This window comes from Aristolochia californica, unplaced genomic scaffold (assembly GCF_029961685.1).
Source record: "Aristolochia californica isolate CCGP_79_NKW_82.1479 unplaced genomic scaffold, dmAriCali1.0.hap1 SCAF_11, whole genome shotgun sequence".
Lineage (NCBI taxonomy): Eukaryota > Viridiplantae > Streptophyta > Magnoliopsida > Piperales > Aristolochiaceae > Aristolochia > Aristolochia californica.
Genome location: NW_027181782.1, coordinates 9,178,671 through 9,250,759, shown reverse-complemented (window position 1 = coordinate 9,250,759; position 72,089 = coordinate 9,178,671). Strand labels below are relative to the sequence as shown.

The 72,089-nt window shown below is 37.4% G+C and overlaps 2 protein-coding genes and 3 pseudogenes across 4 annotated transcripts; 3 read left to right on the top strand and 2 right to left on the bottom strand.

Annotated features, from left to right (window-relative positions):
- The first annotated feature begins 28,665 nt into the window (after positions 1–28,665).
- Positions 28,666–30,863, top strand: LOC137944446 (cullin-3A-like; annotated as a pseudogene).
- Positions 30,864–31,605: 742 nt separating this feature from the next.
- On the top strand, positions 31,606–33,025 carry LOC137943581 (V-type proton ATPase subunit D-like; annotated as a pseudogene).
- A 5,890-nt stretch (positions 33,026–38,915) lies between these two features.
- Positions 38,916–42,187, top strand: LOC137943580 (silicon efflux transporter LSI2-like; annotated as a pseudogene).
- A 5,621-nt stretch (positions 42,188–47,808) lies between these two features.
- On the bottom strand, positions 47,809–53,847 carry LOC137944447 (uncharacterized). Of its 3 annotated transcripts, none has more exons than XM_068790132.1 (4): positions 52,557–53,847; positions 48,713–48,796; positions 48,467–48,533; positions 47,809–47,995 (listed from the first exon to the last, which is right to left on the bottom strand). In XM_068790132.1, the coding sequence occupies exons 1-4, from the start codon at positions 52,839–52,841 to the stop codon at positions 47,988–47,990; spliced, it is 444 nt and encodes a 147-aa protein (XP_068646233.1). In that variant the 5' UTR covers positions 52,842–53,847; the 3' UTR covers positions 47,809–47,987. The 3 variants fall into 3 exon arrangements, 2 of the variants coding, with proteins under 2 accessions (XP_068646233.1, XP_068646234.1); XR_011110818.1 differs by lacking the exons at positions 47,809–47,995; positions 52,557–53,847 and adding exons at positions 49,293–49,377; positions 49,481–49,561 and having other exon boundaries at positions 48,466–48,533; XM_068790133.1 differs by lacking the exon at positions 48,467–48,533.
- Positions 53,848–61,758: 7,911 nt separating this feature from the next.
- LOC137943579 (uncharacterized) lies at positions 61,759–65,368 on the bottom strand. The gene is made up of 8 exons (XM_068789059.1): positions 64,663–65,368; positions 64,268–64,542; positions 63,866–64,159; positions 62,891–63,368; positions 62,637–62,749; positions 62,390–62,528; positions 62,013–62,288; positions 61,759–61,910 (listed from the first exon to the last, which is right to left on the bottom strand). Exons 1-8 carry the CDS (start codon positions 65,366–65,368, stop codon positions 61,759–61,761), a joined length of 2,433 nt encoding a protein of 810 aa, XP_068645160.1.
- Between the last annotated feature and the right edge of the window lie 6,721 nt (positions 65,369–72,089).

Sequence of the window (72,089 nt, the reverse complement as noted above, 5' to 3'; positions counted from 1 at the left end):
ATATTTTAAATTTAAATTTAAAATAAGTAATATTATTATTCATACAAAAATTCCAAAAAACTATAAAAATAATTCAAAGTTACAAAAAAATTTTTTAAAATAATTATAAAAATAAATTCAACTTAATATAATTATTAAAATAATTAAAACTAAAACAATGACAAAGCAAATAATTTAGATTAAAATAATTTAAAAATATATATTAAATTAAAATAATTTAAATTCAGTTAATGTAATTATGGCTAACATGGTTTGCATCATATGGTACAAAAAAAATGTGCCTTGAAGATAATCTAACTGAAATATCGATGACCATTTGTAGATTTGTAGAAAGCTACCAACAACATTTAGCTCTAGGTTTTTAGAGAAAGTTGTCAATCGCATTTAGCTCTTGTAACTTATAAAGCAGATGATATTATTCTTTTATGGAGAGTTCCAAATGAGCTTCATTATTCTCTTATCCTTCTTTAGAAAGCATAGGAAAGAAAATGATAGAACAAGTTCAAATTTTCTCTTATCCATCCATTACACAAAAACAAAAGAGATAAACCATTAATGGGATCCCTAGATAATTGAAAAAACTTATCAACATCTAAAGGGCCACCTCTCCAACTTCACCAACCTGGACACACATTGTGCAAAATACTTCATGCTATTTTGCTTCTAGAGAAACAATTCCAAGATAAATAGCCAAGATAAGGAAATGGTACTCCTAATATAAATTATCAAAATAGATAGAAATGAAATAATATCCATTATATAAATCATCAAAATAGATATAAATGAAATAATACCCATTATGCATCGAGATACACGATAATCATATCCATAATAGCAATTCATGCAAATGTGTCTAAAGAAAATGAGTCGAATAGAACAAACTTACAGACTCAATAATAACAAAAAATTTCAATTTACGACCTCATCCAAATCATTAATACTCTTGAACCTCATCCAAATCATTAACAATTATTGAAAGAGATGAACTATCTTCTAGTGTAATACAACAATCTATCATCATGCCACAATTAACATAGTCAAGTTGTATAAAATAAAGAATAAACGGAAATCACCCAAATAATAAACATTTTATGTTGCATTTCATTTCTTATCCAATTTTGTGCATATACGTAAAACTTCTACAGTGTTTGGGAGCATAGAACACTCTTAGTCATCCAAAAACCTAACTTCCAGTGCTAAATGCAACTTCTAAGCAACCATAGATACCATGTACTATTTTTACCAAAATAGGATATTTTGATGCATTTTCTTTCCACCAAGTTAAAATGTCAAAACTTTCTTCACTAGAACTTGTTAAGTCATCTCTTCCAAGTATCAAAATTTGATCTCATATTTTCAGTGATTGATGTTTCTTTGAGAAAATTATGATACCTTTATTCAACATCCCAACTTACTAAAAATATAAGATTGTATTAAAGTAAATTTAGCTTGTATCCATATTTTCTTCAAATTATGCTCTAGTCAAGTAATTACTTGAAGAAAAGTTGTATTCATCATAAATATCTCTATATCCCTTGTGAATCTCTTAAAATTTGTTTTTTACTTCTTCACCATAAATCATCTTGAAGAAAAATTTCACTACTTTGAACACTAACTTAGGGTTCAAAACAAGAGCAATGGCTAATATTGTGATAACTATATACTATATTATTTCTTAAACTTTTTCATCATCACAGTAGCCATTGATACAATGAATGACTCTGAACAATCACAAAAAATTTTCAAAATTAAATAAATTTTACAAATCTCAATAAAATAGAAGTTGGTTGTTGGGCTTTTTGTGCTCGAGAAAGTTAATGTTACCTCATAAAAATTTGTAGACATTAACATACAAGATATACATTTTTTTATTCTTCAAATGAAGGTAAAGGGTCTTCTCTCTTATAAGCTTCATCTTGTTCATGTAATATAATAAATGCATCTTTGAATTCCAATGTTGTGCTCAATATCAAATTTGTTGACTTCCATATAGTTAGAACATCTAAAACAATGATCTTGGTGGAGCCCAAACTAGGTTTGCCACTTCTACAAACTTTTGTTCCCCTATTGTTAAAGACATATCTAACAAATCTTCAATCTTTCTTTATCACTTAAGTTATTTCTTTAACCCATCCTGGACGATCAAATTAAGTATATGTGTACAACTCTGCACAAGAAATATAACACCATTCAGAAGAAGTCTATGGTCAAATTTCTCCTTAGGCTCCCTAACTACAACATATTAGTATTGTTGTTATCTAAAATCAAATATGTTAACTTTTTCATATTTTTCTCAAATAATTTGCTCATGATCACTCTTGCAATCGACATCCTAGCATGTGAAGCTTCAATCATGCAAAAGTTTAAAATCCATCTATGTAATTCTAATCTACATCAATAAAATGAGCAATCAAACAAAAATAACCCTTGGTCAAGTTTGAAGTCCACATATCAATAGTAAGACTGATGAGAGATGAGATATTGTCAAATAAATTGTATAACTTCTCTTTTTTTTTTTACTAAAAATAAGCATATAATCTGATTTTTCAGTTATTGGTGTTTCTTTGAGAAAATTATGATAGCTTTATAACATCCCAACTGAAAGAAGAAGCTTGCATTAAAGTATATCTAGTCTCTATAGTATCCATATTTTCCTTAAATTACTAATTACTTGAAGAAAAGTTGGATTATGAATGGGGTTGCAAATACCAACTTAAGAGATGGGGGAGTGGGAAGGCTGTCACAAATTAGCGGGGGGCTCTAAAGAAGGGCCCTAAACTCCAACTTAGTGGAATCACACACCAAAGGGAGCAGAAGTGACATGTGAATGTCCCCTTTAGGATCATGAATGACTGAGATCCACTGCCCCCTCGAGCAGTCTGGGATTGCCTCTTGAACTATGATTGAAATTTGAGGGGGTTAGTGTACTTTGTAAGTGCTGGAAAAAGTGAAAGTGAATCACTTGCTTGTATTAGTGTGAGAAATGTAAAGTGCAGTGTAAAATACTAGTTTGTGTTAGCAGTGTAAAGTACTTGTTTGTGTTAGTGTGTACAATGTAAAGTGCAGAGAGAGATTATTTATTAATATAATATTTTTATAGATCTGACTTTTAGAAAATTAAGTTAATATAATTTAATTAAATAAATATATTAAATATAATAATTAAACAAATGCTAAATTTTATAATATTAAAATTGTATTCAAATTGTAATTTTGTAATATCTAAAAATGAAATAGTTATATGAAAAGGATATTTTATTATATAAAGTTAGTCTATTTATAATATCAAATAATATTAATTTATTAACTAAATATATAAAAAGTAAAATAATTACACAAATACTAACTCAATCTATTATTTAATATAAAAAACCTAAAATTGTACATACAAAATACAACCAAAAATATTTAATTTTGTTAAAACATAATAATCAATAATTTGTCCACATCTGAATTGCTAATACATCTCGAAAATACGTTGCTCTTGCATATTGTATTGCAGACTCCCTTTGAGTACTTCTTTGTGTGTCCACATCATCTTCAAAATCATCACCACAATCACCATCTTCATCTTCATTTTGCATTGTTATCTTCACAATGTTTTCCACCAAAATCAGTACTTGAATCACATTCTTCTTTTTCAAATAAATCCATGTAATCCTCAATCACAATTTTTACCTAAACATCAAAATCAAATGGAGGATCATCTTTTAATATCTTGAAACAAGTTTTTTAAAGTCTCAAATGTACGCTCGATAGTATTCCGTAAAGATGAGTGTCTTCGGTTAAATAATTCTCTTTCATTTATAAGAGAATTATTTCCAAATTGTTGCAAATGATAACGAATGGAGCCTTTGTCGAGTTAAACCGTTTGACAGGGTGACAAACTTCGTTGCTAGTAATTAAAAAGAAACAAAGAAATACATAGGTTGAGGTTGCTCATGTTAGTGAGTCCTGACCTCATCTCTCCCTTCTAATACACACTAATGCAGAAATGAGCCAAATCTATGCTTCATGCTAACAAGAAACCTTTACTATTGTCTCACTTAAAACACGAAACAGCAAACAACATTAATTCTGAATAACCCATGTCCCAAAATGATCCAAAGTAGCAAAAACAGTATTCAAGAAACCTACAACTGTCGCTCCTCAATACACGTTTAGTCTACTTGATCTTCTTCTTCGGCCTCAGCTAAAAAACACAGCATTAAAGCAAGTATTAGAAGGTCTAAAGTGCCTTGGACTTGCAGAAGCTATTTCAATAGAAAACATAGAAGCTTTAATAACAAGATCAAGATGACTGACCGGGTTGCTGTGTCCACACTTCTTCTTCCTGCAGTTCACAGCACGGGGGTGCAGACGAGCATAACACCTGAAATGCCAAAAAGAATGATCGATGAAATTAAAAACTCATCAAACCATTTCGAAGGGTAAATCATGGGTTGAGAAGGGACTTCTATCCAAAACTGTTGTATACGTGAAGAATATAAGCAATTAAAAAGACAGAAATATCTTCTCAGTATTTCCTCGAGGATCTGAATGTGAGAGAAGCACCAGTAGAGATAGGGGGAAGAAAAAAATGAAGATTATTTTAGTACAGATGTCATCCCAAAGCTGTCTAGCAAAGGAGCAATCAAGAAAGCGATAGCTCACAAATTCAGGGTGGTTCAAATAAAACTTTATAATTTTGATCTTCAACTATTCTCCCACTTTTGCGAAGCTGCTCACTGGTTAGTACTAACTTTTAGAGCTCAGCCACACAAGTGAGAGTACTGGGATGCCACAGTGAACAAGCCCGAGGCATCACTCTTCCCAGAGATGGTGTCAGTCCCCCCCAGCCGCAGTTGTATGTGGCATATGGTAGAGGGAAGAAGTTTGTGAGCTTCAGAGGTCTTGATATCAGTTGAGGCTCTCCTCAGATATATCATGATCGTCATTACATCGTTATCTAATATTAAAAGTACTCATTTATATATATTTTTTAAGGCTTCTTGTACTGGTAAAAAAGATCAAGAAGTATTATCTTCTTCTCATCGCTCGGTTTTTATTGGCTATTTTTAACCCATATAAAAGTGTCGGCACGTTGCTGTACTTTTTAGAATTTCACTCAATTTGTTTATTGTATTTCAGTTCAAGTAAATTTCATACATGCACTGTGAAGGGAAATGCAATCTTAAGGTCCACTCAAACAGGAGATGCATCTACAAGTTGGAATGCATGTGCTGGTGGTAAAATTGCATGTTCTTCAGTTGACAGTAGTGAAAAGTATGCCTTATTTGGAGGGTAAGGTTCTTTCTTATTTGTTGCATGGAAAGGGGGAGGGCTAATTTCCCTCTTCTTCTCTCCCTGCAACATAGGGCAAGGGGAAGGTCCCATCTTCTACTTCTGCTAGCCTAGGTGCACAGAGAGAAGCCTCTCCCACCCCCCTTTCTATTCATGTGCAATACAGGACAAGAACAAGGGGAGTGGGCTCTCTTCGGTTCTCACTGCCCAGAGAAAAAAAAAAAAAAACTTTTTTTATAATTTTTATAATTTTGTTTTGGGTGTATGGGTGGGGCTAGAGAAATGTGAGAGGGGTAGTGTTATGGTCCTGGGTTAAGTACCTATGTCTTCTGCTCCTAACAGGCCGGTCTTTTGGGTAGTATTGGCTAGGTGCTTAACATTTGGTATCAGAACGGGCTCCCACGTCCCGAGTTCGAGTCCCGGGGCGCACAAAGGCTGGATTAAAATTACTGGTAGGTTTGGAAGGGGCGACCTAGCGGAGGGGGCGACCTGGAGAACTGCGAAGGGGCACTAGGAGTAGGCCGCCGCTAGAGTAGGCCACCGGGTTGGACCAGTGTCGTTATGCCGCCGTGGTCGTCGGCTCGCGAAGGTGGGGTGTGATGTTATGGTCCCGGGTTAAGTACCTATGTCTTCCGCTCCTAACAGGCCGGTCTTTTGGGTAGTATTGGCTAGGTGCTTAACAGGTAGGATGGTAGCCTGCTCTTCCCTCGCTTGAGGACCATTAGTGATGGTATCATGGCAGGTTAGATGGACTACCTGTCTCTGTATGTCCTGTATAAAACAGTAAGGGAGGGAACTAATTAACCTGGTGGTATAGCAGCAGGCTGAAGATGGGTTTTTGTTGATCTTTTCCACAAGGTTCTAAACTACCATCTTATCTTCTAGAGTTTTATGGAAAGCTGAAGTTGGGTTTCTGTTGTTGTTGGGGTTCTGTTGACTGTATTTGGAATTCGGCCATGTTTTAAACAACAGCAAACTGGTGACCTTAACAGTAAAAAAGGTAATAGTTTGACCCATTTGTAAATTTATTAGAACTGTTGGATACAGGTTTTCCTAAAGCAACATCTCACAAGTGTTGTGATCGATGGAAATTTCACCCATGAAGGTTAGTATATATTCAACGTCTACTTGCTCTGTTTAATTTCTCTTTGCAAATGAATAGAAAATTGTACATTCATTCACTTGTAAGCCAGATGCAGAAGTTGAGGATCAAGTTATTGGCGGCCTAGAGGTTGAAGACGAAGAAGGGCCGATGAAAAAGAAGCATTCCAGTGAACATGCGACTGGCAGGATGAAAAAATCCAATCAAAGCAAGAAAATGGTCAAAGATCAATCTGAAGACACGTTATAAAACCTCCCATTTTCAAGTATTTTTTTTCAGTGGGAGGATCATGGAAGACTTTCCTGAGATTTAGAGGCTTTTGCATGTTTGGTAAAGATGGCTACCCCTGTAGTAAGTCATAGCTTTCTCAAAATTCATGTTCAGGCTTCATTTATGGCAGCACTGACGTCAGGGGTGCAGGGATACGAGAGAGGGAGTGCGGGAGAGAGGAAGAAAAAACGAGAAATGATGACACGCGAGGGGGGGGGGGGGGGGTGTGCAAGGAGAGAGAGGGAAAAAAGCCAGCGTCGTGCGTCTTTCGACTCAAAGAAGATCAAACAAGGCCTTCTTCGAGATGAAGGAAATTAAACCGTGGAGATGAAGGACCCCTTCATCCCTTTCATCGAGATGAAGCTTCATGTATGCTCCACTAACGACTTCAAGTATTGAAGGGCGTTATGCGGTTGAAGATCATTTCGTCATTCAAGTTGACTAACCCCCCATAGATGTCTTTCAAATAATTTATGTAATTTTTGTTGGAAGACAGGGCCCAAGCCCACAAGACCAAAGAGGGCCCAAATATCAAAGTGTATTTAAAGATGGGTCCAAACCCATTAGACCAAGGAAGATCCATGGATCCAAGAGGAAAAAAAGATGGGCTCAAGGCCTATACATCAATGAGAAGGCCCATAGGGCCCATATACATTGATAGCAAGACGGTAAATAAAAGGTAATCTCATATAGACAGCAGTGATGTAATTAAGTTAAAGTTCTAGGGTTAAAACCCTAAACCCCAAACCCTAAATTCAGGGGTATTATTATAATATAAAATTTTATATATCTATAAATAGTGCTTAAGGGGAGGGTAACGAAGAATCAATTCCATAACTCTTTTTCATCCCATTTTTTTTCCTAAGTTTTTTTCCTTTTTTTCTCCACGAACTAAATTCATGGATTCATGAAAATTAACAATTTTTATATAAAACATTCCAAATAATTGTCTCTTGTCATATCTATAATGTTAATTAGTCGGTAGCATTTTTCATTTTTCTTCATATGTTTCTAAGTTACCATGATTTTACGTCCATTTCATAATGTATTCCAAGATACGTTTCCGTATCCTTAAATTCCGATATTTCGCGTTTCCACGACATTATGAACCTTGGGCATAAAGCCGTTAATAAAAAGCTGTGTAGTAACCCCATAGTGCTTTTGGAGAAGGAGATGGATGCTGCAAAATCGATTCATCACAGTGTTTCTGAGATCCAAAACGATGCTCTACGGTTCGGATTACAAGGCGTAAAAAGCTATATTCTCGCCTCTCACCCTCTTCAGTCTTTCCGTGAATCGATAGTTTTTCGACGATTAATTTTGTTTCAAGATCTTTTCCCCTCATTGTCTTCAGAGGTCCTTATACATATGTTCTTTAATATTTTTAGTACGATTTTTATTTTTTATTTTTCTAGTATTGATTTTCTCAACACTTAAACCCTAGTCTCTGTTTCTTTTATTCGTCACTATATTATTATTTTTAAATTTTTCAGCAAAGGAAGAGCGATGCAGTAATGCAGCGGAGGTTTCTTGAAGCCACTTATGGATCAGCTATGCCTTTAAGAACCGATCTGGACACTCAAATACTTTCAAGGTTTGTCTATGAATTGGAACTGATGCTTTTGAAACATTATTTGTTACATTACCTGAGTTGTTCAACTAAATAGGTTTCATTTGTCTAGAAGATGAACGGGTAATCGTGTTGAAATGAATTTAGACGGCTAGAAGCGTGAAAACAGTTGTACCTTTTAGCTGGCAGACTCTATAATGGTTATCTAGGGATGAGTACAGATCGTGTATTGGAGAGTGCTTGTGATGCATGTCCTACAACAGTTTGTCTTGACCTCTAACTAGTGGATCTATCTTAAAATAAACAGCTTCTATTGTTTGCCTGCTAAGGATGCTGATGACCCATCTCATAAATATGGCTGACCACATCTTACTGCATATTTATGTCAGATGATGTTGGTAATTGCTCCCAGGAATGTAACTGGGGGTCAGGTGATGGACCAGCATCTTACCCGTTTATAGTTGTCTTTCTTACTAACTGGTATTTATATGTGATTGTCCTGATGGGAGTGAAATTAAGTAAAATAAATTACTTTACTTAGAAATCTGTTATTCCATTTCGGTTTAAAAAAAAAAAAAGCAGTTATTTTGTTTTATCCTGTGAAGGTATTAATCACTTGCGGATGCTTGTAATATTCTGTGGTCTACCTCCTTCACATGATCAATAAGAGGGAGGACAGTTAGTTCATGTATACCTTTGATTTAGGAGTTCGTAGCAGCATTAGCTGATATCTTCCAAAGTTATCTAGTGGAAGGGGGATTAGTTTTTGGCCTTGATCCACTTTTCTGATGTTTCTATTTTTCAGGATATATGTTTTGGTGCGTTCATCTCTCTCTCTCTCTCTCTCCTAATTGTACCTAATTGTAATTCAAGTGCTCTACATGCTGAAGCAGCTGAGTAGCCGCATAGGTTGACATATACGACTTGGGGACCTTTGAAAACCGCATGGTCGCAATGCGATTTAGCCCACTTGGTGTTAAGTCGACAGGAATAGGGTCAAACCCCGAATAGTATTAGGTAGCAGCAACAGTCATGTTGGGCCTATCAGAGACTATTAGTAACTGTTGTGTCAAAATCTCGCATGAGATTAAATTGAGTATATCGGCTGGAAACCCAAGGGCTATTGGTTCGAAAGAGCTTTCAAGAGGCTTGACCAACTGGTTTAACAATGCTACAAACTCAGTTTCCCATTCAAATGGGAACAATCCATGTTAAGAATGTTTTATAGCAACATAATATCGTTATCGAATTGGTTAATGGTTATATCGGCTGGAATACCCGAGGCTGCAGGGCTATTGGTCCGAAGAGACACACTCGCCGAAAGAGTCGTTGCCACTGGTTTAACAACGCCACGTAACCAACTGCCCATTCTAAAACGATATTATTAGACGAACTTAAAGCCAACTTATTGTTAATCTGGCAAGAATAGGGTCAAAACTTGAATAGTGTTAAGTAGAAGTAGAAGCCATGTTGGGCCTATCAGAGACTATTAGTAACTGTTGTGTCAAAATCTCGCATGAGATTAAATTGAGTATGTCGGCTGGATACCCGATGGCTATTGGTTCGAAAGAGCTTTCAAGAGGCTCGATCAACTAGTTTAAAAATGCTACAAACTCAATTTCCCATTCAAATGGGAACAGTCCATGTTAAAAATGTTTTATAGCAACATAATATTGTTATCGAATTGGTTAATGGTTATATCGGGTAGAATACCCGAGGTTGCAGGGCTATTGGTCCGAAGAGACTCACTCGACGAAAGAGTTGTTGCCACTGGTTTAACAACGCCACGTAACCCACTGTAAAACGATATTATTACACGAACTTAAAGCCAACTTATTGTTAATCTGGCAAGAATCGGTCAAAACTTGAATAGTGCTAAGAAGAAGCAAAAGCCATGATGGGCCTATCAGAGACTATTAGTAACTGTTGTGTCAAAATCTCGCAAGAGATGAATATATCGGCTGGAAAACCAAGGTGGTAGGGCTACTGGTTCGAAGGAGCTTTCAAGAGGATCCACCCACTGGTTTAACAGTGCTACAAACTCAATTTTCCATTCAAACGGGAACAGTTCATGTTAAGAATGTTTAATAGGAACATAATATTGTTATTGAATTGGTTAATGGTTATATAGGCTGGAATACCCGAGGTTGCAGGGCTACTGGTCAGAAGCGACTCACTTGCCGAAAGAGTCGTTGCCACTGGTTTAACAACGCCACGTAACCAACTACGGATTCTACAACGATATTATTAGACGGACTCAAAGCCAACTTAGTGTTAAGTCGGCAAGAATAGGATCAAAACCCGAATAGTGTTTAGTAGAAGTAGAAGCCATGTCTGGGCTATAAGTGACTATTAGTAACTGTTGTGTCAAAATCTCGCAAGAGATGAATATATCGGCTGGAAACCCGAGGTGGCAGGGCTACTGGTTCGAAGGAGCTTTCAAGAGGATCGACCCATTGGTTTAATAGTGCTACAAACTCAATTTTCCATTCAAACGGGAACAGTTCATGTTAAGAATGTTTTATAGGAACATAATATCGTTATCGAATTGGTTAATGGTTATCTAGGCTGGAATACCCGAGGCTGCAGGGCCACTGGTCAGAAGCGACTCACTTGCCGAAAGAGTCGTTGCCACTGGTTTAACAACGCCATGTAACCAACTGGCCATTCTAAAACGATATTATTAGACGGACTTAAAGCCAACTTAGTGTTAAGCCGATAAGAATAGGGTCAAAACCTGAATAGTGTTAAGTAGAAGCATAACCCATGTTGGGCCTATCAGAGACTATTTGTAACTGTTGTGTCAAAATCTCGCATGAGATTAAATTGAGTATGTCGGCTGGATACCCGAGGGCTATTGGTTCGAAAGAGCTTTCAAGAGGCTCGATCAACTGGTTTAACAATGCTACAAACCCAATTTCCCATTCAAATGGGAACAATCCATGTTAATAATGTTTTATAGCAACATAATATTGTTATCGAATTGGTTAATGGTTATATCGGCTGGAATACCCGAGGCTGCAGGGCTATTGGTCCGAAGAGACTCACTCGCCGAAAGAGTCGTTCCACTGGTTTAACAACGCCACGTAACCAACTACGGATTCTACAACAATATTATTAGACGGAATCAAAGCCAACTTAGTGTTAAGTCAGCAAGAATAGGATCAAAACCCGAATAGTGTTTAGTAGAAGCAGAAGCCATGTCTGGCCTATCAGAGACTATTAGTAACTGTTGTGTCAAAATCTCGCTAGAGATGAATATATCGGCTGAAAAACCGAGGTGGCAGGGCTACTGGTTCGAAGGAGCTTTCAGGATGATCGACCGACTGGTTTAACAGTGCTACAAACTCAATTTTCCATTCAAACGGGAACAGTTCATGTTAAGAATGTTTAATAGGAACATAATATCGTTATCGAATTGGTTAATGGTTATATAGGCTGGAGTACACGAGGCTGTAGGGCTACTGGTCGGAAGCTACTCACTTGCCGAAAGAGCCGTTGCCACTGGTTTAACAACGCCATGTAACCAACTGGCCATTCTAAAACGATATTATGAGACGGACTTAAAGCCAACTTAGTGTTAAGCCGATAAGAATAGGGTCAAAACCTGAATAGCGTTAAGTAGAAGCATAACCCATGTTGGGCCTATCAGAGACTATTTGTAACTGTTGTGTCAAAATCTCGCATGAGATTAAATTGAGTATGTCAGCTGGATACCCGAGGGCTATTGGTTCGAAAAAACTTTCAAGAGGCTCGATCAACTGGTTTAACAATGCTACAAACTCAATTTCCCATTCAAATGGGAACAGTCCATGTTAATAATGTTTTATAGCAACATAATATTGTTATCGAATTGGTTAATGGTTATATCGGCTGGAATACCCGAGGCCGTAGGGCTATTGGTCCGAAGAGACTCAGTCGCTGAAAGAGTCGTTGCCACAGGTTTAACAACGCCACGTAACCAACCACGGATTCTACAACGATATTATTAGAGGACTCAAAGCCAACTTAGTGTTAAGTCAGCAAGAATAGGATCAAAACCTGAATAGTGTTTAGTAGAAGCAGAAGCCAGTTCTGGCCTTTCAGAAACTATTAGTAACTGTTGTGTCAAAATCTCGCAAGAGATGAATATATCGGCTGGAAAACCGAGGTGGCGGGGCTACTGGTTCGAAGGTGCTTTCAAGAGGATCACCCACTGGTTTAACAGTGCTACAAACTCAATTTTCCATTCAAACGGGAACAGTTCATGTTAAGAATGTTTAATAGGAACATAATATCGTTATCGAATTGGTTAAAGGTTATATAGGCTGGCATACCCGAGGCTGCAAGGCTACTGGTCAGAAGCGACTCACTTGCCGAAAGAGTCGTTGCCACTAGTTTAACAACGCCACGTAACCAACTAGCCATTCTAAAACGATATTATTAGACGGACTTAAAGCGAACTTAGTGTTAAGCCGATAAGAATAGGGTCAAAACCTGAATAGTGTTAAGTAGAAGTGTAACCCATGTTGGGCCTATCAGAGACTATTTGTAACTGTTGTTTCAAAATTTCGCATGAGATTAAATTGAGTATGTCGGCAGGATACCCGAGGGCTATTGGTTCGAAAGAGCTTTCAAGAGGCTCGATCAACTGGTTTAACAATGCTACAAACTCAATTTCCCATTCAAATGGGAACAGTCCATGTTAATAATGTTTTATAGCAACATAATATTGTTATCGAATTGGTTAATGGTTATATCGGCTGGAATTCCCGAGGCTGCAGGGCTATTGGTCCGAAGAGGCTTATTCGCCGAAAGAGTCGTTGCCGCTGGTTTAACAACGCCACGTAACCAACTACGGATTCTACAACGATATTATTAGACGGACTCAAAGCCAACATTGTGTTAAGTCGGCAAGAATAGGATCAAAACCCGAATAGTGTTTAGTAGAAGCAGAAGCCATGTCTGGCCTATTAGAGACTATTAGTAACTGTTGTGTCAAAATCTCGCAAGAGATGAATATATCGGCTGGAAACCCGAGTTGGCAGGGCTACTGGTTCGAAGGAGCTTTCAAGAGGATCGACCCACTGGTTTAACAGTGCTACAAACTCAATTTTCCATTCAAACGGGAACGGTTCATGTTAAGAATGTTTAATAGGAACATAATATCGTTATCGAATTGGTTAATGGTTATATAGGCTGGAATACCCGAGGCTGCAGGGGTTCTGGTCTGAAGCGACTCACTTGACGAAAGAGTCGTTGCCACTGGTTTAACAACGCCACGTAACCAACTGGCCATTCTAAAACGATATTATTAGACGGACCTAAAGCCAACTTAGTGTTAGGCCGATAAGAATAGGGTCAAAACCTGAATAGTGTTAAGTAGAAGCATAACCCATGTTGGGCCTATCAGAGACTATTTGTAACTGTTGTGTCAAAATCTCGCATGAGATTAAATTGAGTATGTCGGTTGGATACCCGAGGGCTATTGGTTCAAAAGAGCTTTCAAGAGGCTCGATCAACTGGTTTAACAATGCTACAAACACAATTTCCCATTCAAATGGGAACAATCCATGTTAATAATGTTTTATAGCAACATAATATTGTTATCGAATTGGTTAATGGTTATATCGGCTGGAATACCCGAGGCTGCAGGGCTATTGGTCCGAAGAGACTCAGTCACCGAATGAGTCGTTGCCACTGGTTTAACAACGCCACGTAACCAACTACGGATTCTACAACGATATTATTAGACGGACTCAAAGCCAACTAAGTGTTAAGTCGGCAAAAATAGGATCAAAACCCGAATAGTGTTAGTAGAAGCAGAAGCCATGTCTGACCTATCAGAGACTATTAGTAACTGTTGTGTCAAAATCTCACAAGAGATGAATATATCGGCTAGAAACCCGAGGTGGTAGAGCTACTGGTTCGAAGGAGCTTTCAAGAGGATCGTCCCACTGGTTTAATTGTGCTACAAACTCAATTTTCCATTCAAACGGGAACTGTTCATGTTAAGAATGTTTAATAAGAACATAATATCGTTATCGAATTGGTTAATGGTTATATATGCTGGAATACTCGAGGCTGCAGGGCTATTGGTCGGAAGCGACTCACTTGTCGAAAGAGTCGTTGCCACTGGTTTAACAACGCCACGTAACCAACTACAGATTCTACAACGATATTATTAGATGGATTCAAAGCCAACTTAGTGTTAAGTCGCCAAGAATAGGATCAAAACCCGAATAGTGTTTAGTAGAAGCAGAAGCCATGTCTAGCCTATCAGAGACTATTAGTAACTGTTGTGTCAAAATCTTGCAAGAGATTAAATTGAGTGTATCGGCCGGAAAACCGCGGTGGCAGGGCTATTGGTTCGAAGGAGCTTTCAAGAGGATCGACCCACTGGTTTAACAGTGCAACAAATTCAATTTTCCATTCAAATGAGAACAGTTCATGTTAAGAATGTTTAATAGGAACATAATATCGTTATCGAATTGGTTAATGGTTATACCGGCTGGAATACCCGAGGCTGCAGGGCTATTGGTCCGAAGAGACTCACTCGCCGAAAGAGTCGTTGCCACTGGTTTAACAACGCCACGTAACCAACTACGGATTCTGCAACGATATTATTAGACGGACTCAAAGCCAACTTAGTGTTAAGTCGGCAAGAATAGGATCAAAACCCGAATAGTGTTTAGTAGAAGCAGAAGCCATGTCTGGCCTATCAGAGACTATTAGTAACTGTTGTGTCAAAATCTCGCAAGAGATGAATATATCGGCTGGAAAACCGAGCTGGCAGGGCTACTGGTTCGAAGGAGCTTTCAAGAGGATCCACCCACTGGTTTAACAGTGCTACAAACTTAATTTTCCATTCAAACGGGAATAGTTCATGTTAAGAATGTTTAATAGGAACATAATATCGTTATCGAATTGGTTAATGGTTATATAGGCTGGAACACCCGAGGCTGCAGGGCTACTGGTCAGAAGCGACTCACTTGCCGAAAGAGTCGTTGGCACTGATTTAACAACGCCACGTAACCAACTGGCCATTCTAAAACGATATTATTAGACGGACTGAAAGCCAACTTAGTGTTAAGCCGATAAGAATAGGGTCAAAACCTGAATAGTGTTAAGTAGAAGCATAACCCATGTTGGGCCTATGAGAGACTATTTGTAACTGTTGTGTCAAAATCTCGCATGAGATTAAATTGAGTATGTCGGCTGGATACCTGAGGGCTATTGGTTCGAAAGTGCTTTCAAGAGGCTCGATCAACTAACAATGCTACAAACACAATTTCTCATTCAAATGGGAACAATCCATGTTAATAATGTTTTATAGCAACATAATATTGTTATCGAATTGGTTAATGGTTATATCGGTTGGAATACCCGTGGCTGCAGGGCTATTGGTCCGAAGAGACTCACTCGCCGAAAGAGTCGTTGCCACTGGTTTAACAACGCCACGTAACCAACTACGGATTCTATAACGATATTATTAGACGGACTCAAAGCTAACTTAGTGTTAAGTCGGAAAGAATAGGATCAAAACCCGAATAGTGTTTAGTAGAAGCAGAAGCCATGTCTGGCCTATCAGAGACTATTAGTAACTGTTGTGTCAAAATCTCGCAAGAGATGAATACATCGGCTGGAAAACTGAGGTGGCAGGGCTACTGGTCCGAAGGAGCTTACAACAGGATCGACCCACTGGTTTAACAGTGGTACAAACTCAATTTCAAATTCAAACGGGAACAGTTCATGTTAAGAATGTTAAATAGGAACATAATATCGTTATCGAATTGGTTAATGGTTATATAGGCTGGAATACCCGAGGCTGCAGGGCTACTGGTCGGAACCGACTCACTTGTCGAAAGAGTCGTTGCCACTGGTTTAACAACGCCACGTAACCAACTGGCCATTCTAAAACGATATTATGAGACAGACTTAAAGCCAACTTAGTGTTAAGCCGATAAGAATAGGGTCAAAACCTGAATAGTGTTAAGTAGAAGCATAACCCATGTTGGGCTTATCAGAGACTATTTGTAACTGTTGTGTCAAAATCTCGCATGAGATTAAATTGAGTATGTCGGCTGGATACCCGAGGGCTATTGGTTCGAAAGAGTTTTCAAGAGGCTCGATCAACTTGTTTAACAATGCTACAAACTCAATTTCCCATTCAAATGGGAAGAGTCCATGTTAATAATGTTTTATAGCAACATAATATTGTTATCGAATTGGTTAATGGTTATATCGATTGGAATACTTGAGGCTGCAGGGCTATTGGTTCGAAGAGACTTAGTCGCCAAAAGAGTCGTTGCCACTGGTTTAGCAACCTCACGTAACCAACTACGAATTCTACAACGATATTATTAGACGGACTCAAAGCCAACTTAGTGTTAAGTCGGCAAGAATAGGATCAAAACCCGAATAGTGTTTAGTAGAAGCAGAAGCCATGTCTGGCCTATCAGGGACTATTAGTAACTGTTGTGTCAAAATCTTGCAAGAGATGAATATAACGGCTGGAAAACCGATGTGGCAGGGCTACTGGTTCGAAGGAGCTTTCAAGAGGATCCACCCACTGGTTTAACAGTGCTACAAACTCAATTTTCCATTCAAACGAGAACAGTTCATGCTAAGAATGTTTAATAGGAACATAATATCGTTATCGAATTGGTTAATGGTTATATAGGCTGGAATACCTGAGGCTGCAGGGCTACTGGTTAGAAGCGACACACTTGCCGAAAGAGTCGTTGCCACTGGTTTAACAACGCCACGTAACCTACTGGCCATTCTAAAGCGATATTATTAGACGGACTTAAAGCCAACTTAGTGTTAAGCTGATAAGAATAGGGTCAAAACCTGAATAGTGTTAAGTAGAAGCATAACCCATGTTGGGCCTATCAGAGACTATTTGTAACTGTTGTGTCAAAATCTCGCATGAGATTAAATTGAGTATGTCGGGTGGATACCGGAGGGCTATTGGTTCGAAAGAGCTTTCAAGAGGCTCGATCAACTTGTTTAACAATGCTACAAACACAATTTCCTATTCAAATGGGAACAGTCCTTGTTATTAATGTTTTATAGTAACATAATATTGTTATCAAATTGGTTAATGGTTATATCGGCTGGAATACCCGAGGCTGCAGGGCTATTGGTCCGAAGAGACTCACTTGCCGAAAGAGTCGTTGCCACTGGTTTAACAACGCCACGTAACCAACTGGCCATTCTAAAATGATATTATTACACGGACTTAAAGCCTACTTAGTGTTAACCCGATAAGAATACGGTCAAAACCTGAATAGTGCTATGTAGAAGCATAACCCATGTTGGGCCTATCAGAGACTATTTGTAACTGTTGTGTCAAAATCTCGCATGAGATTAAATTGAGTATCTCGGCTGGATACCTGAGGGCTATTGGTTCGAAAGAGCTTTCAAGAGGCTCGATCAACTGGTTTAACAATGCTACAAACTCAATTTCCCATTCAAATGGGAACAATCCTTGTTATTAATGTTTTATAGTAACATAATATTGTTATCAAATTGGTTAATGGTTATATCGGCTGGAATACCCGAGGCTGCAGGGCTATTGGTCCGAAGAGACTCACTTGCCGAAAGAGTCGTTGCCACTGGTTTAACAACGCCACGTAACCAACTACGGATTCTACAACGATATTATTAGACGGTCTCAAAGCCAACTTAGTGTTAAGTCGGCAAGAATAGGATCAAAACCCGAATAGTGTTTAGTAGAAGCAGAAGCCATGTCTGGCCTATCAGAGACTATTAGTAACTGTTGTGTCAAAATCTCGCAAGAGATTAAATTGAGTATATCGGCTGGAAATCCGAGGGCGTAGGGCTATTGGTTCGAAGGAGCTTTCAAGAGGATCGACCCACTGGTTTAACAGTGCTACAAACTCAATTTTCCATTCAAACGGGAACAGTTCATGGTAAGAATTTTTAATAGGAACATAATATCGTTATCGAATTGGTTAATGGTTATATAGGTTGGAATACCCGAGGCTGCAGGGCTACTGGTAAGAAGCAACTCACTTGCCAAAAGAGTCGTTGTCACTGGTTTAACAACGCCACGTAACCAATTGGCCATTCTAAAACGATATTATTAGACGGACTTAAAGCCAACTTAGTGTTTAGCCGATAAGAATAGGGTCAAAACCTGAATAGTGTTAAGTAGAAGCATAACCCATGTTGGGCCTATCAGAGACTATTTGTAACTGTTGTGTCAAAATCTCGCATGAGATTAAATTGAGTATGTTGGCTGGATACCGGAGGGCTATTCGTTCGAAAGAGCTTTCAAGAGGCTCGATCAACTGGTTTAACAATGCTAAAAACTCAATTTCCCATTCAAATGGGAATAGTCCATGTTAATAATGTTTTATAGCAACATAATATTGTTATCGAATTGGTTAAAGGTTATATCGGCTGGAATACCAAAGGCTGTAGGGCTATTGGTCCGAAGAGACTCACTCGCTGAAAGAGTCGTTGCCACTGTTTTAACAACGCCACGTAACCAACTACGGATTCTATAACGATATTATTAGACGGACTCAAAGCCAACTTAGTGTTAAGTCGGAAAGAATAGGATCAAAACCCGAATAGTGTTTAGTAGAAGCAGAAGCCATGTCTGGCCTATCAGAGACTATTAGTAACTGTTGTGTCAAAATCTCGCAAGAGATGAATACATCGGCTGGAAAACTGAGGTGGCAGGGCTACTGGTCCGAACGAGCTTACAAGAGGATCGACCCACTGGTTTAACAGTGCTACAAACTCAATTTCAAATTCAAACGGGAACAGTTCATGTTAAGAATGTTAAATAGGAACATAATATCGTTATCGAATTGGTTAATGGTTATATAGGCTGGAATACCCGAGGCTGCAGGGCTACTGGTTGGAACCGACTCACTTGCCGAAAGAGTCGTTGCCACTGGTTTAACAACGCCACGTAACCAACTGGCCATTCTAAAACGATATTATGAGACGGACTTAAAGCCAACTTAGTGTTAAGCCGATAAGAATAGGGTCAAAACCTGAATAGTGTTAAGTAGAAGCATAACCCATGCCTATCAAAGACTATTTGTTACTGTTGTGTCAAAATCTCGCATGAGATTGAATTGAGTATTTCGACTGGATACCCGAGGGCTATTGGTTCGAAAGAGCTTTTAAAGAGGCTCGATCAACTTGGTTTAAAAATGCTACAAACTCAATTTTCCATTCAAACGGAAACAGTTCATGTTAAGAATGTTTAATAGGAACATAATATCGTTATCGAATTGGTTAATGGTTATATAGGTTGGAATACCCGAGGCTGCAGGGCTACTGGTCAGAAGCGACTCACTTGCCAAAAGAGTCGTTGCCACTGGTTTAACAATGCCACGTAACCAACTGGCCATTCTAAAACGATATTATTAGACGGACTTAAAGCCAACTTAGTGTTAAGCCGATAAGAATAGGGTCAAAACCTGAATAGTGTTAAGTAGAAGCATAACCCATGTTGGGCCTACGAGTGACTATTTGTAACTGTTGTGTCAAAATCTCGCATGAGATTAAATTGAGTATGTCGGCTGGATACCCGATGGCTATTATTTCGAAAGAGCTTTCAAGAGGCTCGATCAACTGGTTTAACAATGCTACAATCTCAATTTCCCATTCAAATGGGAACAGTCCATGTTAATAATGTTTTATAGGAACATAATATTGTTATCGAATTGGTTAATGGTTATATCGACTGGAATACCCGAGGATGCAGGGCTATTGGTCCGAAGAGACTCACTCGCCGAAAGAGTCGTTGCCACTGGTTTAACAACACCACGTAACCAACCACGGATTCTACAACGATATTATTAGATGGACTCAAAGCCCACTTAGTGTTAAGTCGGCAAGAATAGGATCAAAACCCGAATAGTGTTTAGTAGAAGCAGTAGCCATGTCTGGCCTATAAGAGACTATTAGTAACTGTTGTGTCAAAATCTCGCAAGAGAATAATATATCGGCTGGAAAACTGAGGTGGCAGGGCTACTGGTTCGAAGGAGCTTTCAAGAGGATCCACCCACTGGTTTAACAGTGCTACAAACTCAATTTTCCATTCAAACGGGAACAGTTCATGTTAAGAATGTTTAATAGGATCATAATATCGTTATCGAATTGGTTAATGGTTATATAGGCTGGAATACCCGACGCTGCAGGGCTACTGGTCGGAACCGACTCACTTGTCGAAAGAGTCGTTGCCATTGGTTTAACAACGCCACGTAACCAACTCGCCATTCTAAAATGATATTATTAGACGGACATAAAGCCAACTTAGTGTTAAGCCGATAAGAATAGGGTCAAAACCTGAATAGTGTTAAGTAGAAGCATAACCCATGTTGGGCCTATCAGAGACTATTTGTAACTGTTGTGTCAAAATCTCGCATGAGATTAAATTGAGTATGTCGGCTGGATACCGGAGGGCTATTCGTTCGAAAGACCTTTCAAGAGGCTCGATCAACTGGTTTAACAATGCTAAAAACTCAATTTCCCATTCAAATGGGAACAATCCATGTTAATAATGTTTTATAGCAACATAATATTGTTATCGAATTGGTTAATGCTTATATCGGCTGGAATACCCGAGGCTGTAGGGCTATTGGTCCGAAGAGACTCACTCGCCGAAAGAGTCGTTGCCATTGGTTTAACAACGCCACGTAACCAACTACGGATTCTACAACGATATTATTAGACGGACTCAAAGCCAACTTAGTGTTAAGTCGGCAAGAATAGGATCAAAACCCGAATAGTGTTTAGTAGAAGCAGAAGCCATGTCTGGCCTATCAGAGACTATTAGTAACTGTTGTGTCAAAATCTCGCAAGAGATGAATATATCGGCTAGAAAACCGGGGTGGCAAGGCTACTGGTCCGAAGGAGCTTTCAAGAGGATTGACCCACTGGTTTAACAGTGCTACAAACTCAATTTTCCATTCAAACAGGAACAGTTCATGTTAAGAATGTTAAATAGGAACATAATATCGTTATCGAATTGGTTAATGGTTATATAGGCTGGAATACCCGAGGCTGCTTCTGGTCGGAACCGATTCACTTGCCGAAAGAATCGTTGCCACTGGTTTAACAGCGCCACGTAACCAACTGGCCATTCTAAAACGATATTATTAGACGGACTTAAAGCCAACTCAGTGTTAAGCCGATAAGAATAGGGTCAAAACCTGAATAGTGTTAAGTAGAAGCATAACCCATGCCTATCAGAGACTATTTGTTAGTGTTGTGTCAAAATCTCGCATGAGATTAAATTGAGTATTTCGACTGGGCTATTGGTTCGAAAGAGCTTTCAAGAGGCTCGATCAACTGGTTTAACAATGCTACAAACTCAATTTCCCATTCAAATGGGAACAGTCCATGTTAATAATATTTTATAGCAACATAATATTGTTATCGAATTGGTTAATGGTTATATTGGCTGGAATACCTGAGGCTCCGGGGCTTTTGGTCCGAAGAGACTCACTCGCCGAAAGAGTCGTTGCCACTGGTTTAACTACGCCACGTAACCAACTGACCATTCTAAAACGATATTATGAGACGGACTTAAAGCCAACTTAGTGTTAAGCCGATAAGAATATGGTGAAATCCTGAATAGTGTTAAGTAGAAGCATAACCCATGTTGGGCCTATCAGAGACTATTTGTAACTGTTGTGCCAAAATCTCGCATGAGATTAAATTGAGTATGTCGGCTGGATACCCGAGGGCTATTGGTTCGAAAGAGCTTTCAAGAGGCTCGATCAACTGGTTTAACAATGCTACAAACACAATTTCCTATTCAAATAGGAACAATCCATGTTAATAATGTTTTATAGCAACATAATATTGTTATCGAATCTATTAATGGTTATATCGGCTGGAATACCCAAGGCTGCAGGGCTATTGGTCCGAACAGACTCAGACGTCGAAAGAGTCATTGCCACTGGTTTAACAACGCCACTCAACCAACTACCGATTCTACAACGATATTATTAGACGGACTCAAAGCCAACTTAATGTTAAGTCGGCAAGAATAGGATCAAAACCCGAATAGTGTTTAGTAGAAGCAGAAGCCATGTCTGGCCTATCAGAGACTATTAGTAACTTTTGTGTCAAAATCTCGCAACAGATGAATATATCAGCAGGAAAACCGATGTGGCAGGGCCATTGGTTCGAAGGAGCTTTCAAGAGGTTCGACCCACTGGTTTAACAGTGCTACAAACTCAATTTTCCATTCAAACGGAAACAGTTCATGTTAACAATGTTTAATAGGAACATAATATCGTTATCGAATTGGTTAATGGTTATATAGGCTGGAATACCCGAGGCTGCAGGGCTACTGGTTAGAAGCGACTCACTTGTCGAAACAGTCGTTGCCACTGGTTTAACAACGCCACGTAACCAACTGGCCATTCTAAAACGATATTATTAGACGGACTTAAAGCCAACTTAGTGTTAAGCCGATAAGAATAGGGTCAAAACCTGAATAGTGTTAAGTAGAAGCATAACCCATGGTTGGCCTATCAGAGACTATTTGTAACTATTGTGTCAAAATCTCGCATGAGATTAAATTGAGTATGTCGACTGGATACCCGAGGGCTATTGGTTCGAAGGAGCTTGCCAGAGGCTCGATCAACTGGTTCAACAATGCTACAAACTCAATTTCCCATTCAATGGGAACAGTCCATGTTAATAATGTTTTATAGGAACATAATATTGTTATCGAATTGGTTAATGGTTATATCGGCTAGAATACCCGAGGCTGCAGGGTTATTGTCCGAAGAGACTCACTCGCCGAAAGAGTCGTTGCCACTGGTTTAACAACGCCACGTAACCAACTACGGATCCTACAACGATATTATTAGACGGACTCAAAGCCAACTTAGTGTTAAGTCGGCAAGAATAGGATCAAAACCTGAATAGTGTTTAGTAGAAGCAGAAGCCCTGTCTGGCCTATCAGAGACTATTAGTTACTGTTGTGTCAAAATCTCGCAAGAGATGAATATATCGGCTGGAAAACCGAGGTGGCAGGGCTACTGGTACGAAGGAGCTTTCAAGAGGATCGGCCCACTGGTTTAACAGTGCTACAAACTCAATTTTCCATTCAAACGGGAACCGTTCATGTTAAGAATGTTAAATAGGAACATAATATCGTTATTGAATTGGTTAATGGTTATATAGGCTGGAATACTCGAGGCAGCAAGGCTACTGGTCGGAAGCGACTCACTTGCCGAAAAAGTCGTTGCCACTGGTTTAACAACGCCACGTAACCAACTGGCCATTCTGAAACGATATTATGAGACGGACTTAAAGCCAACTTAGTGTTAAGCCGATAAGAATAGGGTCAAAACCTGAATAGTGTTAAGTAGAAGCATAACCCATGTTGGGCCTATCAGGGACTATTTGTAACTGTTGTGTCAAAATCTCGCATGAGATTAAATTGAGTATGTCGGCTGGATACCCGAGGGCTATTGGTTCGAAAGAGCTTTCAAGAGGCTCGATCAACTGGTTTAACAATGCTACAAACTCAATTTCCCATTCAAATGGGAACAGTCCATGTTAATAATGTTTTATAGCAACATAATATTGTTATCGAATTGGTTAATGGTTATATCGGCTGGAATACCCGAGGCTGCAGGGCTATTGGTCCGAAGAGACTCACTCTCCGAAAGAGTCGTTGCCACTGGTTTAACAACGCCACGTAACCAACTACGGATTCTACAACGATATTATTAGACGGACTCAAAGCCAACTTAGTGTTAAGTCGGCAAGAATAGGATCAAAACCCGAATAGTGTTTAGTAGAAGCAGAAGCCATGTCTGGCCTATCAGAGACTATTAGTAACTGTTGTGTCAAAATCTCGCAAGAGATGAATATATCGGCTGGAAAACAGAGGTGGCAGGGTTACTGGTTCGAAGGAGCTTTCAAGAGGATCCACCCACTGGTTTAACAGTGCTACAAACTCAATTTTCCATTCAAACGGGAACAGTTCATGTTAAGAATGTTTAATAGGAACATAATATCGTTATCGAATTGGTTAATGGTTATATAGGCTGGAATACCCGAGGCTGCAAGGCTACCAGTCAGAATCGACTCACTTGCCGAAAGAGTCGTTGCCACTGGTTTAACAATGCCACGTAACCAACTGGCCATTGTAAAACGATATTATTAGACGGACTTAAAGCCAACTTAGTGTTAAGGTGATAAGAATAGGGTCCAAACCTGAATAGTGTTAAGTAGAAGCATAACCCATGTTGGGCCTATCAGAGACTATTTGTAACTGTTGTGTCAAAATCTTGCATCAGATTTAATTGAGTATGTCGGCTGGATACCCAAGGGCTATTGGTTCGAAAGAGCTTTCAAGAGGCTTGATCAACTGGTTTAACGATGGTACAAACTCAATTTCCCATTCAAATGGGAACAGTCCATGTTAATAATGTTTTATAGTAACATAATATTGTTATCGAATTGGTTAATGGTTATATCGGCTGGAATACCCGAGGCTGCAGGGCTATTGGTCCGAAGAGACTCACTCGCCGAAAGAATCGTTGCCACTAGTATAACAACGCCACGTAACCAACTATGGATTCTACAATGATATTATTAGACGGACTCAAAGCCAACTTAGTGTTAAGTCGGCAAGAATAGGATCAAAACCCGAATAGTGTTTAGTAGAAGCAGAAGCCATGTCTGGCCTATCAGAGACTATTAGTAACTGTTGTTGTGTCAAAATCTCGCAAGAGATGAATATATCGGCTGGAAAACCGAGGTGGCAGGGCTACTGGTTCGAAGGAGCTTTCAAGAGGATCCACCCACTGGTTTAACAGTGCTACGAACTCAATTTTCCATTCAAACGGGAACAGTTCATGTTAAGAATGTTTAATAGGAACATAATATCGTTATCGAATTGGTTAATGGTATATAGGCTGGAATACCCGAGGATGCAAGGCTACCGGTCAGAAGCGACTCACTTGCCGAAAGAGTCGTTGCCACTGGTTTAACGACGCCACGTAACCGACTGGCCATTCTAAAACGATATTATTAGACGGACTTAAAGCCAACTTAGTGTTAAGCTGATAAGAATAAGGTCAAAACCTGAATAGTGTTAAGTAGAAGCATAACCCATGTTGGGCCTATCAGAGACTGTTTGTAACTGTTGTGTCAAAATCTCGTATGAGAATAAATTGAGTATGTCGGCTGGATACCCGAGGGCTATTGGTTCGAAAGAGCTTTCAAGAGGCTCGATCAACTGGTTTAACAATGCTACAAACTCAATTTCCCATTCAAATGGGAACAGTCCATGTTAATAATGTTTTATAGCAACATAATATTGTTATCGAATTGGTTAATGGTTATATCGGCTGGAATACCTGAGGCTGCAGGGCTATTGGTCCGAAGAGACTCACTCGCCGAATGAGTCGTTGCCGCTGGTTTAACAACGCCACGTAACCAACTACAGATTCTACAACGATATTATTAGACGGACTCAAAGCCAACTTAGGGTTAAGTCGGCAAGAATAGGATCAAAACCCGAATAGTGTTTAGTAGAAGCAGAAGCCATGTCTGGCCTATCAGAAACTGTTAGTAACTGTTGTGTCAAAATCTCGCACGAGATGAATATGTCGTCTAGAAAACCGAGGTGGCAGGGCTACTGGTTCGAAGGAGCTTTCAAGAGGATCCACCCACTGGTTTAACAGTGCTACACACTCAATTTTCCATTCAAATGGGAACAGTTCATGTTAAGAATGTTTAATAGGAACATAATATCATTATCGAATTGGTTAATGGTTATATAGGCTGGAGTACCCGAGGCTACAGGGCTACTGGTCAGAAGCGACTCACTTGCTGAAAGAGTCGTTGCCACTGGTCTAACAACGCCACGTAACCAACTGGCCATTCTAAAACGATATTATTAGACAGACTTAAAGCCAACTTAGTGTTAAGCCGATAATAATAGGGTCAAAACCTGAATAGTGTTAAGTAGAAGCATAACCCATGTTGGCCTATCAGAGACTATTTGTAACTGTTGTGTCAAAATCTCGCGTGAGATTAAATTGAGTGTGTCGGCTGGATTCCCGAGGGCTATTGGTTCGAAAGAGCTTTCAAGAGGCTCCATCAACTGGTTTAACAATGCTACAAACTCAATTTCCCATTCAAATGGGAAGAGTCCATGTTAATAATGTTTTATAGCTACATAATATTGTTATCGAATTGGTTAGTGGTTATATCGGCTGGAATACCCGAGGCTGCAGGGGTATTGGTCCGAAGAGACTCACTCGCCGAAAGAGTCGTTGCCACTGGTTTAACAACGCCACGTAGCCAACTACAGATTCTACAACGATATTATTAGACGGACTCAAAGCCAACTTAGTGTTAAGTCGGCAAGAATAGGATCAAAACCCGAATAGTGTTTAGTAGAAGCAGAAGCCATGTCTTTCCTATCAGAGACTATTAGTAACTGTTGTGTCAAAATCTCGCAAGAGATGAATATATCGGCTGGAAAACCGAGGTGGCAGGGCTACTGGTTCGAAGGAGCTTTCAAGAGGATCCACCCACTGGTTTAACAGTGCTACAAACTCAATTTTCCATTCAAACGGGAACAGTTCATGTTAAGAATGTTTAATACGAACATAATATCGTTAACGAATTGGTTAATGGTTATATAGGCTGGAATACCCGAGGCTGCAGGGCTACTGGTCAGAAGCGACTCACTTGCCGAAAGAGTCGTTGCCACTGGTTTAACAACGCCACGTAACCAACTGGGCATTCTAAAACGATATTATTAGACGGACTTAATGCCAACTTAGTGTTAAGCCGATAAGAATAGGGTCAAAACCTGAATAGTGTTAAGTAGAAGCATAACCCATGTTGGGCCTATCAGAGACTATTTGTAACTGTTGTGTCAAAATCTCGCATGAGATTAAATTGAGTATGTCGGCTGGATACCCGAGGGCTATTGGTTCGAAAGAGCTTTCAAAAGGCTCGATCAACTGGTTTAACAATGCTACAAACTCAATTTCCCATTCAAATGGGAACAGTCCATGTTAATAATGTTTTATAGCAACATAATATTGTTATCGAATTGGTTAATGGTTATATCGGGTGGAATACCTGAGGCTGCAGGGCTATTGGTCCGTAGAGACTCACTCGTCGAAAGAGTCGTTGCGATTGGTTTAACAACGCCACGTAACCAACTACGGATTCTACAACGATATTATTAGACGGACTCAAAGCCAACTTAGTGTTAAGTCGGCAAGAATAGGATCAAAACCCGAATAGTGCTTAGTAGAAGCAGAAGCCATGTCTGGCCTATCAGAGACTATTAGTAACAGTTGTGTCAAAATCTCGCAAGAGATGAATATATCTGGAAAACCGAGGTGGCAGGGCTACTGGTTCAAACGAGCTTTCAAGAGGATCGACCCACTGGTTTAACAGTGTTACAAACTCAATTTTCCATTCAAGCGGGAACAGTTCATGTTAAGAATGTTTAATAGGAACATAATATCGTTATCGAATTGGTTAATGGTTATATAGGCTGGAATACCCGAGGCTGCAGGGCTACTGGTCAGAAGCGACTCACTTGCCGAAAGAGTCGTTGCCACTGGTTTAACAACATCACGTAACCAACTGGCCATTCTAAAACGATATTATTAGACGGACTTAAAGCCAACTTAGTGTTAAGCCGATAAGAATAGGGTCAAAACCTGAATAGTGTTAAGGAGAAGCATAACCCATGTTGGGCCTATCAGAGACTATTTGTAACTGTTGTGTCAAAATCTCGCATGAGATTAAATTGAGTATGTCGGCTGGATACCCGAGGGCTATTGGTTCGAAAGAGCTTTCAAGAGGCTCGATCAACTGGTTTAACAATGCTACAAACTCAATTTCCCATTCAAATGGGAACAGTCCATGTTAATAATGTTTTATAGCAACATAATATTGTTATCGAATTGGTTAATGGTTATATCGGCTGGAATACCCGAGGCTGCAGGGCTATTGGTCCGAAGAGACTCACTCGCCGAATGAGTCGTTGCCACTGGTTTAACAAAGCCACGTAACCAACTACGGATTCTACAACGATATTATTAGACGGACTCAAAGCCAACTTAGTGTTAAGTCAGCAGGAATAGGATCAAAACCCGAATAGTGTTTAGTAGAAGCAGAAGCCATGTCTTGCCTATCAGAGACTATTAGTAACTGTTGTGTCAAAATCTCGCAAGAGATTAAATTGAGTATATCGGCTGGAAATCCGAGGGCGTAGGGCTACTGGTTCGAAGGAGCTTTCAAGAGGCTCGACCCACTGGTTTAACAGTGCCACGTACTCAATTTCCCATTCAAACGGGAACAGTCCACGTTAAGAATGTTTAATAGGAACATATTATTGTTATCGAATTGGTTAATGGTTATATCGGCTGAAATACCCGAGGCTACAGGGCTATTCGTCTGAAGAGACTAAAGCGCCGAAAGAGTTGTTGCCACTGGTTTAACAACGCCACGTTACCAACTGCCCATTCTAAAACGATATTATAGATGGACATAAAGCCAACTAGTGTTATGCCGGCAAGAATAGGGTCAAAACCCGAATAGTGTTAAGTAGAAGCAAAAGGCATGTTGGGCCAATCAGAGACCTATTAGTAACTGGTGTGTCAAAATCTCGCAAGAGATTAAATTGAGTATATCGGCTGGAAACCCGAGGGCGCAGGGCTACTGGTTCGAAGGAGCTTTCAAGAGGCTCGACCCACTGGTTTAACAATGCCATGTACTCAAGTTCCCATCCACTCATCAAAATTCAGACATGACTACTCAACACACTCTTAGAGCTTGTACATAGAGAACGTACTGGTGAAGTGATTAATCGTTGACTGATGAGAAATATAATAACGATGCTGATGGATTTGGGAGCTTCTGTTTACCAAGAAGACTTTGAAAAACCCTTTCTGGAAGTATCAGCCAACTTCTACAGTGTTGAATCTCAGCAGTTCATTGAATGCTGTGACTGCGGTGAGTATCTGAAGAAAGCTGAAAGGCGCCTTAATGAAGAAATGGAGAGAGTTTCCCACTACTAAGATGCAAAAAGTGAAGCTAAAATTACTAATGTGATTGAGAGGGAAATGATTGCCAACCATATGCAGAGGTTAGTCCACATGGAGAACTGAGGCTCGGTAGATATGCTTATTGATGATAAATATGAAGATTTGGCACGTATGTACAGCTTGTTTCGTTGGCTCCCAAATGGTCTATTAACCATTAGAGATGTGATGACATCTCACCTCCGAGAAACTGGGAAGCAGCTGGTGACTGATCCAGAGAGGTTGAAAGATCCTGTGGATTTTGTTCAGCGATTATTAGATGAAAAGGACAAACATGATAAGATCATCAACCTTGCTTTCAACAATGACAAGACCTTTCAAAATGCTCTAAACTCTTCTTTTGAATACTTCATAAATTTGAATCTCAGATCTCCAGAGTTCATTTCTTTATTTGTTGACGATAAACTCCATCAAGGTCTAAAAGATGTCAGTGAAGAGGATGTGGAGGCTGTCTTTGACAAGGTAATGATGCTTTTCCGGTACCTCCAGGAGGAGGATGTTTTTGAGAAGTATTATAAACAGCACTTGGCTAAGAGACTTCTGTCTGGTAAGACGGTTTCAGATGATGCAGAGAGAAGCCTTATCCTTAAGCTCAAGACTGAATGTGGATATCAATTTAGATCTAAATTGGAAGGTATGTTTACAGACATGAAGACCTCTCAAGACACAATGCATGGGTTCTATGCATGCCAGTCTCCTGAGACCACTGGGGACAGTCCTACTCTAGCTGTCCAAGTTTTAACAACAGGGTTATGGCCTACACAGCCAAGTACCACTTGTAACTTACCTGCAGAGATTTTGGGTGTTTGTGAGAGATTCCGCACTTATTACCTTGGGACACAGACTGGCAGGAGATTATCATGGCAAACCAACATGGGCACAGCAGATCTTAAAGCAACCTTTGGGAAAGGTCAGAAGCATGAGCTAAATGTGTCGACGTATCAGATGTGCATTCTCATGTTGTTCAATTCATCAGATTGTTTAAACTACAGAGAAATTGAGCAGGCAACTGAAATCCCAGCCTCAGATTTGAAGAGGTGCCTTCAATCTCTTGCTTGCGTCAAGGGGAAGAATGTTCTCCGCAAAGAGCCAATGAGCAAGGATATTGGTGAAGATGATGCTTTCTTTTTCATTGACAAGTTCTCAAGCAAAGTTTATAAGGTTAAGATAGGTACAGTGGTGGCACAAAAGGAATCTGAGCCAGAGAAGCAAGAGACCCGCCAGAGAGTTGAAGAAGATAGAAAACCTCAAATAGAAGCAGCCATTGTGAGGATTATGAAATCTCGAAGGGTTTTGGATCATAACAATATTGTGGCAGAGGTGACAAAACAGTTGCAGTCGCGATTTCTACCAAACCCAGTTGTAATAAAGAAAAGGATTGAATCACTCATTGAGCGGGAGTGTTTGGAGAGGGACAAAGTGGACAGAAATTTGTACCGGTATCTTGCGTGAAGTGTGAAAGTTCAATTTGTTTTCCTAACCGTATCCAATTGGTAAGTGAAATTTGTGTTTGAATTCCACATGTTTTTTGGGTTTCCCCACTTAAAACACTGAATCTCATTCTTAACTCTAGTGGTGCCCGCACCCTCTCCCTCTTCATGCAGCACTTTAGAAAAAAGTTTAAGAGTCACACAACTTGGAGCACAGAAATTGTCATTTGTTAACATGTTTGTAAAAATGTGTCTACTGTAGTTCTCACCTGTTGTTTATTTTTTATTTTTTATTTGTCTCCAGCTGATTGTTTTAGGGTCAGAAACCCAGAGTCACTTTTATCTGTATGTTATTGGTTCGGGACTCCAATTTAGTTGTTTCTTCCTTCTTGTGAATTGGTCGCTCGTAATCATGCTGTCATGACCCTGATCAGTCCCTAAATTTCCAAGTTGGACCACTCAAGTTGGATCATGACTTGGGTAGACTCAGGTCTGTAGCACAAGAGTGAGTTTTGACTCCGTGACTGGGCCTGAAATAAAGGAAACGAAGATGATGAAGACGAACTTTCTGCTTTAGAACACGATGTAATGCACTTGTATATGATGTCAATAGCTTTGAAATTCAAACCTATGTCAATACCATTGAAATGTATCTGGCGGAGGCGGGTCTCATGCTTTTTTACCTTTTGTGCATCCACTGTACCTTTCTTAACCTTAATAAAACTTAGCTTGAGAGCTTATCATCGTCGTCGGTGTCCTTAGTTCGTTGGTTCTTCGAAGAGAACATTCTGACCCTGAAAACACCTATTCGAATCTGAGGCTCAATTTCTCCGTAGTTCAGGGAAAGGTGAACAGCAAGTGCGCCTGATGATCAAGAGAAGTGATGACCTCTGTCCTCCAAGACATTCGGAGTCTGCTGGTGAGAACCTGTTTTCATGACCTTGACAAATAGAGAAAGACACATACGTAATCAATTCCAAACGAACTCTAGCAACTATCTGAAAAATCATATCATACATTTGGAATAAGTAGCATTTGAACCAAGGGAAAGAGAAATTTTAATAAAATTGAAGAAAACCGGCCAAGAAAAAATTCTGACATCACCAATTACTGTGCTACATTTCCAATTAGGCACCGGAATCTAATATTCCAAGAGAACTTTCATTGTTCATAAACTCGAGGTTCACATGGCATCAAGACAGGTATAGGCATTTATATTGAAATCATCACCTGATGGCTTAAAATGTGAAAGGCTGGTTTAGTCAAGCTGTATTGATCTTTTTCCCCAAACATTACAATGATGTTATAATCCTAATGGAAGATTTAGGTATTCCATTATATTCATAGCTAACTTGTGCTTCTTGGGGTGAAAAATTCATGAGGGTGATCAGTCCAATTTATCACAACAATAACAAAAAGTAGAATTTCACTTCATTTATGGATGCGATGTGCCAGTTCCTATGGACATAGTATACTGACTAAAAAAAGATTATAGTTGACACAACTATGTCCACCTAAAATTATATTGTGAATTCCATAACTGTTGAGTATCATTTATCATTTTATACATATTCATCCCACAACTTGTTGGAAGCATCAAGTCCACTCACTTTACTTCTTAGTATCAAATATCAAATATATATATAAAAGAGAGAGAGAGAGAGAGAGAGAGAGAGAGAGAGAGAGGGAGAGATTTTGATTTCGAAGATGAAAAACCATTTATAAAGATGATTTCGAAAATCATCTCCAAGGCGTAAGCGACATAAATTGGTTTCCGCCCATATTTGCCCTTCATCCGGAAGAAGCGCTCGCCGGGGTCAAGCTTCCAAAGTTCGAGTATTTTACTGACGGTGAAACGAAGAACAATCTCACTGGATTGGCCAGGGGAGGGCAACAGATACAACTTTGTCGAGGTGCTTATATTAAGGCTATTGAAGTCCTTGTTGAGCTGGCTTCACTTCAGACTTCATTTCTCACACTAGATGAGGCGATTAAGACTACGAATCGGAGAGTCAATGCTTTGGAAAATGTCGTGAAGCCAAGGTTAGAGAATACGATTAGTTATATCAAGGGAGAGCTAGATGAGCTTGAGCGAGTGAACTTTTTTAGGTTGAAGAAGATACAAGGTTACAAGAAGAGGAAAATCGAGAAGCAGCGCGCATGAGCTAAACAATTTGCGGAGGAGCAGTTTGCAGATAAAATATCACTTCAAAGAGGGATCTCAGTTAATTCAGTTCACAATTTGTTGTCTACAGGAGCAGAAAAGGACAAGGATATTATTTTTTGATGGAGGTTAGTTTCCATGTTTGGTTTTGGAATCAGCTGTTTGTTTGTGGAAGGAAGATATCCTTTCGTTGTTGTGAAAGTTAAGGTTTCCTCATGAATAAAATTACTAAGTAGTCAGTTCCATATGTATGGAGAGTATTTATTAGACATTTATGCAAAAAAAATTCCCTAGTAAAAATATTTGATTGCACCAATAATACCTTGTTTATCATTTTTATTACTCTTACTTGTGTTTATTGGACAAACTTCTCTGTTGTGGTTGTCTTCTCATACTAGGCTTTAAGTTATTTATTAGGATGAATTGTTTTACTCTCTTCTTTCAGTTGAGGAAATTTAGATTCTCTTAGATTCACTTACTCGGCTAAATTTTTCATGGTCTTAACGTTTTGATTGCAGCTAAAACCAACCTTATGAGTTAAGCTGAATAAACAGAGATTAAGATACAGCTGTAATGAAGTTCGATTGCTTTGGTAATACTATGTTTATGGTTTTACTTCTCTTTCATGGACAAATTTACTTGGTGTGGCTGTTCTCTTCTACCATGCTTTTAAGTCATTTTATCAAACGTGGCATTATGGCTATGTATCTTTGATGACTTAACTGGAGTCAAGAGTATGTCAGTTGATAGGGGCACTTGCTGACAGAGAATTCATTTTTTATAGAGTTAGGGAAGTGGGGAAAGTGGTAGAGAATTCAGTTACCTAAAGAAAAGTAAGTAGCTTGACAAAAAGGTGTGGTTTCACTTTTCTTTTGTCTCTCTCTTTGGATGGCAATGAGAAGGAATTTATTAAAGAGGAGCTCCCTGAAGAACGTACATCAAGAGAAATGGTTAATTAGAAAGAGAGCTACAAACACAAAAGAACACAATAGTTAATGGAGGCTAGTGGTGGGGAAGAGTTCCCCACAACAAGGTGTTGATGGCTACCTCTGCTTCTACCCAAGGAGTCAACCTCTCTGTTCACACTGCTTAAAATATGAATCCATGTGACAGTGGGGGAACGGCTGAATCCTTTTTCTATCAAAAGCTGCGGTGTGTGCAATGCAGGAAAGTAAGAGCAACAGAGAACGTGAGCAGGCCAAGCATCTGCTTCATTGATGCCACTGGCGAGCTTCAGATCGCTGAGGTAGATGCTAAATTCTCAGCTGTCTTCATATTGTTTCTTGAAACCAACAGTATGAAAACAAATCATTCATGCCGTTGGTTTAGCGAGCATCAATATCGCTGCGTAAGAAATCAAAATTTTCGTCTGACTTCATATAGAAAGCAACGGTATGAAAACAAGATTTACTCAAAGCGGACCTAACATGAATCCAAATAATAATACGTTTCGACAGAATATAAAAGCGTTCTTCAAAGAGACTAGGTAAAAGGATGACACCTCAAACCATCACGTCAGAAAATGTTTCATAATTTTGACTACTCATAGCTTTACCCGATCGAACAGGCATAGCAAACCGTAATGTCCAGCTCTGGAGCTTCGAATTGTAACGCACAAAGTGGCTGGTTAGTAATTTAAGGAAGCATATCACAGAACAGTTACTAATAGCCTCTGATAGGCCCAACATAGCTTCTACTTCAGCTTAACACTATTTGGGTTTTAACCCTATTCTTGCCGGCTTAACACTAAGTTGGCTTTAAGTCCGTCTAATAATATCGTTGTAGAATGGCCAGTTGGTTACGTGACGTTGTTAAACCAGTGGCAACGACTCTTTCGGCGAGTGAGTCTCTTCGGACCAGTAGCCCTGCAGCCTCAGGTATTCCAGCCGATATAACCATTAACCAATTCGATAACGATATTATGTTCCTATTAAACATTCTTAACATGGACTATTCCCGTTTGAATGGGAAATTGAGTACCTGGCATTGTTAAACCAGTGCGTCACAGGAGCATCGGAAAGGTCAAGTGGAAGAATCACTTCACTTAAAATATAGTATATTCATTCACTATACCCTTAAAAAATTTTGCTATGACATGTATGAAAATAGGAATAAGGAAGCTTCTTTAAATAAAATTTAAGCATCTGATCAAACTCATAAAAATTAGGTGTATCTATTCATTAATTTATAGTATTTAATTTAACTAAGATACGTTCTTGCTTATTAAAGTGTATATTTTATAGTCAAATTCTTGTAGATACACAACATAATCATCAGGAATTGCTGATCTCTTTAGCCTAATAGATCTTCTTAATGTTGTACCATCATATTCCTAAGAAGTATATGGTTCAACTAGTTGTTCAAAAGTGCTTGGCAACTCTTGAAGTACCTGATCTATTGGAATGTCATCAGTATTTTGTGGAACTTCAATGATTGGTTGTTCAACACCAGTTTGTAATTGACAGGTGCTGTGAACAATAACCAATCTATCACTTGAAGTGGAAGGTTGAGATTTTGAATAATCCTTCTCAAAAAACTATGTTTCGAGTTGGATTGCTCCTTCTGATCAAGTCATTTTCAAGAAATTTTGCATTTCTTGATTCCACAATCCTAGTGCTGTGAGATGGACAGTAAAATTTGTAACCTTTGAACCTTTCAGCATATCCAATGAAATACCCACTAATGGTCCTTGGGTCCAACTTCTTCTCTTGTGGATTATAAATTCTCACTTCAGACGGGTATCCCCAAACGCGCATATGTCGCAAACTCGGTTTTCAACCTTTTCATAATTCAAATGGTGTTTTTGGAACAGCCTTGGTTGGAACTCGGTTTAATATATACACTGCCGTCTTAAGTGCTTCAGCCCACAAGGATCTAGGAAGATTGGAGTGGCTAAGTATACTCCGCACCATGCCTAATAATGTTCGATTTCTTCTTTTTGCTACACTATTTTGGTCCGATGAACCAAACATGGTATATTGGGCAACAATCCCATGTTCTTGAAGAAACTTTGCAAATGGCCCAGGTGCTTGTCCATTCTCTGTGTATCTACCGTAGTATTCTCCACCTCTATCTGATCTAACGATCTTAATTTGCTTACCGCATTCTGTATCTACTTCGGCCTTAAAGATCTTAAAGGCATCTAATGCTTCATTCTTGTTATAAAGCATGTAGAGATACATGTATCGTGAGTAATCATCTATAAAAGAGATGAAATATTTCTGACCGTGTGAGTCCATGTCTGGACCACATATATTAGTATGTATGATCTCTAATATGGTTGAACTCCTATTGACACCTTTTTTAACTTGTTAGTCTGCTTTCCCTTAATGCAGTCTACACAAGTCTCAAAATCGGTAAAATCCAGAGTATTAAGTACTCCTTCATTTACTAATCTTTTAATTCTATCTATGGAGATATGACCTAATCTCTGGTGCCATAATGTAGAGGAATCCTCATTAATAACACCTCTTTTATTACCAGTGTGAACATGCATTGAATCGTAAGTGGCATTGTTTTTATAAATTAATGCTATAAAGACCATCAGACAATGTACCATTCCCAACACAATCAGACTTATAATATAAATTGAAAGATGAGTTTGAAAAATTAATAGAATATTCATAAGGTGCAAGCCTTGAGTTTGAAATCAAGTTTCTAAAAAAACTTGGAACATAAAACGTCTTTTCTAATTTAAAAAAAAAACCACTACTTAAAATTAAATAGCAAGTTCATATCGCTTCCACATGAAAGCTCATCTTGTTACCTGAGAAAATGTGATGCTCACTTCCCATTGGTTTCCTTAGGTTTTGCAAGCCCTACAAGGAATTCGAGATGTGGATCCAAAAGCAGTCCACCAAGTGTTAATATTGACATTAACCATATTTGATTCATAACAAACAAATGAGGTTGGATTATCTTTGTCCTTTCCATGGGTTGCCAGCATTTCACTTTCTCCTTGTTCCATCACCTTTCTCCCTTCCTCTTGAACACACATGGTCAAAAGTTCATTAATTTACCATTTATCTTTATGTGTGTTGTATGAGATTTTGAAGGGTCCATATTGGTGCGGAAGGGTATTCAGGATGTAGTGCACTCGGAAAGATTCCGACATTTCAACCTTGAGTTTCTTTAATTGGGCCGCAATATCCCTCACTTGCATGATGTGCTCGCGCACACCTCTCATACTGGTGTGCTTTAGGGATGAGAACTTCATGATTAGGGTGTTTGCTAATGCCTTATCTGAGGTGACAATTGTTCATCAATGACTTTCAATAAGTCTTTGACATTTTCATGCTGATCAACAGAATCACGAATACCAACAACAATTTGTCTTAAAGAACAGTACACTGAGGCGATTAGATCGCTCCCATCATTCATAAAGTGTGATTTCAGCTGCAGTGCTGAAATGAAAAAGTATTCTCTTTCTAGACCTTATAGTTATCTCCCTTAAGATCAGGGATATCACAATAAATATCATAGAAATGTGCAGGTTGTACAACTGCATAAAATTATAAATTACATGTTGATGTTAAAATTGAGGCCTGAATAAAATATCATGCTTTACCAAATTAAAGCATGCTTAAAAATTGAATCTATTAACATAAAAAACGTTGCCTGTGGGCTAAATGTTTTTTTAATTCAAGCAGATTCAATATTCTTTATGAGTAAACTTTATGATAAAACTATCAAGTTATTTATGAATTCATAATTGTTGTGGGTAAATTATGAATAATTTGATATTTTATCCTAATCAATATACTCAAATATAATAAAAATTCTTGTGTGGTAAAATTTATTATATTAAGTATAATTAATTACAATTAATATCTACTTTTTTCGTTATGATAAAACTATTAAATTATTTATGAATTCATAATTCCTATGGGTAAATTATGAATAACTTGATATTTTAACCTAACTAATAAACTCAAATATAATAAAAATTCATGTGGGATAAAATTTATTATATCAAGTAAAATTAGTTAAAATTAATGTCTAAGATTCTTTATGTGATCCTAATCATAATATACAATTTTTATTAAATTAAAGATGATGTGGCTACTCTCTAATTAATAAAAATTATATGGATCACTAAATATTAAATCGCATAAATACGAAATTAACATGAGAATAGCATGTATTGCATAATCTTAACTAACACCAACATGTTATTACTATGCAAAAAATATTCGCATAATATATGCATAATTAAAAAATATAATATAATGCATAACTTTAATTTCATGTATTTAAATATATGCCAAAAATGCATAAAACTGTTACATAACTTTAATTTCATGCATTTAAATATATGCCCAAAAAAACACAAAACTCTAAGAGAAAATGAATATATAAGTTTAAATATATAAAATCGACGAGCCTAATGGTCATTGGTGCCGTATATTTTGCCAGCGCGCGGGTTCGAATCCCGCTGGTGCAAAATCAAATTTGAGTACCGAGTCGGCTCGGTCTTCCATCGAGCGACTCGCTCAAGCGAGTTGAAACGGCGAGCCAACTCAACTCGTCTGAATCATCCCTACTTTTTTTGCACCAAGTCGCCCGGCCATAGACGCAGAAGCCGAGTTGGAACGGCGAGTCTCAGCCCGATCCAACTCGCCCGGTATTTACCAAAATACGTTATGGTTTGAATTAACCAGTTTCTGCGCGCTGGAGGTCGTCTTCAACCTCCAGCCGCGCTCAGAAACTGACGTTAACCGGCGTTCCTTAAAGTCGTCGACGCTGGCAAACCTGTCGGAATGGTCGCCGGCGTCGGCGCTGGGTCTCCGAAGCTTTACGGCGACGCTAGGGCCGCTGACAGTCGCGCACCGAGAGAGGGCATGTATTGCATGCCTTCCAAAATAACAAGCTCAGTCGGCAGTAACATCGTACAGCAGGGTACGTGGCCGTGGTGGTGGAAGCAGGGTAAGCTGTTGTAACAAACTCTTTGAGTGGCTTATTTAAGAGGCATCCCCTCTGTGCTTTCCTATCCCCTGTCGCGTTGATTTTCCCCATGGCTAGTGCTGTTGAAGTTGTTTTTGGCTCAATTGCATTTGCAATCTTTTGTGTCTCGGTTGTTTTTTCTAAGTTTCCCTTTCTTCCAATTGGCCGAATAGCTGGTTCTATGTTGGTTGGCGGTCTGATGGTATTTTTCAGAGTTATCACCATGGACCAAGCTTATGATGCCATTGATGCTCCTTTCCTTTGGTTCCATTTTGGCATCAGGATTGTTGGTCTCTATCTTGAACAAGCCGATATGTTCAAGTATTTGGATAAAATGCTCTCGTATAAAAGCAGAGGTGGTAAAGACTTACTCTGTCGGATTTGTTTCATTTCAGCCATCTCAAGTGCAAATATTCTCATTGAATTTGTTCTGAAATTTGCAAGTCAGAATAACTTGCCACCTGAACCATTCTTATTAGCCTTGGCTTCAAGTGCAAATATTGGATCCTCAGCTACGCCAATGGGCAATCCACAAAACTGGATCATAGCTGTTCAGAGTGGCATTTCTTTTCGTAAATTTGCTGCAGGAATAGTTCCTGCTATGCTACTGGGGATAGTGGTCAATATAGTTATTATCTTATGTATGTATTGGAGGTTGTTATCACCGGTGAAAAATGAAGAACAGGCTGCTGTGCTTGAACTGGTAGCTGGGGATGAAGTGGAAGAGAGATGGACGAGGTTGTTACTGAAGACTTGTGTGTACCTAATAACACTTGGTATGACATGGAAGAGGTGGTTACGGAAGACTTGTGTGTACCTTGTAACACTTGGTATGCTAATTGCTTTGTTAATGGAGCATAATATCACAAACACAGCAATTGCAACAGCTCTAGTTCTTATGGTTGTTGATTTCAAGGATGCATTTCCATGCCTGGAAAAGGTCAGCATTCTAATTTTCTTAAGTTTTTACATAACTTTTCTTCTTCTTCTTCATTCTCTTTTTCTAAAGTTTTTTCTTTCTTAAACTCAGCTACTGGAATTCTTTTTCAAGATTGCACACTGAGATTTTATTCCAATCGTTTAATCTACCAGATTCAAACTTTTTTTTGTTTTGTTTTTGCTTCCAGGTTTCATATCCCCTCTTCTTATTTTTCTGTGGGATGTTTATAACTGTTTATGGTTTCAATAAAACCGGAATACCCAGTGCTTTCTGGGATTTAATGGAGCCACATGCACAAATTGATAGTCCTACCGGTATTATAGTGCTGGCTGCTGTGATACTTGTTCTTTCGAATGTTGCTTCTAATGTTCCTACCGGTAATTATGACTGCACATCTTTTTATATTATTCATAGCTTTCATTTAACTTGTAAAAATTTTTATAAAATTTAAAGATGTTTAATGATCATACCTTGCTTGGGTTGGGTCTGCAGCAAACTTGGTAGTCTGCTAGGAGGCCAGAGGGACCATCTCCGGTTACACTCTCTCCTTTTGGCATCATCTCCGATTTGGAATTCCCTCAACACTCAATAGTCATAGCAATAGGCTTACCTCTCATAAGGGGCTAGAAAGCAATGGATCCTCAGTGGGTTGCCTGTATACAGTACTTCTGAATTCCCATACTAGATTGTATCTTCCAGTTTTTCCTTTCCAACAAGCTGATCTCCTGCAGGGTCAGAAGTGATAACAGTCCTTAACAGGCATAGGTGATTTTTGTCAAATTTTCACCTTGCTAAAAAGCTTTATTCGTAGCTTTCATTTAACTTGTAAAACATTTTATAAAATTTAAAGATGTTTAATGATCAAGGGAAGCTCAAAGGATAAATTCAAGTGCTATATTAATGTATGGAGAAACACATGTTTTCTTTAAAACAAATATATATCTTTCTCATTCTTTCTTCTTCTCCCAAGTAATATGCTTAAAAGCAATGTTAGCTTTTCTATCGGTCTTGAGTTGCTAAAATTGTATAGCCCAAGTGAAGATTCCAGTGTGAAGTAACTTTTTTCTGCAAATTTCTCGTGCAATTTAATGTTTTATAGTATTTCTGTAATCTGTATTAGTAGTTTAACTTGTATCTTGAAGAATAAACTTCTAGCAAGAGTGTTATTATTTTAAATATCCTTTTTTTCCAGTCAATTGTGGTTCAGTTGGTTGTTTAATGTTTGTTTAGTCGTACTATATATCTGTAAATTCTTTAAACGACATACAAAAACTATTCTTTTCAAAGCTTTTTAAGTAGTTTTGAATAATAAGCATGTTAATTCAACTATAACCAGTAGCTGCATATCACAGAGGTGGTTCATCAATTTATCTATCTGGATTATCTGGCTTTGACATGTTCAGTTGTCCTCTGCTAAATAGTACTTCCTTAGGAGCTATAAAATGGTTCTAGTGCTGCAAAGTAAGATCACAAGTTTCTTGAGGGCTCTTGAAGTGAGATCATAATTTGATGGCCACTTTCAATGATGCATAGCACATTGCGTTGAAAGCTGATAAAACCAAACATGGGATCACCTGTGTAAAGCTTATCCAATGAGACTCAATTTAAGGAGTAAAAGATTTTAAGCTCTACAGCTCAATGATCATGCAGCAGTCTGGTAGAAGTTGCATGTGTTATCCACAATTGTGAACATGTTCTGAGAGCAGTTCTTGTTGAAAGCATGAAACTGAAGCATACTTGAATTAGAATGGAAGGAGTGCCACCATTTCCTTTGCTGACTTGGTCCTTTTTATTAATGGATGGTTCTGTATAACGTATATCTTTTCTCTTGGAGTTCTCTTACTTGGAGCTCGCGTGGCGGTGTCTGCAGCAGCCATTTCTGCAACGCAAGAAACAAAGGCATGGCTTGTTTTGGCATGGGTGAGCACAATTGCAGGCAACCTTTCCTTTGCTTGGGTCTGCAGCAAACTTGATAGTCTGCAAGCAGGCCAGACGGGCCATCTCCGGTTACACTCTCTCCTTTTGGCATCATCTCCGATTTGGAATTCCCTCGACACTCATAGTCATAGCAATAGGCTTACCTCTCATAAAGGGTTAGAAAGCAATGGATTCTCAGTGGGTTGCCTGTATACAGCACTTTTGAATTCCCATACTAGATCGTATCTTCCAGTAGTTAACATCCAACAAGCTCATCTCCAGCAGGGTCAGAAGTGATAAAGAGTCTTTAACAAGCATAGGTGATTTTTTGTCAAATTTTCACCTTGCTAAAAAGCTTTAATGTACTCTGTAGCTGAACATTATGTAATGATGTAGATTTCGGTTAAAAGCGTTTCCACAGGCAACTGAAATTCTGAAACCCATTTGCAATTGAATTCCTCACAGCTGAAAAGAGTTGATGACGACCCAGCAGTTATTCAATTAAATTTGAATACCAATTCTGATTTGTGACAGATCTGTGAACTCAATTACTGTGGTTCACCCTGACGGTACAAATTCCATTACAGGGATCGGAACATCCACGTCTCCGACAACCCTCTCACATCTATTTTTATGATATCTGTCTCTACTGGTTTTTTTTTTTTTTTTTTTTATCTGTCACTTTTGTTTTGTTGCTGAATCATGGGTGTTTTGATGGAAAACGAATGGCACACATGCTTGAGTCTTGGTCTTTTTTTTTCCCATATCTGTGGCTGAAAACCCTTGTTTTCTCTGCCAGCAGCTTTTGGCATTCTACAGTAAAAATCTTATGGCAGCAGAGAAAACTTGGTTGTTACTGTTCTTATGCTGGACAATTAGAAAGACAGATTTTCTGGGAAAATTGTTGCAGAATTTTTCACGCAAGGGCTTTATAAATGACTAAATGTACTCTGTCATGGCTGAGATCCAACTATGAGTGATGGTGGACCTCGTTCGGCTCATAATCTATTATACAAAAGGGCAGATTAGGGTTAGATTGTCCCATTTCCAGTAGTATGTATCGGGTTTGGACTCAAAGCCCATAATCTGTCACAATGCTAGAGAGGATTTGGACTCAAGGACTCCTTGCCCTACAACTTTTTCCGTTTTTCTTTTTTTTTTCTTTCTTCCCTACAATGGATCAACATCTGTCATGTGAATCAAAAGTGTGGGAGGTCCCACCCGACCTGACCCAATCTGCCCTAATTATAGCTAGCATGGTTTCACTAAAAGAGCATCATATGGTTTCACTATTATTGACTATTTTAGATAGCATTTCCAACCAGGAGAAAGGAGGATGGTTAATGAGGACAATTATTCTAAAATCGTTAATGCGCGCACACGAGGGAAAGTGAAAATGAATGACTCGCTCCAATGTATTTAGTAAATAAATAATTAATAATCAAGTAAGAAACTAATAGATTATGTGATGATTTGTGTTAATTAACCAATCAATTAACCTATTTAATGTAATAACTAATCAATTATTTAACGGAACATCTACTAATTACTTAATTATTTAATTAATTAACCACATTCTAATTATATAATTAACTAATTAATTGAATTAAGATTAAAGTAGTGGTTGCGAACAACCAAAATGACATTCTATTTGATTGTAGCTAATACTATTTAATTAATTAGCAATAAATGTATTTACTAATTGAATAACTACTGATTAGGTAAGACAATAATTAATTACGTGACAATTTATGCTAATTAATATGTCAATTAACCTATTTAATGAGATAAATATTCAATATCTTAATCAAACATGTAGTAATTACTTAATTATATAATTAATTTAATCTATTCTAATTATATAATTAACTAATTATTTGATTCAATTAATTTTATAAGCATTATCAATTATATTTTTCATTTTTGTTTTATTTTTTATTTTTAGTAATTAATTACATTATTTCTCTTACTTTTTAGTAATTAACTTATAAAGCATAGTCAAGTTGTATAAAATAAAGAATAAAGGGAAATCACCCAAATAATAAACATTTTATGTTGCATTTCATTTCTTATCCAATTTTGTGCATATAAGTATAACTTCTAGGAGTATAGAACACTCTAGTCATCCAAAAACCTAACTTCCGGTGCAAAATGCAGCTTCTAAGCAACCATAGATATTAGAATTGCTAATATACCACGTATTATTTTTACCATAATAGGATATTTTGATGCATTTTCTTTCCACCAAGTTAAAATGTCAAAGCTTTCTTGACTGGAACCCATCTTGGGTTGTTAAGTCATCTCTTCCAAGTAAGTATCAAAATCCGATCTCATATTTTCAGTGACTGATGTTTCTTTGAGAAAATTATGATACATTTATTCAACATCCCAACTTACTAAAAACATAAGATTGTATTAAAGTAAATCTAGCTTGTATCCATATTTTCTTTAAATTATGCACTAGTCAAGTAATTACTTGAATAAAAGTTGTATTCATCATAAATATCTCTTAATCCCTTGTGAATCTCTTAAAATTTGTTTTTTACTTCTTCACCATAAATCAATCATCTCGAAGAAAAATTTCACTAATTTGAACACTAATTTAGGGTTCAAAACAAGAACAATGGCTAATATTGTGATAACTATATACCATATTATTTCTTAAACTTTTTTCATCATCATAGTAGTCATTGATACAATGAATGACTCTGAACAATCACAAAATTTTCTCAAAAGTAAATAAATTTTACAAATCTCAATAAAATAGTGGTTGGTTGTTGAGCTTTTTGTGCTTGAGAAAGTCAATGTTACCTCATAAAAATTTGTAGACATTAACTTACAAGATATACAATTTTCTATTCTTCAAATGAAGGTAAAGGTTATAAGCTTCATCTTGTTCAAGTAATCTAATAAATGCATATTTGAATTCCAATGTTGTGCTCAATATCAAATTTGTTGAGTTCCATATAGTTGGAACATCTAAAATAATGACCTTGGTTTGCCACTTCTACAAACTTTTGTTCCCCTATTGTAGAAGACATATCTACAGTCGCGCAGAAGCTGCGTTTAGCACCGGATGTCAGATTTTGGATGACTATGAGTGTATTATACCCCCAAAAATTGTAGATGTTATACTTTGTGCACAAGATTGGATAAGAAATGAAATGCAACATAACGTGTTTATTATTTGGGTGATTTCCCTTTATTCTTTATTTTATATAACATGACTATGTTAATTGTGGCATGATTTAAATATATACTATGTCAGTTAGATTCTCTTCAAGAGAATTTTTTTTTTTTTTAACCTTATGATGCTCTTTTAGTGAAATCATGCTAACTATAATTATATTAATTGAATTTAAATTATTTTTAATTTAATATATACTTTTTTGTTTTTTCAATTAATTTTTTTTTTTACTATCATCGACCGGTGCTAATATTCTTTGTAGAGTGAATTTTGGCTTATCCCAAATCTTGCTTCCTTGTTCAAAGGTTTGGGTTATGTTTACCCAGAGGTTCCATGTTTGGGCTACAAAAAGCTAGGGCATGAGAAGTTGGTCAATCTGCCCTTACTTTTTAATCGTATGACTAATTTTATAGCTATATCGCAATTTATACACCTTTGTGATACTAACATTTTAATTTCTAAATGATGTCATGAGTTTATTCATTAAGAAGAGTAGTAACAAATATTTTTAGAATTTGCTAAGTATATTTGTCTTGGTGTTTCATGTTCTAAAGCATTGCTTTAGGCTTCTTAGATTCAATTGCACTACAATGATGTTGAGTGTCCGCCTCTTATTAACTCGATAAATATCTAAATAAATAAAAAACACATGGAGTGAAAATCTTTTTATTAACCATAGGTGGAAACATTGTCTTATGATGTTTGTCTTATTATTTAAAAATCTAAATATGTAAAAAAATATAAACAAATATATAGTACATAAAAAGTTAATAATTAATAAAAATAAATATTAATTTAAAAATAAATAAATATAAATTATTACAAATAATTTAGATTACAAAAATTATAAAATTAATTTATTATAAAAAATTTAAAATTAATTATATTTCTATAAATTTTCCAAAGATAATTTAAATTATAAAAAAATATATTTAAATATAGTAAATTAAAAATAAAAATATGTAATATTATTATTAATACTAAAATTTAAAAAAATATATAAAAAATTACATTAATAAAATTATTGAAAATTAAAATAATTCAAACAACAAAAAATACTAAAATAATATATATATTATTAAAATAATTTAAATTCAATTAACGTAATTATAGCTAGCATGGTTTCACTAAAAGAGCATCATATGATACAAAAAAACATGTGCCTTGAAGAGAATCTAACTAAAATATGGATGACCTTTTGTACAAAATTATATATATATATATATATATATTTTTAAGCATGGCGTCTGTCCATGAGGTTGGAGGTTACACCCTATTGTACTTTAGGCTTGTCTTGTGTTTTCTATTTTTCTTAACAATCAAGTGCTAACTGATCACAGATTTTACAAACATGATAATTTCAGATATCACAACATCATCACCATTGTATATCATCTCCACCAAGAGGTTATATGACATTACTGTTGATTATTTTAGATAACAGTTCCAATTAGGAGAAAAGAGGATGGTTAATCAGGATAGTTATTCTAAAATCGTCAATGCGCGCACACAAGGGAAAGTGAAAATGAATGACTCACTCCAATGTATTTAGTAAATAAATAAATAATAATTAAGTAAGGAATTAATCAATTAAGCGATAATTTGTGTTAATAAACCGACTAATTGACCTATTTAATGTAGTAACTAATCAATTATTTAACGGAACAACTACTAATTAGTTAATTAATTAATTAATTAAACACGTTCTAATTCTATAATTAACTAATTAATTAAAGAAATTGCATCTATTTCACATATGATTGTTACGAATACTTTGGGATGAAGCCCAGCGAAATGGAAGCTCATGATCAAGGAGTGTACAACCTAGAGGATCAAAGCTTTCAAGTTCATTATCAAGGCACATCTTCCTCACACTACGCTCCTCCTATATGGCTCACACCAGGTCTTTAGTCGATCTCTCTCATTTGTCTCTTCTTCTTTTGCACTTATTATTTATTACAAAGCCCTCAACCAAAGAAAGCTTCATCTTCATTTGAATTTTCAGAAGCCTTTTAGCTGCATAATAGTTGAGTACCTGTTTTTCAGGCGTCAAATACCGAGTCGGAGAAAACCACCTTGGATCAGACTTAGCGAGGTGATTGCACAAGATAAGGTCTCTATTACCGAATTTTCTTATGGCCATGCATGCAGAGTGTCAGAGCATAGAAAAAGTCAAATTTTACAAGGCACGGTCAAATGAACCAAACAGTAATTGCTTCTTCCCAAACTCTCTTCCACAATGCTGAGAACAAACTATTGCTAAAGGATAAGATTTATCTCATGTTTTCTTATTTATTTTCTTCTTTGAAAGTTCATTTTCTCATTCAGGAAAACCCACTTACAGAATAAAATCCTCAAAATGTGATCGTCCCTATGTGAATTTTGTATTCTCAACATGACCAGCTGCCTTAGAGAAAGCAAAAACAGAAAACTATACAAACTAAATCCTACTCTTTTTGTCAATCATCAAAGCCTAGTAACCACTAAGAAAGACGTTGGGGACAAGACAATAACAGAGAAAGAGTGGTAAAATAGGCCCATGGCAAAATAAACTGATCCAATGATCAAAGGTATGACCTAATTGTTGCATGCAAAAATAGGAAGTTCAGGAATAGATTTCAAATGCAGATATGGGCTTCAAATACCTGAAACAGTGCATTTTGTGTCGAAACTTCATGGCTTTATTTCCTCATTTTCTTGACCTTGCAGCCATTTAAAAAGCGCCATTGAGGCACTCCCTCTCTGCACGTGGTTGGAGGTTGAAGACGACCTCCAGCGCGCAAAAACAAAAAAAAAAAAAAAATTTCGACAGCATATGGTAAGTGGTAACCAGATTTAATTTCTGAGTCGGATCGTAAGGGTTGACTTGGTGTCACTCACCCGTTCCAACTCGCTCATTCCAGTTACCCTAGAGCAGGCCGAGTCGCCCGTTCCAACTCTCTCAATCCTCACTGGTGAAGAACAATCTTCAGAATTTTGTCTGGACTCATTATCACGTTCAAATAGGAGTGGCCTATCCAGAAAGAACACAGACTTGAAGAATTCATAAGATGCAAAGAATAGTGCTCCTTGCGTCATGTACATAACCAACCTAGGAGTTAATCCCCTGATCAAAACAAATGAATACAAGGACATTGAAATTAGAACCCACAGTGCTACACAATTATTTGGTATAGAACAGAAAACTACTCTATTCCCAACACTTTTTTAAAAAAACCATGCAAAGCTTTTCCTTCTTCAGTAGATAATGGAATAAACTTAATGGAAAATTGGGCCAAAGAAAACCAATTACATCCCCACACATAAACATACTGCTCACTTCCCCAGCTTCTGTCAATCAACTATTCTGCATCAGATATTGATCCAATCTATATTATTTCTCAAATTGCTGGAGATAAGCTATTAAAGCTCTGATATCTCTAGTTGTAAGCTCTTTTTTTTATTTTAATTCAAGGTTTGCTCCCCTCCCTGTTAATATTATATAAAACAAGAAAGCATAACAACATCTCAAAAATGAGTTCTGCTATCTCTTGATAATAAAAGTAAATGAAGATACTTGTAAAGAGACCTTTCACACCTTCATTCTTGGCTAGTTCTTGAAGGACATGAAAAACACCATCGTATTGTCTCACTGATCCTGGAATCTAATTAGCAACAAACACTTAAACATGTAATATAAAGTACAGCAACTTATAGCATCACAATTAATGGGATGCAATGACAGTTCGCAAGGGAAGCATACATCCCTTTCAATCAAGATGGTTCGAAAATCAGAAAAAGACAAACCCATTATCATGACAAAAATGAATATGGCTGCACCCACCTGCGTCTGCAATCTTGTCTTCACCACATCAAATGGGGTAGTAAACAATGCTGCAGTGGATCCAGCAAGTCCCCCACATACCAGCTGCATGGAAAAAGCAACATAAATGTTAAAATGCAAGTACAAGTTGAATTACATGCAACACCATCGGGTAATCAAGCAAGAAAAATCAGGCACCAAGTCAACTAAATAATATACAAGGTTAGCACAACCCAATCCTTATCAACTTCAAATATGACCTCAACACTGAGTTACAGTATTTACAAGAACCACTTAGACAACATGAAAGAAGCATAGAACATAGATATCCTACTTTAGATGCCTAGCCAATTTCTAAACTCGAAGATAGTATGCAATGTGAGAGTTGAATTTGACAAGACATGTCCCGCGTTCAAAGCATATCATAAGCCTATTTATTCATTAAGCACCAAGCAGATTTGCCTCCCCATCAGAGTAAAGACGCATTATAAAAAACAACATCTCAAATATTTCCCTAGTATAATGTCCACATGTAACTCACATGATATGTCTACAGATGGATATGCAAACTAAGTATTAAGAAAAGGACAACGAAGCCAACCATCTGTACGGGGTATGTATAAGCATTAGGCTGTGATGATGGCGAATGGCATTATGAATTGCTTTAGACTTTCATAGGTGTAGAACTGCATTAAAAGAACAAGTGAAATTTTTTTAAGTCTCTCATAGTCAATAGAGAGAACCAATATGAAGGAGACGTATCATAAAAGAAGCACATAAAAAATCGACCTGATTATAGAATGTGGAATATTTCTACAGAGAACAGCACCCCACCCAGCATAAAGAGAAGAGAGTCCAACCTTCTCTAGAATTCCTACCAAGCCACTCCTGTAGTAGTAAAAGTAACATGAAACAAATAACGACTTAACAAATTTTCTTAAGCAACCCAACCCTCTCTGTTAGAACAGCATATTAATATGCCACTGACACAGATAAAGCTACATAAAATGTCATAAATAAGTGCTACTATCGCCTCTTTTTTAGCTTAAATTATGAACCCTTCTTCGACTTTTCTGATGACGATTACATTTGATGTAGAAATTCCATTACAGGGATCGAAACATTCACGTCTCCAACAACCCTCTCACATCTATTTTTATGATATCTATCTCTACTGGGTTTTTTTTTTTATCTGTCACTTTTGTTTTTTTGCTGAATCATGGGTGTTTTGATGGAAAACGAATGCCACACGGGCTTGACTCTCGGTCTTTTTTTTTTTTTTTTCCATGTCCGTGGCTGAAAACCCTCGTTTTCTCTGCCATCTTTTGGCATTCTACAGTAAAAATCTTATGGCAGCAGAGAAAACTGGTTGTTACTGTTCTCATGCTGGACAATGAGAAAGGCAGATTTCCTAGGAAAATTGTTGCAGAATTTTTCACGCAAGGGCTTTATAAATAACTAAATGCCAGTATAAATGGGGCCTTTACTTATCTTAGCTGGGATTATCTTTAGTTTTGGTTGATGTGGTTATTAATAGTAAAAATAAAAACAAATTTTCAGGTACATCTTTGGAGACTTTTTTATATAAATTCAACTATAAAGCCCATAAATTACTTTATCATGGCTGAGATCCAACTATGAGTGATGGTGGACCTCGTTCGGCCCATAATCTATTATACAAAAGGGCAGATTAGGGTTGCCTATCCCATTTCGAGTGGTATGTATCGGGTTTGGACTCGAGGCCCATAATCTGTCACAATGTTAGAGACGGTTTGGCCTCAAGGACTCCCTGCCCTACAACTTTTTTGTTTTTGTTTTTTTCCTTTCTCCCCTTCAATGGATCAACATCTGTCACGTGAATCAACCGGGTTGGTCGAGTGAGAGGAACACTTCCTCCACGTGGCAAGGACGCTGCTATAATTCATCTCAGGGAGCATCTACAGCAGCACCATCCAGACACACTCCGACTACGACTCGGGTAGCCGATCCCCGCCCTGGTAATTCCCTACCGAGCTTTATAAAAAAATTGACGAGTGCAGAGATGGCAAAAAGGTAGTCCAAAAATCTCTGTTATAACTGCGATGAGCAGTATCGGGTCGGACACCAATGTAAACGATTATTTTGGCTCGAGATGGAGGATTCAGAGGATTCAGAGGAACCAGAGGATATTATCGAGGAGGAACCACCAGAGATATCCTTGCATGCTATTACTGGGCAGAAATCGCCTACTACAATGCAAGTCCGAGCTCATGTCATCAACCGAGAACTGGTGGGACTAGTCGACTCGGGGAGTACACACAATTTTCTGAGTTTGACAGCCGCACAACATCTCCAGCTCCAGATACACACTCATCCGACAGCCACCGTCTCAGTGCCCAATGGCGAGAAGATCCCTAGCTATGGGATTAGTAAGGCGGTAACTTTTTCCATTGGATTTACTTCATTTAATGCAGAATTTTTTGTTATTCCCCTAGCAGGATTTGATATGGTTTTAGGCATTAAATGGTTACAAACATTGGGGCCCATTCTGTGGGACTTTTCGGCTTTAACCATGACCTTTGATTTGGCCGGAAGTCAGGTGCTCTTACAGGACTGTCAGGTGGACAGGGCCCACCGCATACACACTTTGCAGACACAGGATCAGCCTGATAGTACTAGTGATGGTCTGGTTGAGGAGTTCTATGATCTCTTCCAGGAGCCTTCGGGGTTACCTCCCATGAGGCACTGTGACCATAGGATCTGTCTGAAACCAGGTTCTGAGGTAGTGGTCGTGCGACCATACCATTACCCACACCTTCAGAAGGACGAGATAGTGCGTCAGTGCCATGAGATGTTGAAACAGGGTCTTATTCGTCCCAACTGCTCCTCGTTCTCTTCACCCGTCTTACTTGTGAAGAAACATGATGGGACATGGAGGTTCTGCGTGGATTATCGGGAGTTGAACGTGCAGACAGTAAAAGACAAGTTCCCGATTCCGGTAGTGGATGAGCTTCTGGATGAGTTACATGGGTCGTGGTTATTCACTAAACTCGACCTCCGTTCAGGATACCATCAGCTCCGGATGCACCCCTCTGATATCGAGAAGACGGCGTTCCGCACGCACCATGGCCACTTTGAGTTCGTCATCATGCCGTTCGGGTTATCCAATGCACCCTCCACATTTCAAGCTTTGATGAACGAGGTATTTAGCCCCTATCTTCGAAAATTTGTTCTTGTATTTTTTGATGATATTTTGATATATAGCAAGTCGGTTGAGGAACATTTGGCACACTTGAGGATTGTTTTCGACTTGTTAAGAGCACATCAGCTCTATTTGAAACACTCCAAGTGTTCTTTTGCGGCTTCACATGTGGGATATCTGGGACGCATTATCTCACATGAGGGGGTTACGGTGGATCCCGAGAAGATCCGAGCTATTCACGAGTGGCCGCAACCACAGTCGTGTTTTGCATTACGGAGTTTTCTGGGTCATGCGGGCTACTACCGCAAATTTATTCAGAACTATGGGCCAGTGGCAGCACCAGTGACGAGTTTAAACAGAGAGAGAGAGAGAGAGAGAAAGAATCGGTTTCAAGTATGAGAAAACCCATGTAGGGAAAGAGCATAAATCCTCATGCTGGAAATTCTTGGAGAAACTTCATGTATCCTTGAAGAGCTGTTTAAAATGAGGCTTGCAGTAGAGGACTTCAGCCATGGAAGAGTAGTTACTCATCTAAAGATATACATCATCAGCATAATTAATGGAAAATAAAAACAGATAAGCTTATTTCAAATGGGTCATACTGATTTCAACAATACAACACTTCTACCCAGAACAACAAGAAAAAAAAAAGCTTATCTGTGATCCTAATACAAAAATACTAACCACAAGGGGCTCTCCACAATGGCTGCATTTGAAGCAGGTCTTGTGATAGGCCACACCATCAGCAGATAACATAGCAACAATGTAAACAGTCCTATCACATGCCTTGCACTTCTCACAAGAGTCCCAGTGAAAGCCATCTTGAAAAATCAAAACTCGAAGGAACAAATAAACAAACAGATGCTCTGCAAAGAGGAAGGCCAGGTTCTTGGGTACCAACCCCTCCACCCCAACAGTTTTTATCTCAACCTCACCTTCGGTTTCCTCCCTATCCTCACCCTCGCCCATTCTGAGACTCCAAAACCGCCACCGTCACCTCCACCCTCTCCACCGTCTCCAATAAATGGGAAATCGACCCCAGTCGAAGAAGCGAAGGCAGGGAAGACGACGACGACGATGAAGAACAGAAGAAAGGTCTCCACCAATGCCGTTCACTCCGCCATCTCCGACACGCTCGGCGTCTTGGAGATCTATCCTTGTGGCCAAATCCTCGCCGCTGTTGGAATCGCTCGGAAAATTCGGATTCAGGTCGTTGGTAGGAGAGCATGTGATGAATTTCATCGAAGTTGGATTACAGCTATGCAAGCGAGTCTTGATTCTTTAAGGCTAATCGTGCGAATTCTCTACTTACCAAGTTTATGCCCTTTATCCATTCTTTCCTATCCTAAAAAAGGAAACGCGGTTTCTTTCAATTCAAATCCCATTCCAATTGGAATTCTATCTGTAACCTCGGCCTATATATAACACTCACTCTACTTCACTCTCAACCTTCTCTCAAATTCTTCACTCTCAACCTTCTCTCAAATTCTTCACTCTCAACCTTCTCTCAAATTCTCCATCACTCGACCAAATGCCGAAACGCACCGCCATGTCCAAAGATGAGGATCGTCACAGTACCAAGAAGCGCCTCAAGTTGGTTACAAAGATATTTCCAACTACTTCAGAAGTCCATTGTGGATCGCAAGTGCTACAAGGGATTAATGCTGCGCCTACTCTTTCTTCGGAACTACCGACCGGAATGCTTTCTCCTATCATCGAACATATTGATCGCCCGGAGCTTTTTTCTACCAATTGCTGCAACGATCACCAACTCCGGTTGAAGAACCGTTTTGCTGACACCATAAAAAGGGCTCAAGAAAAACTTCGTGAGGTTGCTGAAACGAGGAAGAACGTTCGGCCCAGAGAAGTTTGTTTGCTTGCTCAATAGACTTCTATGAAGATCGTGTTTATGGTCAGATATTAGGTTCTTGATGATAACTTCCTTTGTAAACAGACACTTGTACGATCCGTTTTCCTTTTTTCTTGGTGTTGGAACTCGGAGGAGAGAAAAGAGTTAAACCCTCTTCTTTTATGAAATGATTCTATTATAATTAAATGATTAAAAGATGGTTTTATTCCTCAAAAGTAAAAAATTTGAATGTTTTTTTAATCCAATCCTCTGTTTTTTACTTAGCCCTTGAAGCATAAAGGATGTTGGCCACTGTTTGCAGAAAAAATTACTCTCGTAGATTTGTAAAAACTATGCCTACCCGCAGAAAAATGGGCTTCGCCCAAGTAGTAGAATTATGATAAATGTTGAATCACCTCGACTAGTTCAATTGTGGAGGACTGAGAAAACAGCAGAACTATCAAGGGGATGGAATCGAGTTCTCAGTTGGATTCGAGATGGGGGTCCCTGGTTCAAACAATGGGACATCGCTACCTGTTGCACTTTCCCTTTCCATTCTTGGTTTTTTTTTTTTTATTCCACTTGAACTTCAGGATTTCAAGATGGCCAAAGAATCAAGATCCCAAGTTCAAAGAGTTCCTCAATCAGTGTATCCCAGCTGGTTTCCTTCGTTGATGGTGCGTTATGCAAAACATTCATGAGTTCATCTCTGTAATATTTATCTGTTCTTTGAATTCTCTAATTTGTTGGAGGGGTCATTGTATCCCAGCTGGTTTCCTTCGTTGATGGTGCGTTATGCGAAACATCCATGAGTTCATCTCTGTAATATTTGTCTGTTCTTTGAATTATTTAATTTTTTGGAGGGGTCGTCAATTAGAGGGTTTATAAGTGTATCCCCAACTAGAACAAAATATGCTTACCGACTTGGTCTAACCTCCATATTAGCAGTATGGTGGCCAAAACCATGCCAAGAGCCACTTTCAGGAAAAGTTGTCAAAGCATGCTAGTTCTAGTACATTCTTTACCAAAGAGTAAGAAACTTGTAACTGAGACAAGGAGTAGTGAATCTGTTGATATAAAGTGCTAGGCAACTTTTTAATGGAGACCTTTGTTCCCTTTTTTGGGCTTGAATAAATTAAATAAATAGATAAAACAAAAGATTTTTATAAAATTATAAAACTCAATATATATTCATACAAAAAGTAATATAAATTAATTAAAATCATAGTTAATATATATCAATATAGGAATAAATAGACTAGGCTATTTTACCTCTACTTGCATAACAATATCTTTATTAGAAACACATCAACTAAATTATCTTTATAATTATTATATATATATTTTCCATTTAATAAATAGTAACGAGTAAAGGGGTAAAATTACTTGAATATTTAATTTTTTTCCCAAACAAACAATACAAATAAATAATAAGATAAATTGACAAAATTATAGGGCCCTTAAAGAAATAAACGAGATTCGATTCCTTATTACATCCAACAAAATTGATTGTCAATTGGGTGGATGCCACTTTGATATTTCAATTGCTTTTTTTATGACAATTTCCTCTTTAAACGTGGATTTTCTCTCAACCTCTGCTAAAGAGTCGAGCAAATGAATACATACTATGTTGTGATGAATTTGGTCATGAAAGGATATTTAAATGTGTATTTTGATCATTTGGGTCATCCATTGCTAGATTCCAATACTATAGACCCCTTATTGGTGTTGATGGAACATAATTATATATGAAATATCCTACATGTTTGTTGACTATTACTACTCTTGATGGGGACAATGGTATTTTTCCTCTAGTTTTTGTTGTTATTAAATCAGAAAATCAAAAAGGTTGGGAATGGTTTTTAGCTTGTCTAAACGTTTTGTTAATCAAGGAAGAAGACCATTTACTTTAATTTCAAATCGTCAAAAGGTTTTGATAAGCGCGGTCCAAAGACAATTTCCAACTCCAAGATGTTTTCATCGCTTTTGTATTCGTCATATAGTTGTCAATTTCAAGAAGATGTTCAAAAATGAAACTTTGATTGCTCTCATATAGTTTGTAGCAATGAAGGAAAATATTTAGATTTTGATCAGATAATGGAGTTGATTGTGCAACAAAGTGAGCGAGCAAAAGAATTATTAACAGAAGGAGAATTGAGTTTTGAGTTTTGGTCATTGGTGCATGATGGCAATGTTCGCTTTAGTGTGATGACCACCAATATGTCTTAGAGTTTTAATAATGTTTTGATTCAAGAAGATGTTCAAAAATGAAACTTTGACTACTCTCATATGGTTTGTAGCAATGAAGACAAATATTATAGATTTTGATCAGACAATAGAGTTGATTGTGCAACAAAGTGAGCGAACAAAAGAATTATTGATAGAAGGAGAAGTGAGTCTTGAGTTTTGGTCATTGGTGCATGATGGCAATGTTCGCTTTGGTGTGATTACCACCAATATGTCTTAGAGCTTTAATAATATTTTGATTCAAGAAGATGTTCAAAAATGAAACTTTGACTACTCTCATATGGTTTGTAGCAATGAAGACAAATATTATAGATTTTGATCAGACAATGGAGTTGATTGTGCAACAAAGTGAGCAATCAAAAGAATTATTGACATAAGGAGAATTGAGTCTTGATTTTTGGTCACTGGCGCATGATGGCAATGTTCGCTTAGGTGTGATGACCACCAATATGTCTTAGAGCTTTAATAATATTTTGATTCAATAAGATATTCAAAAATTAAACTTTAACTGCTCTCATATGGTTTGTAGTAATGAAGACAAATATTATAGATTTTGATCAGACAATAGAGTTGATTGTGCAACAAAGTGAGTGATCAAAAGAATTATTGACAGAAGGAGAATTGAGTCTTGAGTTTTGGTCAGTGGCGCATGATGGCAATGTTCGCTTATGTGTGATGACCACCAATATGTCTTAGAGCTTTAATAATGTTTTGATTCAATAAGATATTTAAAAATTAAACTTTAACTGCTCTCATATGGTTTGTAGTAATGAAGACAAATATTATAGATTTTGATCAGACAATGGAGTTGATTGTGCTACAAAGTGAGTGAGCAAAAGAATTATTGACAGAAGGAGAATTGAGTCTTGAGTTTTGGTCAGTGGCGCATGATGGCAATGTTCGCTTTGGTGTGATGACCACCAATATGTCTTAGAGCTTTAATAATGTTTTGAAATGTGCTAGAAGTCTTCCAATTGAAGCATTGGTGGCATGAACATTTGATAGATTAAATAAATTTTTTTTGAAAATACATGAAATTGTGGAAAAGATGACATCGTTTTGTACTCCCTCTGCTGATGCTTCTCTAAAAAATAAGGTGGATATAGCAAGAGCATGTAATGTACTTCAGTATCAAGATAATGTGTATAAACCCGTGTGGATTAGGAAAGGTTGTATCAGGTTGATTTGGAGAATATGACATGGACATGCACTTACTTTCAATTGGAAAAAATTCTTTGTGCCCATGCAATTGCGATGTGGAAAAATCAATTATGATTTCAATCAATTGTGTGGTCTTTGGTATACAATAGAGGCATATAGACAAACATATGCAATTGGATTCAATCCTCCTAAAGATAAACTCTATTGGCCTAATACGGGTATACGAGTTGTTCCACCTATTGAAAGGAACAACCCGATCAACCACGTTCAGTTCGTATACGTACAAAAATGGATAAAGGAGAAAGTGGTACCTATGTTTGTTGTAGATGTAAACAAATTAGGGCATAATGTTAGAAAATGTCTAAACCAACCAATTAACGCCCCAACAAGCACTTCAGGAAGTAGCAATCCAAGGTGAACATTTTCACTACTTGTAAAATTTAAGTATTAGTATTGATAATTGTCTTTTATTTTTTGGTATTATATATGTATTAATTAGTCATTTTAAATTTTTACATTGTTTAGCCGTTCTTAGTGGAAGTTGTGGTTAGTGCCCATGTAATAAAGCTAACTGGAGTCTAGGTATATATTTTGTCTATGTAGTTTTATTATTTTTCTTATGAAAATTATTTTCATTTGCTCTGAATCTTTTTGTACCAGCAACACCGGGGATAAGTGCTAGAACTCTCCTTCCTTTTTTACTTACAACCAGTGTGTTGGGATACATGGTTAGTTCCGGGTAAGCACTCCCATCCCATCATTGATATGCACTAGAGATATAAAATTCAGTTTTGATTTGTAGTGATAGCAGAATAATCAAGTTTCTGATGGGATTGACATTTGCATGTGACTATCTCACCAAAGTGTCATCAAATCTAGGCGTCGGTGATATCATTTCATTCGCCTTCGCAATGTTCAAGCAGAGAAAAATATCTTGAACTCAGGTGTGCTTAGCTATTGATTTTTTGTCTGGTATTTGAAAGTAGTGGTGATGATTATTTTCATTTGTTTCTTTCAAATGGTCAAAAGGCATGCAACAAAGATATTCTCGTTTGTGATAATCTCCACAATTTTCTCATTGTACTCAACTGCCATTGTTGGGAATTTAATTGCACTACTGAAACAACTTAGGTATCATGCAAGTGTTTGCATGGATTATAGTCTTACATTCGATAGTGGTTGGGAATTTGTTCCAAATTCTCGCATACCTGTTGATTTATTTTACATGTCAAAGACATACTTAGCAAGATGTTTGAGTAACGACCTTGACTTACTCAATACTATACTTAGAGCTTGTTGTTTTCTTGTATTAGACAAGTCATGCTATTGATCCCTATATGCTTGACCTAAATTGAATGAAATTTTTTTAAATTTACTATTTTTTACATCTTTGGGTACATGTAATTACTGCTGTTTCATCATGTGACTAAGTCTCTGGTCAACTATAATTTTTTTATGGGTTCGTTGTTGCATTTTGTAGTGGAAGAAAAATTGTATGAGGAGAGTAATAGGAAATGCCAAAAGATGAGGTAGAGATTGAAGTAGAAGTTTTGTTGGGAAGACAAGATGGATATTCTCTTTGTGCAGTACTCGATTTTGGCTGGAGCCTCACTATCTTGTCATTGGTGACAATCTATTTTGGGAGAGGCTGTCTTGTTGCCTTTTAGTGAAGCCATTCAGCTCTAGTCTTGTAAACTATTATGATTGATAGAAACTATTGATATATTCATGTTTAATACTTCTATATAAACCCTTGTTGTCCAAACACTGTTTATGAGAATGCTATTGGTAATTAATTATCGTTGATGTTATCTACTTGTCTCGCCTCTAATGTTCTGGCTTTGACATCAACACTACATGATCTCGTTTGGTTACTGATTATCTTATTATCCAATAGGGCTCTAAGTATAGTACTCAGCTCCAAATTTTATTTCTAAATTCAACAAAAAAAATTTCAAATATTTTTTCAATTAAAAAATATTTTAAATCAATAATAAAAGGAGTAAAAAAGGTAAAGAGTAAAATTTTTAATTAATTAATATACTATTTTTATATTTTAATATTTTAAATATAAGGAAATAAAATGTGTACCAATAAATTTGATTTTTAAAGTCTAAAATAAAAATGTTAAATATTTTTTAATTTAATAAATATTTTAAATCTGTAATAAAAGGTATTAATTAGGTAGGAGTAAGGTTTTTAATTAATTAATATAAGGGTATTTTATATTCTACTATTTTAAATATAAGGTAACAAAATCTGTACCGATAAATTTGATTTTTAAACTCTATAGTAAATTTTTTGAATAATGTTTTAAATTAATAATATTTTAAATCGATAATAAAATGTGTTAAATAGGAAAGAGTAAGACTTTTTAATTAATTAGAATACATATTTTATTTTTTATTATTTTAAATGTAAGGTAATGAAAAGTGTGCCGATAAATTTTATTTAAAATAAAATTTTCAATTTATTTTTCAATTAATAAATATCTTAAATAAATAATACAAGGTGTTAAATAGTACGAGTAAGATTTTTTAATTCATTAATATATTTTTTTAATAATTGATTATTTGAAATATAAGGTAATAAAAAGTGTACCAATAAATTTTATTTTTAAACTCTAAACTAAAATTTTCAAATTTGTTTCAGTTAATAAATATTTTAAATCGATAATAAAAGTTGTTAAATAGGTAAGAGTTGTCAGAGTGGTTCTGTCCACTCATATAGGCGGTAACTTTCTGCACCTAACAGATCGGTCTGTTGGGTGTATTGGCTAGCCGCTGTCATGGTATCAAAGTTGGGCACGCATCGTCCCGCGTTCGAATCTCATGAGAGGTGGTCAAGAATGGGCGGAGTGGGTGTCAGAGTGGTTTCGTCCACTCTTGTAGGCGGTAGCTTTTTGCTCCTGACAGATCGGTCTGTTAGGTGTATTGGCTAGCCGCTGTCATGGTATCAGAGTCGGGCATACCACGTCCCACATTCGAATCCCTTGAGAGGCGGTCAAGAATGGGCGGGATGGGTATTAGAGTGGTTCTGTCCACTCTTGTAGGCGGTAACTTTCCACACCTAATAGATCGGTCTGTTGGGCGTATTGCCTAGTCGCTGTCAAGAGTAAGATTTTTTAATTAATTAATATACTTTTTAATAAATTAATTATTTTAAAAATAATGAAATAAAATTTTTTATAATAAATTTGATTTTTAAACTTTAAAAATAATTTTTTGAATATATTATTTTAATTTTATAAATATTTTAACTCGATAATAAAATGTGTTAAATCGGTAAGAGTAAGATTTTTTAATTAATTATTATAATTTTTTTAATATAAAGTAATTAAAAGTGCACCGATAAATTTTATTTTAAAACTCTAATATAAAATTTTCATATTTTTTAATTAATAAATTTTTTAATCAATAATAAATGGTTTTAAATAGGTAAGAGTAAGATTTTTTAATTAATAAATATACATTAAATAATTTATTATTTTAAATATATGGTAATAAAAATTGTGTCAATAAATTTGATTTTTAAAGTGTAAATTATTTTTTTAATTTATAAATATTTTAAATCGATGAGAGAAGGTACTACATTGATGATGACGTAGTTTGCATGTTATATTTTAAACTGAGGGTTTTTTTTTTCATTTAATGATATGGCATCCTACACGGGTGATGATGTGTCGTTCGACTCACCGAGTGCTGATTTGTCATATGACGTGGTGATACGTAATCGGTCAAAGCCTACGTGTCACTTTTGACTTTACATGTGTTCAATTGACCGGTCAAAGTCGATTATTTTTCTAAATAAGTTCAAAACTTCATCATTTATCTAAATATGTTAAAAAAGTTGGGTAAAAATGGCAAAAAATGTAGAAAGGGAACAATGAACAGAGATTTGTTTGTCGCTTTGGTCTTTTGAAATGGGTAAATTACCTTGTGAACTTCCATGTTTGGGGATCACTATCTGCCATGCCTAGGTCAAGAGCTTAACACCTTCATTGGTCACGGTACTAGTCTCCACTCTAATGTGTGTAGCGAGAAAATATACAATTGAAAGATCATGATTAATCACAGCTAGATGCAACATCTTTGTCATCTACCATGTCATAAAATGACACAAAAAACCTTCATGGTCAATTTAAATATTATGTGGATGCAATTGTAAATCTCTCTGATTTCAGAGAGGTTTTTCCATTATCAAACTCACATTCAGGTTACAAAATTCGTCGGGTTGATGAGAAACCTTATTCGAAAAAGAAGAGGAAGAGGGAATTTACATGTATGCCCTTGGACCAAAGAAAAAGACAGCCCCTTTACATATACATATTTACATTAACACCCCCCCTCAAACTTATGAAAGGGCAAGTAACATAAGTTTGCCTATGAGATGATGAAAACGAGGAGCTGGATGCGATTTGGTGAAAACATCCGCAAGTTGAGATGTGGAGGAAACATGGGGCAAGGTGAGAGAGCCTTGTAAGTAGTATTGCTGCACAAAGTTACAATCAATCTCAATATGCTTCGTATGCTCATGAAAAACCGGATTCTTGGCAATATGAATGATACTTTGATTATCACAAAACATAGGGGTAGCAAATAGTTGAGGTAAGCCAAGTTCTTCAAGTAATCAGCGAAACCAAATTAACTCAGCAGTAGTGGTTGCCATAGCCCGATATTCTGCCTCGGCAGAAGAGCGAGAGACAACGGATTGTTTCTTACTCTTCCAAGCCACCAAAGAATTGCCAAGGAAGATACAATACCCAGTAATAGATTTTCGATCTGTCGAATCACCAGCCCAGTCAGCATCAGAATAACCAGTGAGAACCAAATCAGATGTGGAAGACAAAAGTAAGCCATGATGCATAGTGCCACGTAACTAACGTAAGATACGGAGAACGGCTGTCCAATGAGTGGTACGAGGGGCGAAAGCAAACTGACTAACCACATGAACAACATAGGTAATATCAGGACGGGCTACCGTCAAGTAAACTAGGGACCCAACTACCTCTCTGTATCGAGTAACATCTGACAACAAGTCACCATCTGTAGGGCTAAGGCGATGATTGAGTTGAATGGGAGAATCCATAATCCGATCATCTGTCAATCCTGCCCGACTGATCACATCAGAGATGTATTTTGATTGAGACAAAATATAACCTTCAGGAGAATAGGTAACTTCAATACCCAAAAAATACCGTAAATATCCAAGATCCTTCATTTCAAAAAGAGAATGAAGTTGTGTTTAAGGTCTGCAATGCCAGCTTCATCATCACCAGTCACAATCATATCATCAATATATAGAAGGACCACAATATGCCCCACAACAGTTTTACGAATGAACATGGCGGAATCATAGTTGGAAGCAACAAAGCCAAGACGGATCAAAGAGGAACTGAACTTTGCAAACCAAGCGTGGGGAGCTTGTTTGAGACCATATAAAGCCCGTCAAAGACGACAAACATAACTAGCAGGATGAGGAAGGCCTGGTGGTGGCCGCATATATACCTCCTCCGTCAAATCACCATTTAAAAAGGCATTTTTAACATCCATTTGATGAAGATGCCATTTTTGAATAGCTACAATAGAAATCAAGGTGTGAATGGTCTTCATTTGAGCAACTGAAGCAAAAGTCTCATCATAGTCAAGACCTTCAGTTTGGGAGAATCCTTTAGCAACTAACCGAGCTTTGTATCGCTCAAGTGTACCATCAGATTGAGTTTTGACTTTGAAAATCTATTTACAACCAATAGCATGCTTACCTGGAGGAAGTTGAACCAACTCCCAGGTACCTGTTTGGTGCAGGGCGGTGAGCTCATCATTAATAGCTTGTCGCCAATTTGCATCGGATACAGCTTCCTTGTATGACTTAGGCTCAACAAAAGAATGAATTTGAGACAAAAAGGTCAAATAAGGGGAAGAGAGCAAATATGAAGATGGACTATACCTCTGAGGGGGACGGCGAACATGAGTGGAAACGTGAGGGGTGGCAAGATGCGGATCATCAGAGTCCAGAGAGTCGAGAGGGAGAGGCGCCATAGGAGAAGGTAAGTCAGTACCTGCATGTGACTGTTGTGAAGGCATAGTAGAGGAGACCTCCGGACGGAGGGGTGAATCAGTGGACGGATGGTGAATGATTAATTGGTCATCATGAGGCTCATCAGACACAAAGGGATCAATGTGTAACAATTCTGTATCATGCAAACCAAGAGTAGACAACGGAATCCGTAAGTAACAGAACTATTCCAAAAACTTAACATTGTGAGAAACAAAAAGTCTACCAGACTCAGGATGATAACATCGGTATCCTTTTTGACCAAAACCATAACCTAGAAACACACACAATGCAGATTTGGCAGACAATTTAGTGCGACAAAAGAGGCACAACCAAAGACTTGCAAGTGATCATAGGTAAAATGAACACCATACAACCGTTCAAAAGGAGAGATATTGCCAGAAACAAATTACGGAATGCAATTAATCAAATAAGCGGCAGTATGAATGGCTTCCCCCCAAAATTCAGAAGGGACAGAGGCATCAAGCAGTAAAGAGCAAGCAGTTTCAATAAGATGACGATGTTTACGTTCTGCAACACCATTCTGCTTAGGTGTATAAGGACATGACGACTGATAAATAGTGCCCTCAGACTTCAAAAAATCATTCAATAAAGATGACATATATTCACCACCCGAATCAGAGCGAAAAAATTTAATGTGAGTGGAAAAATGGGTTCTCACCATAGCACAAAATTGAACATAAATAGAATAGAAGCCTGATTTTCGATGCATAAGAAATATCCAAGAGAAACGAGTAAAATCATTGACAATCAATGCATAATAGCGAGCCCCACCTTTAGTGGATACAGGTGCAGGTCCCCAAACATCAGAGTGAACAAGATCAAAGGGAGAAGAAGTGACCGAGTGACTTAATGTAAAGGGTAAATGACATTGTTTGCCAAGATTACAACCAACATAATCACGAAGAGGGGAAGATTTAATAGTAGAATCTAACATATTGTGTTTGATCATAAACTGTAAACGAGAAGCAGAAACATGTCCTAAATGAGTATTTCAGATGTAAAAAGAGTTATCTACATAAAATAAATCTTGCAACATGGATTCAACTGAAAAATTAGACACCTGCAGAGATACTGGCAATTTCAAGTCATCAAGCAAGTAAAGACCACCTTCTCTATGGCCTATACCAATCTGCCTCCCGGACTTGCGATCCTTTATAAGACAATGATCAGAAGCAAAGGTAATGGTAAGACCTAAATCAGTAAGTTTGCCAATTGAAAGAAGGTTAACAGCTAGATGGGGAACATAGAAAACATCAGACAAAGACCAAGTAGGGTTAGTGACAGTGCCAACCGAGGCTAGTGGCATGGGAGAGCCATTAGCAGCTGGGATGTTAACTGGGTGAGAAGGCTTAACACAATCATGTAAAAGAGACAAGTGGGGTGTCATATGGTGTGTGGCTTTAGAATCTAAGATCCATATATGAGTGTCACTGGAGCTAGCCAAACAAGACATACCTGTATGAGATGCAAATTGAGTACTGAGAGCAGACGACTTGCCAAGAATGCGAGTGAGCTCGGCAACTAATGATGAGAGATTAGGTGTAGAATCACTGCTGGTGGGAGATGGGGCAGAAGGGGCATCTGAACAATCCAAAGACCCAATGGCAGCAGATGGATGAAAACCTCTATGCGGAGGTGGACGACTGAAGGCATGATGTGGTGTAGATTTGAAATGGCCTTGATTTTGACGACTAGAGGCATGATGTTGTGTAGGTTTGAAATTTCCTGGAGTTTTATTGTTGCTTTGCAATGAGGGACACTGGTGTTTCCAATGACCTTTACCATGACAGTAGGAACATTCATCTTGTGGAACTGGCACTTTTGGCTTCCCTGATGACTGATGAGTATGAGAGTGTGTTTCAGAACCAAGTATGCCACCTGATGACTGAGTATGAGAGTGTGTTCCAGAGACAAGTACCTGTGACATATCTGGTGATGATGTCTTACTGAAAGAAATCCCACCCAAAGACCTCAATCGTGTTTCTTCAGCCAACAATTCAGATACAGCTGCAGACAAGGTGGGTAGCAGAGCTCTATGGATCATAGATCCTCTTGTTGGTTCAAAATCACTGCGAAGAGCCATAAGAAAGTCGGTAAGCTTGCGATCATCACATGCTTTGGTATATTTAGGGAGCTTCCGAAAGGAGGGTGGATCCAACATATATAGTTGATCTCACAGAGGCGTCATAAACAAGTAGAATTCTTGAATTGTACGATCACCTTATTTAGCGGAACAAAGTTCTGTCTCAATCTGATAACTTTTGGCAAAGTTTGTCTGTTCATACAGAGTTTCCAAAAAAGTCCCATATTTCTTTTGTAGTCTCATACTTCGCATCACAAACTTCTAAAGAGAGTAATTACTCCCATTTAACCGGACAAAAATAACCTATATCATGACTAATTGAATCCATAGAAAGGTAAGTCCAAACTGAAACCAGCTCTCAACCCAGCCACTATAATCAACTTCCCTCACAAACACAATCTATATCATGCTTTCTCAAAAAAATTAATAACACGAGAACTTCAAACAACCACCAATAGAACTATTTCTGAAACCCACTCCAAAACCCCAAAATCAACAAATTTCAATGGTACACCTACTGCAGGCATTTTAAAATTCCACAAGTCCGTAATGCACTCCACGGATAGAAATCGCACAGGTTAATACCAGAGGTCGACGAGACAGAGCAACACAAGTCACAAATATCCCAGAAGTAGAAGGGAACCAACCTCTGAGGGCGTCGAAACGAGGATTCAACCCACGACAGAGCTTTTGCAGGGCGGTGAGGCGTCTTCAAGCACCAGAGATCATCGGACAAGGAGCAGACGAGCGGCGCAAAAGCAGTAGACGAGCAGAACGAGCGCAAACCGAGCAAAAAAAAAAAAATTCGAGTGCGAGAGCAACCAAATCACCTTAGATAGAAAAATCGAAGCAAAGTCGCTCGATTTCCCGCTCTGATACCATGTAAATCTCTCTGATTTCAGAGAGGTTTTTCCATTATCAAACTCACATTCAAGTTACAAAATCAATCGGGTTGATGAGAAACCCTATTCGAAAAAGAAGAGGAAGAGGGAATTTAAAAGTATGCCCTTGGACCAAAGAAAAAGACAAGTATGCCCCTTTACATATATATATTTACATTAACAGCAATACCTATTATTATCGATTTAAAATATTTATTAATTAAAATTTTATTATAGAGTTTAGAAATAAAATTTATCGTTACACTTTTTATTACCTTATATTTACAATAATAAAATATAAATAAGTATATTAATTAATTAAAAATCTTACTCTTACCTATTTAAGACCTTTTATTATCAATTAAAAAATATTTATTAATTGAAAAATGAGTTTAAAAATTAAATATATTAATACACATTTTATTACCTTATATTTACAAAAAAATAATAAGTATATTAATTAATTAAAAATTCTTACTCTTACCTAATTACCACATTTTATTATTATTTAAAATATTTATTAATTAAAAAATTAAAACTTTACTATAGTGATTAGATATAAAATTTATTGATACACTTTTTATTATTTTATATCTATAATAATAAAATATAAAATAAATATATTAATTAATTAATTTTTTATCTATTTTACACCTTTTTATCATCAATTTAAGATATTTTCTAATTTAAAATTAATTAGTAATTTTTTTAAATTTTTCAAAATTTTTTTGTGAGAACACATTTCATTAAATATAAATAATATTTAAATTTATATTTATAATAAATTAGAGTTAATGAAAAGTGTTCTAAAAAAAAAGATTTTTGAAAACAATATAAATTTTTTTTATTATTTTTTAAATTAGAAAATGATTTTTGGCTTCTATATTCAACTCTTAATTGTTTAAGGGAGGTTAGTCAACACTAGTGTCAACATGTACTTCAACTTCAAATTCAATTTCCTCCTCCTCCTTGTGGTGTTAACATAGCAGATGCTATTTAAAAGTGTTTGAAAGATTGGAAAATCGAAAATAAAGTATTTAGTATCTCAGTTGATAATGCTGCATATAATGATGTTTGTCTAAGAGTTTTGAAAGAAGATTTTTCAAGTAAAAAGAAATTGGTTTGTGGTGGGAAGTTATTTCATGTGTGTTGTTGTGCTCATAATCTGAACTTATTAGTCCAAGATGTTCTGGTTCAGATTAAGGATATCATTGAGAATGTGCACGAGAGTGTTAAATTCATAAATCTTTCTGAGGCTAGACTTCACACTTTTTGCTGAAATTTTACAATGACTAGAACTAGATGAAAAGATGTTGGTTATTGATTGTCTAACTCGTTGGAACTTCACTTATAACATGTTTTCTTTTGCATTAAAATTCAAAGATGTATTCCCTAGATTTCAAGTTAGAGAACCAACGTATGATTGTTTGCCAAGTCTTGATGAATGGGAAAAGGTTGAAATGGTGTGTGAGATTCTAGAAGTTTTTAATGTAGTTACTAATATAATTTCTGGGAGTGATTACCCTACATCTTATTTGTACCTAGTGAGGTATATAGGATAAAAAAAGTTCTGAATTTTCATTTTACAATTGAATATGTTTTCATTTGGACAATGGTTAGTACAACGAAAGAGAAATTTGAGAAGTACTGGGGGTGAATGCAATTTGTTGATGGTTGTTGCTTCAGTTTTGGATCCAAGGGTCAAAGGTTGATCGAAATGTGTTTTCCAAAGATATATTTTGAGGAGGAAGCTAAGATGAATATAAACTTAGTTTGACGCACCTTATATGAGATTTACAATGAATATGTATCCTTATATAATGTGGATATTAGAAATGTTGATTTTCAAGACTCCATGAATTTAGCTCAAGGAGAAAAAGGGAGAGAAAGCCCTTGGGAGAAAACTGGAGGAAGAAGGGTTATGAACTTGATTTCTAACCCTCCCCCTGAAGCTCTATTTATAGATTTATGAAACTACTATATTACAATAATACACCTAAACTTAGGGTTTAGGGTTTAGGGTTTAAATCGTAGAACTTTAATTTAATTACATCAATGTCATCTCTATGAGATGACCCTTTATTTACCATCCTGCCATCTTGTATATGGGCCTATGGGCCTTCTCCTTGATCTGTGGGCCTTGAGCCCCTTTTCTACTTCTCTTGGTTGCATGGGTCTTCCTTAGTCATGTGGGTTTGGGCCCATCTTATAATATACTTGGTTATGTGGGTCTTCCTTGGTCGCGTGGGCTTGAGCCCTATCTTCCAACACTCCCCCTCAAATTGGAGGTGAAAGAACAGCATGAACTCCCAACTTGTTGCAAATGATGTATAAAATCTTTGTATAAATTGGCACATCTTTTAATATGCCTTCACCTTCCAACACTCCCCCTCACGCTAGTGCACTCATTCATGAGGCCCATCTGGCATAATATCAGTGAGAGTAAATCACTCCTAGCCGCTAAGACATTGCTCCATACTATAGTCTTAACGCATGCTGGATGTAGGGCACAGTCCATCTTTTGTAGGTAGTGTGTCTATCGGCATTACTTTGAAGTGTCCACCTCCACCACCGTGGCCCTACATAGGACAACGACTCTCAACCGGTAGAGTAATATATGACATTAATGGGAGGAAGTAACATAAATGTAATAATAAGTTCCTCCGTCATGGACTTCCAACCACAAATATTTTTGATATTTTTTTACGGGGATGAAGTTCCTCCGTCATGGACTTCCAACCACAAATATTTTTTTTATTTTTTATGGGGATGAAGTTCCTCCGTCATGGACTCCCAACCACAAATAATTTCGATATTTTTGACGGGGGATCAAGTTCCTCCGTCATGCACTCCCAACCATAAATAATTTTTATATTTTTTATAGGGATCAAGTTCCTCCGTCATGGACTCCCAACCACAAATAATTTTGATATTTTTGACAGAGATGAAGTTCCTTTGTCATGGACTCCCAACTACAAATAATTTTGATATTTGTTATGGGAACAAATAAATAACGGTATGAGGCTACCTATTCTTCAATAATAATATCTCATTAAAAGAGACACAATAGTAACAACTGAAATGGGCTTGGGCCCATTTAACACGAACCAAAATAATCCTTGTAAAATTGACCCATAAAATAATTCAATGCACATATCCGTACCAAATAATATGCTGACCAAGGAATAATCTGTCAATCCTTCAAAAATAATAATCAAACTAGAGAAAAACATTACCAAGTCATGCCGAAATATGTATAAAACTTGGGCACATATACCGAGGTAGAAAATAAGTGGCCCGAGTCAGGTTGACCCAGACCTGAGTTGACCCGGTTCAGGTTGACCTGGACCGAGTTGGTCCTAATTGACTCGGTCTCGCAGGTGCAAAAATAGTGCCCTCAGGTTGGATGGGAACTCGATCCAGTCCAAGTTGGGTTGGAACGAGCGTGGGATTAACTCGGCGATTTTCAGGTTGGAGCTAGCGCTTGACCCGAATTTAATGTTTCCTAAGTTAGGAAGCATTAAATCTGGAACATCGTCATCTTCTTGTTCCTCAACCGAACTACAGAAACAGGGGAAACTTTCTGAATAACAACAATTTAGCAGATTAATTGGCAACAGAGGAGTTTCCAAAAAATCTTTCCGAAGATAGCCAGCAGCAGTAGTGGTAACAGAACGTCTTCTTCCCTGATGCCGATTGGTTTCCCTATTTTGTCATCCAGAAACGGAAATCACGGCATCGTCATCCTCCGATGGAAACCAAGCAGCAGAAATGGTAACTTCTAGCAGAGAATTTCTTATGCCAGTGATGGATCAACAACGGGTAATAACAATACTTGTCTTTTCTACCAGCGAGCAAAATCAGAAACTAGAAACAAGACTCGATAGAGGCTCATAGTAGATTGTTTTCTCCGGAAACACCAACAAGACTGTCATTCACGGCAGAGATGACAGACCAGCTTGGGTGCAGCCGACGGAAACTCGGAAACAGCTAACTAACGCAGCAACAAATTAGTTTCCAAAAAAATAGAGTTGACGATGAAGATGAGCTAGAGGAGTTTCCTGTAATAGAGGAGACTTCCAAAAATAAGTTCTGTAAATTAGCAACTTCTAGAGCAGAGACGGTCTTCTACTCAATCACCGGCACAAAATATTCTCGTGGATTTCGTGGTTAGCATGTATGTCTTCCTTGCGATGGCGGTGCGACCACAGAACCAGGCGAGCCAATAGTCTGGCTAACGAAGTTTTAGCTTGCAGCGGAGAACAATAACTTTCAACTGCAATCAGACAACAACGAAAATAAAATTCAGAAGATAGATGGTAGAGATAACAACGAGGCAGGCAATACGATTTAATCAAAGGAAGCAAAAAAACAATGCACGAGTACTAAGAGATAAAAGAAAAAAAATATAATAACTGACGAGAATGAACTTTGAAAACCCATAGTGGGAGTTCTGGAAATCAATGCTCTGATACCATGTTGATTTTCAGAACTCTATGAATTTGGCTCATGGAGAAAAAGGGAGAGAAACTATTGGGGGAAAACTGGAGGAAGAAGACTTATGGACTTGATTTCTAACCCTCCCCCTGAAGCTCTATTTATAGATTTATGAAACTATTGTATTACAATAATACCCCTGAACTTAGGGTTTAGGGTTTAGGGTTTGAACCCTAGAACTTTAACTTAATTATATCAATGTCATCTCTATGAGATGACCCTTTATTGACCATCATGCCATCTTGTCTGTGGGCCTATGGGCATTCTCTTTGATTTGTGGGCCTTGAACCCGTCTTATATCTCTTAGTTGCATGGGTCTTCCTTGGTCTTATGGGCTATAGGTATCTTGAGACAATCCTAATGTCCCTTGGGGTGGTCTCTCTCTATCAATCATTATGCCTATGACCTAAGAAGTTTTGCTCATATCTTTCATATCAAATTTCATCGAGATAAATCGTTTGACCTCTTGAAGTAATCCTAAATCACTGGAGGCAAGTAGAATATCATCTACATATAGGACTAAGAAAATTACTTTGCTCCCACTAGCCTTATGGTATATACATTGATCCATGATATTCTCCGTAAAACCAAAAGAAGAAATAACATCATGGAATTTTAAATATCATAAACAGGAGGCTAATTTTAGGTCATATATATATATATATATATATATATATATATATATATATATTTCTTAAGTCTACAAACCAAGTGATCATTCCCCTCTAAAATGAAACTTGTAGGTTATTTCATGTAAACCTCTTCTTCTAGGTCTCCATTGAGGAAAATTGTTGGCACATCCATTTGATGTTACTCCATATCATAATGAGCTACTAATGCCATGATTATCCGAAATGAATCCTTCTTTGAAACAGGAGAGATAATCAATTTCTGCCTATTAAATAAATTCTTTGGCTACAAGTCTTGCCTTATATCTTTCAATATTGCCTAAAGAGTTTCTTTTGGTTTTAAAAACCCACTTACAACCAACGCCATTCCCCCCTTTAGGCAATTCAACAAGATCCTGGACTTGTTTTTAGCTATTGAATCCAACTCTTCCTTCATGGCATCATTCCATAATGTTGATTTATGTCCACTCATGGCATGTGAAAAAGTAATAGGATCATCTTTAGCACCAATCTCCATGTCAGAATCATGAAGGTACACTTCATATTCTGAAAAGAATGCAGGTTTCCTAACTCTTCATGATCTTCTTAATGGTACTTCAAAATTTTTAGGTTAAGAATGTTAAGTAACTAGATCTATAAGAATATCCTCGTGAGGAGATGGTTCTTCAACTATTGGTTGTTCTTGAGTTATCGAATCCTGGTGATTATCCTGAATGACAACCGATCTCAATGAAGTTGTAGGAGCCGTTTGAGAACTTGTATGCTCCTGAAAAACTAAGTTTTGAGGTTGGC

Bases quoted from the DNA above. Each gene is read 5' to 3' on its own strand.
- LOC137943579 (XM_068789059.1), bottom strand. From the start codon at position 65,368: ATGTTGGATCCACCCTCCTTTCGGAAGCTCCCTAAATATACCAAAGCA. The intron at 63,369-63,865 runs GTGAGAACCCAT...TTTTTGGAATAG, and splicing joins ATGTTCAATTTTGTGCTATG to TTCTGTTACTTACGGATTCC. The intron at 61,911-62,012 runs GTTAGTTACGTG...GTGATTCGACAG, and splicing joins AGCCGTTCTCCGTATCTTAC to ATCGAAAATCTATTACTGGG.
- LOC137944447 (XM_068790132.1), bottom strand. From the start codon at position 52,841: ATGGGCGAGGGTGAGGATAGGGAGGAAACCGAAGGTGAGGTTGAGATA. The intron at 48,797-52,556 runs GTTAGTATTTTT...TTTTCCATGCAG, and splicing joins ATTGTGGAGAGCCCCTTGTG to CTGGTATGTGGGGGACTTGC. The intron at 48,534-48,712 runs GTGGGTGCAGCC...GTTGCTAATTAG, and splicing joins AGACAAGATTGCAGACGCAG to ATTCCAGGATCAGTGAGACA.